The 72,089-nt window shown below is 31.8% G+C and overlaps 2 protein-coding genes and 1 long non-coding RNA gene across 3 annotated transcripts in view; all 3 read right to left on the minus strand.

Moving 5' to 3' along the window:
* Positions 1-9,282: 9,282 nt before the first annotated feature.
* Positions 9,283-16,608, minus strand: LOC127702982 (uncharacterized). The gene is made up of 3 exons (XR_007982613.1): positions 16,517-16,608; positions 11,647-11,796; positions 9,283-9,489 (listed from the first exon to the last, which is right to left on the minus strand). It is a non-coding gene; the product is annotated as an uncharacterized LOC127702982 (long non-coding RNA).
* A 1,753-nt stretch (positions 16,609-18,361) lies between these two features.
* On the minus strand, positions 18,362-40,768 carry LOC127702067 (low-density lipoprotein receptor-related protein 4-like). The gene is made up of 8 exons (XM_052206069.1): positions 40,447-40,768; positions 30,649-30,823; positions 30,061-30,288; positions 27,975-28,093; positions 21,349-21,630; positions 20,167-20,379; positions 19,517-19,678; positions 18,362-18,450 (listed from the first exon to the last, which is right to left on the minus strand). Exons 1-8 carry the CDS (start codon positions 40,592-40,594, stop codon positions 18,362-18,364), a joined length of 1,416 nt encoding a protein of 471 aa, XP_052062029.1. The 5' UTR covers positions 40,595-40,768.
* A 22,527-nt stretch (positions 40,769-63,295) lies between these two features.
* Positions 63,296-72,089, minus strand: part of LOC127702975 (von Willebrand factor D and EGF domain-containing protein-like) — a 25,624-nt gene continuing 16,830 nt past the window's right edge. The window contains exons 14-20 of the mRNA XM_052207339.1: positions 72,000-72,089; positions 70,912-71,098; positions 70,224-70,408; positions 68,770-69,021; positions 67,644-67,674; positions 66,939-67,035; positions 63,296-66,067 (exon numbers count right to left, since the gene is read on the minus strand). The exon at positions 72,000-72,089 is cut by the window's right edge and continues 63 nt beyond it. Coding sequence (XP_052063299.1) covers positions 65,884-66,067; positions 66,939-67,035; positions 67,644-67,674; positions 68,770-69,021; positions 70,224-70,408; positions 70,912-71,098; positions 72,000-72,089 — 1,026 coding nt within the window. The 3' untranslated portion in view covers positions 63,296-65,883. The remainder of the gene's footprint in view (positions 66,068-66,938; positions 67,036-67,643; positions 67,675-68,769; positions 69,022-70,223; positions 70,409-70,911; positions 71,099-71,999) is intronic.

The raw sequence follows: 72,089 nt of genomic DNA on the forward strand, positions 1-72,089 counted from the left end.
AGACAGATATAAAAGGCTCCGGATTGTTAAATGTAAAACAATTCAAACGGGAAAATTTACGGCCTGATTCATGTAAAAAAAACCAATGAAGGACATACAATTTACAGCAACAAACGACAACCACTGAATTACAGGCTCTTGACTTGGGACATGCACATACATAATGTGGCTGGTTAAACATGTTAATTAGCGGTTTCTAATCCCCCATAACATGGGACAGTGCAACATATGAAAAAAGCAATAAAAATCAGTTGAAAATATTTAAAGGGATTAACTCATCAGATCAATATAAAGCTGAAAAACAAGTAGCAAAAACACAGATCGGACGTTGCAGTGTATTACATGTATTACATTCATACAACAAACAAAAAAAAACACGAAGTACAGATCTGAGAGTACTCGCAGTTACTGACAGCTAGTTCAAAGCTAATAACAACTAATAAGAAAATCATATATATAAGACTAAAATATCAATCAGTACACATCCAACATCGTCCCAGAGGGGAGGGTTAGGATCCCGCTTACATGTTTAACCCCGCCACATTCTGTATGTATGTGCCTGTCCCAAGTCAGGAGCCTGTAATTCAGTGGTTGTCGTTTGTTCATGTGTAAGATGCTTGTTTTTCGTTATTTTTTTTGTACTTTAATTAGCCGTTAGTTTTCTCGTTTGAATTGTTTTACATTAATTTTGTAATTTCGGGGCCTTTTATAGCTGACTATGCGGTATGGGCTTTGTTCATTGTTGAAGGCCGTACGGTGACCTATAGTTGTTAATTTCTGTATCATTTGGTCTCTTGTGAAGAGTTGTCTCATTGTCAATCATACACATTTTTCTTTTTTATATGTTTATAACAATAGTTTGGTTTTAATTGGTTCTAAACTAGTTCCATATACTCCTGTAATCTCAACTTTTTTTTATTAAAAATTGTTCCTCCTTTAAACATCCGAATATGTATTTTTGTTGTTGTTTTTGTTAAAACAACAGTGCAAGTTTATTTTTATGTTAATCAAACAAAGCAGATTCAGACGAGTATATATTGTTATAATTGTATCTAAGATAACAACAACAAAAATGTATACATACCAGGGATACGCAAGTTTTTGTCGTTGCATTACATGAATACTTGAGATCATCGTAAATGATGATACTGGTTTCCTCCCCAAAATTCTTGCCATCATAGGAAAAGCTGATGTCATAACCTTCTGACAAAACTTTGTTGTCCACTGATCTTTTCTTCCTTGACATCGGAAGATCTAGAGTTAACATTGAAGGGTTTCTATATTCAGCTAAAACAAGTTCTTCGCTTGGTGTGTACAGCAGATCATTTTCTAAAATCTGAAAATATTCAAGTCATTCCAAATTGAAAAATAATCAACAGTGTCCAACGTCAGTTAGTTTGGTGAAAAATGTATTAAGTTCAATATTTCTTTGTGTCATCAGGAAATTTACCTCCTGAACACAAACTCCTTATCTGTATTTTTTTTATAATAAACAAAGGTACTGCCGATATATGCGGGATATGCCAGAGTTGTGTTGGAAAACTAGATTTTTTACGTCCTAAATATAGAACATTAATAAGATTATCATTTTCCTGCTTGATTTCGATACAAAATATAATTATCATAGATAGTTTATGACATTGCAAGATTTAAATATCAGTTATTGTAATTTTTAAATTGCATCTATCATACTTCCAACATTCTCAATATAAAATTCAATCACTGCAAACTATCCACATGGTAAGATATTAATATTACAATTTATATATGAGCAAAAACTTTATCGTAACAGTTATTTTGGAATAAGATAAATTATACAGTACCTTATTGTAAGTAAAAAAGATACGTCTGTTCATATTATATACTAAACATGCTAAAAGGTATTGATTAAATGTGTTAAATTGTCATTTCAAACATATTAAAGACGTCGCATTGACACCACAAATGACAATTCCTTCTTGAGATTTCCAGATTTTATAATTCGATATCCAGAAGCAAACTAATGACTCTGGACATATCGTCTTCGGTTTTGTTCAGGGAAACACCATCTGTACCTAATATTAATTAAATTGTTATTTTTCTGGTGGAATTCCCCTAAATAAATAAAGGCAACAGTAGTATACCGCTGTTCGAAATTCATAAATCGATTGAGAAAAAACAAACCGGGTTACAAACTAAAACTGAGGGAAAAACATCAAATATAAGAGGAGAACAAAGACACAACAGAAACACTAAAATGCAACAGAAACGAACTATAAGATAACAATAGCCATTTTCCTGACTTGGTACAGGACATTTTTAGAACCTGGTTTTGTGGCTAGCCAAACCTCCCGCTTTAATGGCAATGTTAAATATAACACTAAAATGACAACATTACATGACAGGACTACAGTACAAACAAATGGAAGAACATACAGGACAGAGAAACACACAAATAAAGAATACAATAGAACATTACGACAAGCTAATAGATATCATAGGTGCCAGGCCTAAAGATGAAGCACATTTATGACCCGAAATTCCCAAAAGTTGTGCCAAATACGGCTAGGTTATCTTCCTGGGATAAGTAAATATTTAGTGTTTTGAATAATTCATATTTTTGCAAACAGTAAATTCATAAAATATAAAAATGACCATATAATTGATATACATGTTAACACCGAAGTGGTGACTAACTACAGAATAAAAACGAATACGTAAAACAACCTAGATCAGCACATAAAACAGCACAGCTGAACAACGCATTGTATGTCATCCGATTAGATCGACGCACAAAAGTGACGTCACAGGTAAATTTCTAAAAATTTCCAAAAAAAAATGGATCAAGTTCAAGATTAGGTTTGTAATACTGATATTACATGTATTTAATAACAATGAAAATTACAATACTTAATAATATAAAATTGTGTTAGTAATTAGATAATTAATTGTATTATCTAGCTATGTCGCTATTTCTTCTAAATTAAACTGAAAACCAAATATATAGTGTAGTTTAGTTGACCCAAACTAAAATCTTATAAATGAACTGGGTGATAAATTATCTTTACACTCACACACAAATAGAACAGAAAAAAGTAAGAATTACAACTACAAACGATAAGACATTTGACAATAACAAATATAACATCAAAACTAAATACAAGAATTTTGGATGCGAATTCACATTCCAGTAAGTCAGTTTCAACTTATGAATACTAATACTATTCATTAGTAAGTTTTAACAAATGAATAGTATGTGAATGATCAAATAAAAAAATATGTTTATCGCTACAATATTGGCATTCATTTAAGTACGAAAACAAAAAATACTATGTAACATGTCAAAATATAGATTTGGTGCTTCTGGAACGCCTCTTATTGATCAAACAGCAAAGCACCAAAGCACACATTTTAAAGGCGATTATGTATAAATACTCTATGCGTTATCTGGCCACATATGAAGTTATCAAAATAGAAGTAACCATCTAAGTTCTGCATTGCCTGATGTAGTTGAACCTTAGTGTGTTAATAATTTCTAAATAAAGGCAACAGTAGTATACCGGTGTTCAAAAGTCATAAATTGATTGAGTGAAAACAAATCCGGGTTACAAACTAAAACCGAGGGAAACACATCAACTATAAGAGGAAAACTGGCGTGCAACAAAAACAAACTCCAACATACATGGAAACAAACTATTAGATAACAAATGCCATATTCCTGACTTGGTACAGTACATTTTAAGAAAAAAATGGTGGGTTGAACCTGGTTTTATGGCTAGCCGAACCTCCCGATTTTATGGCAATATTAATAAATATCGCTAAAATGACAACACAAAGTGACAGAAATGCAGCACAAACAAATAATATTATACAATAATAGTCGATACAACATGCAAACCGCAGAACAACAACGAACATCTTTCATCAACGACAGACGCCACAGTTTGTCCACAAGTTTATCAAAAACAAATAATGTTATACAAACCCATCAAAGGTACAAGGCTTATAAATTGGTATGTCGGATGTGTATTTCATGCGATAAATTCACCAGTGGCGCTCGAATCTGATAGAGTAGATGGCACTATATAGTACGAAGTGAAGCACGTTGAAAACAAACTTTATTAAAGGTTGATCCAAATTTTGGACTAGACCTTTATTTTATCAAATTAACCATTTCAGTATTTAACTTATAATATTATAAATGTTAATTTACTTTGAAAAACTAATAGAATATTTTTTTAACAAATATAACTATTGTATATTACATTGAGTGCTTTCAAATTATAAAAAAAAACTTGTGTACGTCGAAATTTTTGTGTGTAATATCAGCTACTTGGCTGATATTAGGAGCTATGTAAAACATAGCAAAGTTGTACATACGTCGTAGTTTGTACGTCTACGGATCAAAATGTTTAATTTTATTTCCATATGCATAGTTACTATCATATATCAAAAAAAAAACATCAGAGTATTGTATATTTATTATCAAATGTAAATTTACAAATAAAGTTAATGTGTTAAGTAATAGCTCTATATCATTTATATCACCATGAAGATATGGGTTAATGTTTTGATTCTGATGCCATTTATGTCTATGTCCTCTGGAAAAATGATCACAAGACTCTTAAATTTAGCAGGTTGTTTGTTTTCAATCGCATTCAAGTTGTATATCGAAAGTTGAACACGGAAACTGCTTATTAGATTATAAAATTTGTATTTTTAATTGTTTCATTGGTTCAAAATTTAACACAAATTTTGATTAGCATATTACCCCCTTGAACATATATGTAACACTATACCTGAAAATGTCTCCGCTTACACCATACAGAGGTAGTTAGATAGTCTCCAAATATATGCATTGCTTTACATGAACGAGTTGTTAGTTTACATTCACCATTAAAAGGAAGACTGATACCAGTCGGCGGTGACGAAGTTTTATAAGAGCAATCTTCACCCAAATGTCCGTTATCACAATTGCAAACCCCTAAAATTGAGAGCGCAAAACACTATTGATTACAACTGCTCAATGAACCAGCGGAAGTTGAAAAATTAAAGAGATTTGATAAAGTTTTTAAAATACTTTAATATTATTGAACAAATTTTGTGAACTAATTACACATATATATATATATATTACTAGTTATACATCGAATCGTAATGTTGATCTTACAGAGCTTATAAGGAAACATAGAAGTATAACTTATACATTAAACGCTTTATTTAATTATTTCAACGAAAAATATATTTTACCTGATTTACAAATTCCGTTATCACTGCAGTTGTTTAGACATCATGCACTAGCATAATATTCTAACATCGTTTGTGATCCATCGCTAGATTTTTGGGTGTACAGAGATTCAGTCTTTACTAGCTCTGCCATAATGCTCGTTACCATGGTATTGACTGTGTCTGTAAGAAACGTTGTGTCGCCTGCAACCTAAAGGTATTACAACAAAATGCTGCCTTAAAATTAACAAGATTTCAACCAAATTATTAAGAGATATTTTACCTATGCATGTTTTAGTAAATACCATATCAATGAGCCTGAAATATGTGTTTCTAACATGAAACAAACAAAGGCTGAAAACAATCGAACATAATTAGTTATTAGTTTATTCTCAAGTAAAGCTCAATGAAGATTCATATTTTCCTACAGATATTTATCCACTAAAGTCAAATTTAAGCAGATTCTAACAACTACAGATCACTGTGCAACCTTACTCAATGAGCAAAACCAATATCATGTAGTCAGCTGTAAGAGGCCTCGACATAAACAAATGTGGAATAGTTTAAATAAAACTTAATGATTTATGGAAAACAATACAGGAGAAAAATATGACAAACAGAAATAAACGACTAAGACTAGATAATTATGTAAGTAATTCCACTTGGAGGATTTTTTTAATGAGGTCGAGTAAATCTAACACTATCTGTATAAAAAGGGGATCGGAAATGGCTGCTGAACATTATAGCTGATTTTAAAGTGTTATGTTTTCATTACGAATCATTTGAAATAAAATCATTTTATTAACAATTTGTATTGCAGTCCTTTGAATCTGTACGGCTACTTTTCAGAAAATTTTCTACATGTATCAATTAATGTTTTGCGCGAATTAAGAAAGATATTAAACGCAAGGTGTGTCGAACAAAACAGAGTTTGTAATAGTAAATATTGTCTGATTATTTTCTATAAAAAACTTTTCAAATCCATTCTAGGTTTCAATGCAAAAGTTTATCCTTCTGATAAGAAAAGGTTTTGGATATTTCGTATCCCCGTTCTTAGATAATGAAAAACGTTATACTTCTATATCCTTTACACACGCTTCTATGAACTTTTCGACAGGTACATCAACATAATCCTTGTACATATCATTTTGTAACGCGTCGTTTATGCTGTTGAAACATATGTTATATGCTCTGTCAGACGTCCAACTATTTCGAAAGGTTGCTGGTGGCTGTAAAAGAAAAAAGTATACATATAAGCAATGTAATGTTGTTGTTTCTAATGTGGTGAAATGTGTTTTCTTACTTTGAATCTAAACATTTCCAAACATTTCTTAAACAACCGGTTTAATACAGAGGGAAAATTTCTTAACTTTCTAGGTATAATTTATCATAGATTTATTATTTCTTCTATATAGTTTTATCATAGAAATGCAAAAAGGCGCAGTCTGAGATTGAAATTATCTTAATCTCTGTCTCATTTACGTCAGCACTGTATGTTAACGGCTGGAAATCTACCACATCATCATCATTACTTAAACTGCGTTTACTTATTTTATGAGGAAAATTTACGGATCGTCTTCTCCGCAGGGGCTGAAAGCATGAATCGTATTGAACATATGAACCGGATGAACTTGATGAGTCTGAACATTGCTCACTGCTGTCTGTTAAATTACAATTTACACTGTTAAAGTCATCTAGCGAGTCCGTACTCCCAGTTTGTTGGTCACATGAACAAAATGTTTCTAAATTAGGTTTATTTTTATTGTTGTCAACAATAACAATCGATTCATACGCATCGTTGATTTTTTTTTTTAAATTCCGGTTCCTCAACAAAAAATATGTACAAAAAGAAGCAAATATTATCATTAGTATCAATTGTAATTTTAGTAATTAATTATTGACAACAATAAACTTATACGAGTGTAGTAACGTAATCTATACGCGAATATTCCATATCAGATCTGAATTCAACTTTTTCCATGATACAAACATGGTCGTGAATTATTCTTTATTCTTAATTTGAAATACACAACATGCACAATGAGTGCCCTTGCTCTTGATTTTATTGTGAATTCCTCATTTGAATTATTGCTTTTAGAAGTTGTTTACTTAGACACTTCAGGGTATTTGATTTGATAACGCTTCATTGTAGAATAGACAGATAATGATTTGCAAAGGATTTCTATATTGTTGTTACTCAGCACATGCATTGCCTCACCTTCTTAGGTTTCATAGCTTAAATAAGACTCAAAAGCTTTTCTTGGCATTTGCTACTACCAATTTGCTCTAATTATAGTACACTATTGTAGTTTCCGGGAATGAATAGCTCTTTCTTGCCTGAATTTTTCTCCGAAGTGCAACCGCTGGTAAGTTTTATTTATATTTACATCACTTTTCTTCACTCGCGGTACCGGTGATGTAGAGTCTAAGATATTGTGTAGACTTTTATCTGTAGTTTGAGACCGACTTCTACACTTTAACGTGTTTTTCTTACTGTATTGCTGTCCGTTTATATCTATCCCACACTCTATAATTCACTCGGCTGTAGGCTATATCTTTTCTAGAATTTTTATAATAACTTAAGTTTGTTCTTTCAAATGCAGTAAATTTCAAAGCATAAACATAGAAATGATTTTTTTTTCCAAAAGACAAATACCTCCAGGAATCTTCAAAGATTTGGTCATCACTGATTGGTCAATTTTCACGGTGGGTGAAGTCATCTGATGGATCTTTTGCTGTATTGCTCCACACAGACCTTTTGCTGTATTAATATCTTTTACAGATTGTTTTATCGAAATCACACTTATAAATCGCCTCGCTACGGAAAATTGTATTTCTGTTGCAATTCGCAATACAATCTACATTGTAAATTGAAAAATGTTTGATTAGCGAAATAGTGCAAATATAGTTTATATAAAGAATACTTAACGTCACTATATACAAATACAGTGATTTTCCTTTTCTTAGACACTATTGATTGATTCAAATACAAAATTAAATATAACGATCGAAAGATCAGAGTGAAAAATATACCCAGATGAAAAGTTAATATCTGTTCGTAATTCATTTTACCAAATCATTCATATATGAATGTATACATGGACTGGAGTTTACAGCTTTATCTGCTTAACTGTCATAGCTAAATCAATCCGTGTAAATGTAATTCAGATGTCACAGATTAAATATGTGATAACTGAGAAATATATATGTATGAATGGGAATATTCTTTAAACCCTTGCAATGATTTGTGCCCGAACCTTTAAGTGGGACACTCCTCTGTGTCAATACAATCAAACAAAAATAATAATATGAGACGCTCTTTTATGCAATGCTTGTTTTCGAATATGTGTGTGGACGCGCACCTCATTTCCGTTTGTAGCAAATAGAAGGCACCTTAACTATAGGATAGCACACGCGACAAGATCGCTATGAATGAATACACTTACTATAAAAGTAACATACACGTGTAGCTTCTGAAGTACATTTACATTTAAAAAGGATCCACGTATATATGCATTACTATAATAATTGCATAAGCTTAAGGTCAATTCAGATGTTTTACAGCCTAAGTATTGTCTACTATGCATCAATCACTTATATCCAGTTGTAAAAGAGAGGCCAAAGATACCAAAATGGAAAGTCAAATCATAAATCAAAATCGAACTGACAATGCCATGATAAAAATAAAAAACGACTAAGGACAAACAACGGTCTACAAAACACAACTTGGGGGTGGTCTCAGGTGTTTCTAAATGGTAAGTAGAACCTGCTCCACATTAAGCACCCTTCGTGTTGTTCATGTAAGTACATATTCGGTGATAAGTCTAATTCGGTAGGTCACATTCGAGGATAAGATAGTGTAAACGACAATTGGAACATATTCGTCGTCATCTGTGAACCAGATATTCCTTGACGATCAATCAACTGATGATGGCGACCGTTTACTTTTTTGATGAGGAGACTCCCACTTCACCACGTAGAACGCTTGCCTCACTAGCTTCCTTGTAAGCAGGAACCATCTATGAAGAAACTCTTTTAAATTTTATAAGACGAAAAAGAAACCATAATAACCTTTTAATTATTATTGGTGTTAATGATTGACATATCATTTTTATCACAAGACGTCAGTGTGATAACAGGTTGTTTGAGCAAATATTTTTCACTCCTTGAAATCTTCTTACATGTACGTAGAACGAACAACGAATCTTTGCTCCGTATTGCTATTCCACAAAGGCATGAAGTACCGGGTAAAACGGACCCACAACTTGTAAATAATGCATGTACCTGAAATGTTTAAAAAATGTGTATCACAATGGAAAAAAACTTTATGGGGGTATTTAACAACATCATGTTTTGTTGTTATTAATTTATTATCAAAACAAAAACTAATATACATTCAATGTTTAATTGAGGAACAAATACTTGCTTGATGTATTCTAAGAAAAAAAATATTAGCACCTATAATTATTTGCTTTCCCTTCCGGAGCACCTGAGATCACCCTCAATTTTTGGTTGGGTTTGCATTTCTGTGTTGTGTTTTGTGTATTGCTGTTTGTATGTTGGTCTGTTTCCTTTTTTAGCCATGGCGGTGTCAGTTTATTTTCGACTTATGAGTTTGAATGTCCCTTTGGAATCCGTCGCCTCTTTCTCTTCTGTTGCAGAATGAAATACAACAAGGCTTCTATTACTATTTTTTTTCTTAAGAATTTAAAGCTTTTAGACTGATTAACTTGGAAAAAGGATTGGGTACAAAATCGACGTCACAATTAAGGCTTTTCTTCATGTTTTTCGTGCAAAATAGATATAGTTTTTGTCACATTTCAGAATTTGATATCCTTTCACCATCAAATCTCCGAAAATATTCATTAATTTTTAAATATCACAACCAAATAACACATATTTAGCCATTATCTGTAATCCGGAATCTCCTGGTTTAAAAACAAATTTAAGCCAAAAAAGGCATTGTTCATGTTGGTGCATCTATTTAGAACATAGCTCGTCTTGTAGAAAATTCTCCCTTAAAAAAGCACACACACACACACACACACACACACACAAATATATATATACTTATGATGCTAATTAGACAACTCTTCATTAGAGTTTGAATGACGTGGATATGAGCAACTATATATCTGCCGTATGGATTTCGACAATGATTAAAGCTCATACCGCATAGTCAACTGTTAAACGCACCGACATGACACTATGTTAACAAAAACCAAACGACAAAACAAACGGCATGATGAACGACCAAACAATTCACGAAATCAAATATGATAGTCTGCAACCAACGACAACAAATGAATGTTTTTGTACAGGTACAATAATAATATGGCGGCATTAAAGCTAAAAGTCTGCGAAATATTTTCTCTTTTTTTTAGGACACAATCGGTTACCACGGTTACATTACAGTTCATAGATTAGACGACTATTTTGGTATCTAAAGATCTAAGACTGCAGAAACATGTCGGTAGTAATTTAAGATACAAAACACATCGTAACGTTCAAACAGGCTAAAGAAATTGGCCCTACCTTTATTCAGTATTTCGTTTGTGTGGTAATTTCTTTTTCTTTTTAACTTTACAAATTTTGTCAACATACAGCATTTTTTTTTCAATAAAGATGGAGAAAAAACTGGTCTGGCGTCTGTATTTTTTCTGATGGAAAATACATTCCTTTTTGAAACAATGGCACTAATATTCCTGAACTTGTCCACAGGAAAATTAATTAATTTGTAATGGACATTAATTAAATTATAATTCTGAAGTTAAAGATAAACATCTATTTTAGTTCCTTTAATCAGCTTCTGTTTATTTGGTTTTGGTATTCTTTCATATTTTTTTTTCTGTGTGTAACATAACAATTGATTCAAATTTATGTCGTCTGGAATAATTAACATATTTTTATAAACTTAACAGAAAACTAATTGTTGGCGTTATATGGTTCAGAATTGCTCCTATATTTTGAGGAATGACATTGAGAATTGAAATGGGGAATGTGTCAAAGAGACCCGAACAAAGAGCGGAAAACAGCCGAAGGCCACCAATGGGTCTTCAACACAGTGAAAATCCCGCACCAGGAGGCGGGCTTCATCTGGACCCTAAACAAAAATGTGTACTAGTTCCGTGAAAATGGACGACACACTAAGGAAACGTATATAAATTGTTTACGTTGTCATAAAGATGATTTGGTCAATTTTAATCAGTACGATATAGCGCCTTCTTACATGATTGATTTGACTTTTGGTAAGTATACTAAACGATATTTTGGTGCATCTCACTAACCTTACACACGTTAAAGATACAGGACCGCAATTTATAGCTGGGAACACATTTAAGATTAACAGCCAACATCTAAAACTTTAACTTACAAATTGGTACTTATTTTGGTTTTTAAGAATTTTCCATAGAAAACAAAACCAAAAAGCATAAAACTTACCCTATAAGGACCAATGTCATTTTTGTACATTACAAATTCTCCGACTTACATGTAATCATAGTATTTTCCATCAAAGGTTCTAAAATGTGGATCATTGTACGATTGGCATAATCTGTTTTTCAAGACTGAATCTTTATCTACTACAGTTACCTAAAAAACAAAAGCGTTGCTTCACAATATACATAAAACTTGTAAATCAAAAGATGCGAAATACTCTGAGCCCTAAATGTCAATACATAATGCATTCTCATAGAGAATTCTTTATATAAAAAAAGGCTCGTATTGTTGCACATCTAAACATTACAATTATGTTTTAATTTTGTTTAAAGGGAGATCACAGCAACACAATGATATCAAAAACAAAATGTTTCTTTCCTTTTTTGTAGAAAAAAAGGGAAACCCTGACTTTTGTAAGGATTAACTAAATTCGTTCTTTTTCAATCATTTCTTAAAATTGAATAAAAGGTAAAATAGCAAAAATACCGACCTCCAAGGAAAATTCAAAAACGGAAAGTCCGTTATCAAATGGCAAAACCAAAAGCTCAAACACATCAAACGAATGGAAAACTAATATTCTTCTCCAATTTTTTTGGCAATTTAATCCTTTCTGAACCCATTGCTTAAAAAAATAATAATCAACGTGTGGTTATAGATTATCTCATTAGATGATTGAATAATTGAAAAGGTCAAAACCTTTATCAGCTCCCTGCAGGATGATGCTAACACGTATTCGAGAAATCGACAACTGCATAAAAACTTCTACTTCGCTGAATTGGTTCCACCTTAAAAAAATATTGTTCAATTTGTTTACTTAATATGAGTTCACATTTTTTTACAATACTATAAGCTTAAATAAAGTTTATCTTTTATTACGGTGTGCTTGCATTTGATTTCTGAGATACATACATGAAGTGTTTACGCATCAATTTTGTAGGAGTACTACGAAGAAATTGAGATAAGGAATGTGGAGGTACTCGAGAGGGAATTTGGTAAATTTATTTGATAATCAATCGAGAAGCAGATTCTTATATAGTTACTTTTGGATTAATATTGATTTCTGTCATATCGATAGTTTAATTGTTGAATTCTAAAGTTCTGGATTAGATAAATCTGATAATCAACCAATAGCAATGTTAGCATATATGTGTATATCGCTTTAAGGGTTTATTTTGTTTGGCCTTTGCCTACTGTTTTGGACTTATTATCGGTGTGAAACGTTGCAGTTGCAGTCAAAACCTTGTGACGACATATGCTGATTTATGCATTTTGGACCGATAATCAGCATAAGTTTATGAGCAACACACATATGATATATAGTGGAAAAGAATAACGTTCGTACTGATTCAGTTTTTTTTCACCCTTGCTCTGTAAATACACATGGTATATTTTTATCACTTGCCGTGTCGACGCTCCAGGTATTGCTCTTTTTGGAGAAGCCCTCGGCTTCTTGTTGTGTCCCTGGTCTTATTTTTTGTCCATTTATGAAGTTTTAACAATGGTTAATTATTTTTATCAAGGGACTGTTTGTTTCAATTCGTTTAAACAGTCTGTCAGTTTGTAAAAATGGAAGGGGGCCTACCAAAGGAGCAAATACAACATTAAGTAAAAAAACACTTTGGAAAAAAAAAGACATAATTATACAAACCAAAATTATATAGAAAAATAAATTTGAGAACCAAGAGCCCACAAAAAAAAACAAGGAGTAGAATGAGGTGATTTCTGTCCAAGGTAAGCAGTTTCTGCTCCAACAGTTTATTCGTTGCGTTGCTAAAAAAAATGAAAACATCCGGTGATAAATCACATTAAGTGATGTCATATGCGAAAAAAAGCGGAATTGTGATATGCAAAAATGAGATCAACCCTCTATCTAGGAGATGTTGTAAGCAGCAAACCTTTATCAAGGTATTATGGAACGTGTATTAATCACGAAGTGATTTCATATACAGATATGCATTGGTTGTATCAGTTGTTTTAGTTACAGGTCAAAATTATTAATCAGTTTGGATATAAGAATAAAGAAAACTATTGATGAAGCGCATACATTTCAAATACAACGAAACCGAGTGCGTCGACACCGTAAGCATCCCCTCTTGTGGATTTATCGTCCGCATCAAGACGTGGACATGCTAAGAGAATAGTACACAATAATGTCATCGATACTTGGTCCAAATTAGAGAATAGGACAAAATTAAACCCTCGGAACTTGGCCACATTTAAAGAATGGGACATAATCAATAGCTTTCAACATGTTTAAGTTTAAACTACAATTCTGATTTGTTCAGATTCAGACCATGAATCATATCATTTTCGCCAGTTGAGACATAAATACATCGTATCGTTACAATAAATGGCGAATGTTATCTCGATTTCATTTCTATAAGTATTTTATTGGGGTAATAACATAAATAGACTCATAACAGGTATATTGCTAAAATTACATTTGAATGGGATGTGTCATTCATAAAACATTGAAAACGTTCGTAGATATTGCCGTATTTTCAAATGCTACTAATAACCCGGGTCCTATTTGATGGGAAGACGTTTAAATAGCATTAAATGATAAGTACCGTTATTTGTTGTATATACACATCTTTCCAGATATTATTAGGTGTTGAAACAGATGACGGTGACAGTTTTAGAGAAGCATATCTATTGTTAACATTGTAGAGTCCATCATTGTATCCACACACCTGTAATATTCTCTTCTCCATCCAGTCAAGATGTCCCAATCTGATTCCACAGGACTCTGCTTTGAATACAATATCTCTTTTAACCATGTTATTTGTGCAAGTAGATTCTTGATAATTCGGTCGAAATATGTAAAAGTTCTGATCACAATGAGATCTAAAATCTGTATGTGATGAAATACACCCCACAGGAACAGTTGAGGTTAAGGTGATATTAAACGATTCCCCTTCATTTAATGTGTAATGATTTCTGTCCGGCTAAATTCAAACAAATCATTATTTCAAGATACAACGTATGATCAATTCAATGTAAAATTGTTATTTGATTGGAGATCCATTATGTACGGTTTTTGATCCTTATATTAAAGAAGTTTTTCAGATGAAGGTAAATCTAGAAAAAGGCTTCGGCGCATGCAAAAAGTAAAAACACAAAAATACTGAACTCCGAGGAAAATTCAAAAAGGAAAGTCCCTAATCAAATGGCAAAATCAAAAGTTCAAACACATCAAACGAATGGATAACAACTGTCATATTCCTGACTTGGTACAGGCATTTTCTTATGTAGAAAATGGTGGATTGAACCTGGTTTTATAGCTAGCTAAACCTCTCACTTGTATGACAGTCGCATCAAATTCCATTATATTGACAACGATGCGTGAACAAAACAAACAGACACAATAGGTAAAAATGTCAAAAATAGGGTTACAGCAGTCAACATTGTGTTATCATCTTTGTCACTATAAAAACAAACAAATGTAACGAAGAAGCACAAGAAGGCATACATCAAATTTAACATCCTCATTTAGCTTATACTATACGATTTTATTTATCTATGTAAAATCCACCCATAAAGTATGGAAGGTTTTAAGAACTGGCGTAAAATCACGAGTTTGAAATTCGCACAGGTAGACATAAAATAATTTTGTCGTTCAAAGTATGAAGAGATACATAAATACAGAGTCACGTAAAATGGATATCACAAAAAACAGACTTAACAGTAAAAGTAATATTAATAAAATAAAATAATTGTGTGGTTCAAATTATGACGGGATACATAAGTACAGAGTCACGTCAAATGTATATCACAAAAAAACAGACTTAACAGTAAAAGCAATATTAATAAATAAAATAATTTTGTCGTTCAAAGTATTATGGGATACATAAGCACAGTAAACTATGACGCGTTTTGTTTTCATTTTTGTTTTGCATTTTTTTTATACCTCTGCTGGTAGTCTCCGAGTGTATTATCAGCTCAGTATTTAGTCCTTTGATATTTTTTTTTACATTTTTGCCGATTATTTCTGTTTGTTTTGTTTACACATCTTTGTCAATATATTGGAATTTCATGCGACTGTCATACAATTAAGAGGTTTAGCTAGCTATAAAACCCGGTTTAATCCACCATTTTCCTCATAAGAAATTGCGTGTACCAAGTCAGGAATATAACAATTGTTATCCATTCGTTTAATAAGTTTGAGCTTTTGATTTTGCCCTTTGATTACGGACTTTCCGTTTTGTATTTTCCTCTGAGTTCGGTATTTTTTATTTCACTTTTTGGTACTAACATGATTTCTAAATATTGTTTGTTTACAGATTTTGAAATTATAAAGAAACCAAAGTATCAACCGGTTCAGGCTTAGTTGACCTTAGACGGATTTGGGTATGCTTAGGCCAGGTTTTGTTATATAACTCTTCAACTGTTTCCGTTCTTATATATCCTTGGCTTTGAAATTTTTGGCTTTGAGCGTTCCTTATGAAGTTAATCCAGAAAAGCGCATCGAAGGTTATATCAGTTACTTAATTTCCCTTTTTAACATAAAGCATGGTTAAAAGAATCAAATGTCCTTGGATTTTTATATAATCAATTTTCATGATTGATGTTGGTTAAACATATAATTAATGTTTTTCTTATTAAGAAAGTAAAGAAGAGAAGTACACATTTTAAAAATTAATTGACAACTCTGTCAACATTACGAGTAAATTGTATGCTTTCTGTGATACCATTTTTTATGTAAAAAGAGGTCAAATATGAACACATATGTTGAAAATGGTAACAGTAGTTTCATTTTCTTATATAGCATGTCAATTATAATCTAGTTTGCCAAATCAGGGTGACCATACACATTCAGATCTTAGATAAATATTTATAGAACTTTTCGTGATGATCAGATAACTTTGCTTACATACAGTCCAGCGTGAAAGACAGGACTATATACATATGGCCCTGGTGTTGACTCTTTTGAATTTCTCAGTCTGATAGCACATTTCACCTGCAAATAGAAAATATTCGAAATGATCAGCAAACTAACTGGTTATTTGTTCAAATACTTTTTGTTCTGTTTTGTCAAAACATAATTGACCTCTATTCAAAACTTTTTAACTGATTTCAAAAAGTTTATTTAACTCCTGCACTCGAAACGTAGTTGTTTAAACAAAAGAAAAAAGAAGCAATTGTAGGAAAATATCATGAAAAAAATATGTGTTAGCCTTCTCCGAAAGAATTATCTATCCGTGCATTTTTCAACGATTTTGAATTAAAGATTTGCAACTCCTCCTTTTAAATACTATTAAAATCTTAAATATTAATAATCATTTTTATGAGTTGTATGAGTAAAACCAACATCTTGATATCGATTTATTTCATAATTTACTTTGAGTATTTTACATTTTGCATCATACATTTTGAAACAACCCAGTACTGTTTCATGATATCAAACCCTACTACAAGATTTGCCATACCTAACCAAATGACTGCACAATTTTTTAATCTATCTTAACACCAGCGTGCGCTCTGTGAAAAAAAACTATATAAAACGAATAATCTGTTATTTTCTGTTTCTCGATCGTCTGTGAACAACCTTAAAATTTACAGAAACAAACAGTCATACCTGCATGTTCATCCAGTATTTACCATGCCAATCCATTTCTTTTAGAACTATGGCATCAGTGATGTCTTTGAACAACAAGTTGTTGTTGTTCTTAATAACATTTCCACATATCAGCCAGTTAACGTCGTAGGCATATGATCTGTTGGATTGGTCTTCAAATACGCATTTAAAAATTGGAATTAAACTTGGCGTTGGATCAAAGTTAGGTATTGGAAAAATTTCACCTTCTGTTAAAAGAGCTTTAACTTCCACGGATACGCTGTCCGTTGGAAAATTAGCTAAAATTATAAACATGCATGAATTCAAATACAAAGGGCGACAACAAATATCATCGATTTAATCTTCTTGTGGTCTATAAATAACGTTATTTCATATAAAAAATATTCAAAAACAGTTGTGTGTTTATATTCTTTATATATTTTGTTATTGAGAATTTTAAACTCCTCAAAGACACCAGACTTATGAAGTAGGTTGCCAGTGAGCGTTTTGTCTGAACAAGGTTAAGCAGCTGAGCTCGATAAAGTTTTTAAATTAAATATTTAAATTTATGTTTAAATTATCAGCAAATATATAAAATTCAGCATGTGTCAGAAACATTTGAAAACCCATCGTGAAAACACCAATGACATATTTCTCATTTTGTAAACTGACGTGATTTTTAGCACTTTATTCTTATTTAAAAGATTCATATATTCTCAATAAACCAAATCCCTCGGACAAAGTTGATCTTATATGAATACGGCTTTTTAAGGTAAAGTGTATTAGAAACTGGTCTACCTAAAAAGTATACAACACCTGCCTCACATTCAAACTTGACGATCTATTCACTATGAAGGTGCCTTAGGAAGACATAATATGATAGAAAAGACAAATTTGGAGTTGACAACAAACGGAACAAGCTCGAGCTTGTAAGTAGAACCCAAGCAATACAAGGAAATTCTGTTGAAATATGCATCATTTTTCGTGCTGTTATCCCCTTATTGTATTGTAAAACTTTAACAATGTTGTATTCATTATTTTAATAATAACAGTTACAGTTTAACTTGACTTGGTTTTGAAAATGTATGTTAGAAATGTCAAAACAAAGTTCAAATGAGGTGGATATGAGCAACTAGTTTGTTCGAAACAAAATTTATCTGATCATAAAGATATGCATAACTTACAACTACAACCTGGATAATATTCCGTTTCTGAAGACATACTAGCGGGACAGTGCACCGGTCCACTTCCTAGAGAGAGAGAGAGTTAAATCATATTAATTTTTTTCTGTTGATAAACAATGATTTATCAAGAATAATTGATACATCACTACTTAAAGTTCAGCAGGAAACAGTAGATACAGGTTCGTAACGATTCCATGTTAAAGAGAAATAAACATACCCTTCGTATCACATGATTAAGACAGACAGTTAAGACGGATGTTTCATTTGTCAGCTCACAAGGTAGTTGTACGCAGCAAGAAACTATATCACTTCCTTAGAGTAAAAACAGCACAAAGAAAAGTTATGGCTGAGGTTTGACTAATCAATTGATCGAACTTATGACCTCCCAAGACTACACTAAGGTTTGGATCTATTCAAATAATTACTTAAAATGCAAAAAAAATTATGCTGTAGTTAAATTTAACTATGACAAATTTTACTCTTATATTATATAGAAAAAACAAAGAATTGGGAAAATTAAAATGCATCTGTTAAAATGGTCGTGCAGTGTAGTGTAGTGAAGTGTAGTGTTGTGTTTTTTTTTTTTTTTTTTTTTTTTTTTTTTTTTTTTTTTTTTTGTTTTTTGTTTTTTTTTGTTTCTATAAAAATAAATTGAAAAAAGACGAAATTTAATTGAATGTAAAAAAAAAGAGGCTAAAGGTAAATCGAAGTTTATCCTGTCGTAAATTAGGAAAAGAGGACACAAAAATGGTGGAAATGAAATAACGTTTAACAAAAAACGGTACAAAATTAAAAATATATGAAAACCAGTTTCCAGCAGTGAGTGGTTTAACCATTTATTATTGTTATTGTTATTGGTGTTCTTTGTCTGTACAATTGCTGACATGTCTTTTACGACACATAAACAGTAAAGACCCTTTAGTAAATAAAAGACGGTCTCTAGATTCGGCTCTCAGATTTTTACCAAATTGAATGTTCGCAACACATAGACGATAAGTTTTCCATTATCAAGTTAATTGTTACATGTATATTTAACTTCCTGCAATGACTTTACTATAACAAATTAAATTAAAAGACAAGTATTTCATTTTTTTCATATTTTGTTTGCCCTGCCGTAAAACAAATACATTACCGAAACAATAAGATGAATTAGTTGGTGTTGGTCGTAGATAATATACGTTATACCCATCACAGTTCCTTATAACAATATGAACAGACTCTTCACAAACACTTTGATTTGTCTGCATGCAGGCTTCTATAGTCTTATTTCCGTCCACAAAATTTGGCAAAGTCCCTGCAAAACCGTCAATTATGTATACATGACCCTAACCTAGATATTATTGTTAGGTAAAATTATTACACAAGTAAAACAGGACTTTAAAAAACAGGACTTAAAAAAATGAAAAATCTGTCAACTTTACATGACTGTGGATTAAAATAAAGTATTCTAAATATTGTGCTCTCATTGTATAAGTTTGGTACTTATCGATATGGTCTGATAAGACAAAAACAAAAAAAACAAAGGATGGGCATGCAAAAGTTTTAATTTTGATTGTTGGTAAACATTCTTTTGTAAGTTACCTTCTCATTTTCTTCAATTTGTGACAGCAAAATTATAGTTTTTTAATGAAAAGCTGATTCATTTTGGAAGGGATTTAACTGTCTATATTTCAATTGAATAAAAAACCTTATACCTTATTTAAAAATGTCGCCGTCTTAACCAAAACATGTTTTTTTTTTAATCAATCTTGCATTTAATTGTAAAATAATTTCGTTTTGTACCATTCAACCAAAAAGGATTCATTGTTCCACAATACTTTGTTCCAGGCTGTGTGGTAGGCATATCATCACCATTATCACTGTAAATTCTATACCAGCCTTCAACTAACATGTCGTCACTTAATGGTTCTTCTGATGTCCAATCAGCAAAAAATCCAGTTGAACGTTTTGCTGCATTCTCAAATCTTGTGCACGTAACACACGGGTCCTTTAAAACTAAAAGGATATAATGTATATTGCAGTATTGTTATAAATTACTAGTAATCTATATTAAAAAAGAAACATGCTTTCAAGTCAATCAAATCAAACATTTATTTAAAGAGTGAAATTCTGAATAGTGTGGGAATGGAATTTCGATTCCACTTAGATTTGAAAAGCGTATTCAGAGGTTTCTTACATACATTTTATCTAGTTTCCAGAAAATCGTTCATTGTGATGCATTGCCAGTGTCTACTGAATGTTAAATATTGGCACTAATAAAACTTGTACTTTATTAACACTATGTTTTATCATCAATGGTTATGTTTGGTAAATAACATGCTAATGCATTTTATTTCATTTAAATGTCTGATTTGGTTTAACAAGAAACTTCTTTATCACCAGAAATGCATACATGTAAAAGTACAATACCACAAAAAATATATTTATGTACTTTCAATTCTTGAACTTCATGAATATAGTAAACTATTAATGCTTGTTTCAATTAACAATTCAATAAATAAACACGAATTAATTATCCGAAAAGTTAAACTTAATATACATATGTAAAGCCCATGGACTGAAGACCTATATTGTGAAGGGTTTCATTATATCCTTCCCCTTCGTTAAATCACTTCCTAATATAAAATATAGCTTGTAGTATTCCTTAAGCTATGCTCCATAGTTTTTGGTTAAATACTGACACATAAAGTAATTATCGATAAATGATAAACAGCAGGAAACTCATGGTAAAACAAGAATAGGTTTTAATATTTTTTTGTTGTCATTCTTTTCATTTCTCTCCTTATAAACGACTTATTCTGATTTTCTGATTAAAATATGCTTTGTTTATCTAAAAAAACATAAAATCCAGCATATACTAGTTGTATGTGGAGATTTCATGATGAAATTATCATAGCTTCATACGGAAACCAGCGTGAAAGCAGAGACGGGTGTGTAATGATTTCTATCTTTTTATTAACTTACTGCTTCCATGATACATCTTTACGTCGACTATAGTACTATGAACATAAGCCACATTTCTATAATTGATCCCTGTTTTTTCGACCTTCTTCACATATCTACTATTATAACTATTCTCTGTATAGAAGAGGTAGTCGCCTTGCACAGCGATTCCAAACAAGTAATAATATGACCTCTGATACACTGAGTACCCGTACGATTGTACTTCCTTTAGATCACTTCCGTCGAATGTGGCAGACCTTATTATGTGTCGTACTGTCCAATAAATTCTGCTTTCTTCAAAATCTTAAAAAGAAAATTGCATTAAAAAATAATTAATAATATCTTGTATTACTAAAGTATGAAAAATTCTGCAGTGTTCCGTTTTTCTGTGTAGCAAATATGATTTGTATTTTACATTGCATAATTATGCTCCTGAGAAAAAGTGTCTACTAAACATCTGCTCCGGAAGGATTTATGTATATACATTGAATGTAATAAAGATGTAGTATTTCCGTTCTTTTAAAATGAAAGTAGACAACTGTCAAAGCAAATTCATATACAGGTAACATATTTCGGTTAAAAATGAAGGGCAGTTAAATATCTTGAGCAAATACTAGAAAAATGTCAGTTTTGACAATGATTTATACGGCATAGTGACAGACTCACTGAAAATAATAGACACTTTCAGTTGTTCTCGCTAAGGCATATGAGAGAAGCGATTACAAACATCTCAAGATGGAAAACGCTAAAACTGATGAATGGAAATTTCGCGTCCAATTGGTTAAGCTCACATACTAGAGTAAAAAAAACACATAAACTATAGGGTGTAATTTTATATAAATAAATATTTTTTTGACAAAGTTGTATTCCTTTGATAAATGTTCCATCACTGTATTGGATACCTAAACGACATAAGTGTCCTTACAAAAAAACTTGATATTGCTTGGTCTTCCAAGTGCTCCTTGAAACCTCTTTCTAAATTATTAACATCAATTTTATCAAAACCGGGCTACCTATTCTAGAGGTGGCGTGAATCAGCGTGAATTAGATGTGGATACTAAAACATTCCAAAGATCTTTCAGAGTAATACATTCTTTCATCTTGCAATAATATTAAAACGTTTGTCTTTTCTACACTTGACGCCAATATTCCCAATTCAAAACTAAAAGACAAATTGAAAGAGTTGGTCCTGTTTGTTTCATGAAAAAGAATGGCAAATGTAGATACAAGTATTTTGTCTTAGGGAGGGAAAAATCCTACTTTGTAAAAAATCACTATGATTCAAACAAGAAATTCTCTGAAATTGACTATATCAAGATAATTTTTACGTTTGGAGGACGTGTTTTTCAACAAACTATCGGCTTTACCATTGGAACCAACTATGCCCCTTTACTTGCCGTCTTGTTCCTTTATTCATATGAGGCTCACTTCATACAGGAACTTCTTAGGAAGAAAGAAAAGAAATTAGCAGTATTCTTTTACTTTACTTTCCGCTATAACGATGATGTTCTCACACTAAATAATTCAAAATTTGGTGACTATGTTGAATGCATCTATCCCATCGAGATTGAGATAAAGGATACAACAGATACAGTTGAGTCTGCGTCATATCTTGACTTACATCTAGAAATTAAGAATGAGGATCTGTTGAAAACAAAACTTTACGACAAATTGTGAACTTTCCATATCTATGTATCAACAATCCAGCAGCGCCTGCATACGGAGTTTATCTCCCAGTTGATACGATATTCCAGGGCTTTTATTTCCTATCATGATTTATGTGACAGAGGGTTGCTGCTCACAAAGAAGCTATTTAACCAAAAGTTCATAGTGATGAAATTCAAATCAATCCTTCGTAAATTTTACGGACGCCATCATGAGTTGGTTGACCGTTAATGAATATCTGTTTCACAGATGATAGCGGATATGTCACAAATATGGTATCTACAATCCCAACCCCTTTCCCAGAATGTGACCTACCGAATTAAACTTATTAGTGGTTTTGTACTATCATTAGCAACACGACGAGTGCCACATGTGGAGCATGATCTGTTTACCCTTCCGGAGCACCTAAGATCACTTCAAGTTTTTGGTGGGGTTCGTGTTGCTCAGTATTTAGTTTTCTATGTTGTGTTTTGTGCCCTATTGTTTGTCTGTTGGTCTTTTCTTTTTTTAGCCATGGCGTTGTCAGTTTATTTTCGACTTATGAGTTTGAATGTGTCTTCGGTATCCTTCGTCTATTTTTGAATGAAGGTCGTACAATGACTTAAAACTATTCACATTTGTGTTATTTAATATTTAGATTGTTGCATCACCGGTATGGATGATAGTGGTGTAATTGATATGCCCATAAATCTTATCTCATAATTTTATAATAGAATTTCCTTTATGACTGCCTTGGTCCATTTGGCACATTTTAATGCGTTTACTTTAACTATGCGTCATTTTGTCGCATATTTCATTTAGCATCCAAAACATTTGATATTGGGGGTCCCTGTATCCCAGGACCCACCAGACAAAAAATTAGGAATCTCTGTATCCCAGGATTCATTTTATTTTATTGGATGCTTCATTTATTGTAAATATTTAGTTATCTAGTTAGTTATCTAGTTATCTTTTTGTAGTGTGCCAATATGAAAGGCGACTACATTCATTTATCTATCTATCTAATTATCTATCTGCTATATATATATATATATATATATATATATATATATATATATATATAATAACTGTTTATCTAGTTATATGGATTTATATTTGTGTAGTTTGTAATAAAGCTTTGGCCAAATACTGATAAACTGTGTTTCTGATCTTTGCGCATCAATAATTAATAGAATTTATGATTCAGCATAAATTCGGTTATTAGTGTAAGCTATGTGTGTCATTGGCCGTTCTACTTTTTGTCTAATGTGGGTTATCACTTATCTGATTGATCACGCGCAGTATGACTGCGCATGCAATCTTTTCAATAGCTACATTCGACGGAAGCAGACGGATATATTTTGGTGATTTCAAAAACCCACCCACCCACCACTATTTGTTTCAACATTGCATACTATATTTGGACAAATTTTTGCTGTGTCTTGATATATTTTTTTCAGATTGTTCCTGCTACAATTAAAGGTGTGAGACGTCAACAAAATAGTCACTGTATATGGAGCGTATCAATTTAGTATCCACTGTGTACTTGTCTGTAGTCCGTAGTTTGCTGGTACCATCTCAACGTAATGTGCGTGTTCTGTTTCAAGACTATGCGTTTTAGATATATATAAATTGAGTAATCTGTACATTTCATCCGTATCACAAAAAAAAAACAAAAAAAACAATGCTTGCATACGCCCGCTTATATGAACATTTTGTACTGTATTAAGTTATGGGCACATTTCGCTGCGTAAATATTTAGTTATCTAGTTAGTTATCTAGTTATCTTTTTGTAGTGTGCCAATATGAAAGGCGACTACGTTCATTTATCTTTCTATCTAATTATCTATCTGCTATATATATATATATAAAAGACCAAAAAAGTGAAAAAGTATATTTTAACAAAACGCATTTGACTAACAGGTCGAACAACAAATGTTCTTAAACCCTGCTGACTGCCATTGGCGATTGCCAAATAAACGGATCACCGATGTAATAAATGGATCTTAATTAAAAATTTAATACTAAACAGAAAACAATAAACTTGCGGAAAAGATGATATACCGCAAACAAAAGGTGCAAAGGTTTTTGTACATCATATCCGGATTTCGACAATTAATGTCTCTTCAGTGATGTTAGGAATCGAAACGGTATTTGGAAAGCCATACAATTTACCTCAATTTAGGATAGACTCTTGAATTTTGAGGAGTCAAAATAGGATGAACGGATCATATAAACCCGAAGGCAAATATAATACAAGCCCAAACGGAAAAATATAAACAAGTCTAAATTGAAAACAACGTTCAAACCTAAGAAATTTGTTTTGCATGCACACGTATAAAAATTGCGGTTTTTATCCAACGCAATCATAGGTTTGAACGTTGTTTTCAATTTAGACTTGTATATATATATATATATATATATATATATATATATCTTAACTGTTTATCTAGTTATATGGATTTATAATTGTGTAGTTTGTAATAAAGCTGTGGCCAAATACTGCCAAACTTTGTTTCTGATCTTTGCGCATCAATAATAATAATAGGTTAAGAGGATCCATTGTGTGTGTACTATACAAATATGCACAGATGTAGTGTTTCAATTTATTTGTCATACAAAATTGCATGGTAAAATTAGCAATAAAAGGACTTGCGGTGACCTCTAGTTGTAAATTTCTATATCATTTAGTCTCTGGTTGTGAGTTGTTTCATTGGCAATCATACCACATCTTCTTATTTTTATATATATATATCAGTTGCACTGCAAATATTGATGACTTGATGGTTAAGTTGCAAGCTGGCAAGTTAAACAGTCTGATTAGATGAGACATTTTGCAATTGGAGTAGAATTATGAATGAACTATGATAGGTGGTTCGAAACACTAATGTTAAAGTCACTGTAATAAACAATTTTGTGTTTAACTTGTAGTAAATTTAAGTAGTAGAGAATTGATAAGAAGTAGTGGATTCGTAAACGATAATCAACGAGCGACTTTAGTCGCAAGTTGATTATCGTTTCCGAATCCACTACTTCTTATCAATTCTCTAGCTTAACCCATTTCTAGTAAAACGACGACTGTCTGTTGTATGTTTTGACAATGAATCAACGGAATTTCATAAAAATAATTTCGTATTTTGTCTTTTTTATTTTATAATAGCTGGAAATGATTATATCCACACGGTTCACGTCTATATTTAAGTTGACATAAGTTTAATATAACTTAAATGGGTTGTTAGCTCCCCTTTTTATTACCAGATTTCATACTTGTATATTTATATTTCATTTAATGCTTTATCATTACAAAGTATTTAAATTATATAGATTTTGGTATTTATGATTTATTCAAAAAGACATATATAAATATACAGAATTTATTTATCTTTTTTTGAATAGTTAAAAAATTGTAATTACCAAAATTTAGAAACTTTGAAATTTACATATATAGTATTTAGCAATCTGCTATTGTTGACAGCTGATTAAGGATTGTCTACAATTTAACCGTACTAAGTCAAATACATATATTTAGCGTAGTTGCCATAATACTACAATTTCATGATGCTCCAGTTAATGATGCTTTCCGAAATAAATAAAATCATTGCTTAAGGTCTTTTTTGAACAATTATACATGAATTTTGTTTAAACTGTTTCCCTTTCATTAAGTTTAGATTATTTTTAACGTTATTACATTTGGCATCCGTCGTAAACCAGTCAATAAACTAGTTTTATCTGTGGTACGCATTCTGAATCTCCAGCAGAATTGCTCTTGCTACAGATGTACAATGTATAATTATGTAATTTTTTTACTTTTACATTCAAGCTGTTCATAGCCGTGATCGTCTAGTCGTTGGTACCGAAAAACATAACTGTGACATTAACAGTGCCAAGTTCAAACCTTATACCCGAATTGAAATTTTTTCATTGTAATTTTTTTCTCGACAAAAATATTGTTTTAATCTTAGAGGTATTATATACTTCATTTTCATTTAAAGGCGATGATTTTGTTTCTGGTTTTACAATCAAAGAAGTAGTTTTACGGTCGTAGCTTATATATCACACTTTATTCAAATTAGAGTCCGTTCAATGTTGACGTGATGTATATTTGGACCATTTATAATCAAACAAAGAAAAAAATATTGATAGTACGATATCAATATAAGACTAAAACCATAGGTAAGTATTTGCTATGATAAAAAGGAAAAGTCCTTGTACGTTAAAAGTGACAAGTGTAATGGACATATGAATGTTTATTTTATCAAGGAATTGCACTAATATATACAATTCCTTGATTCTCTAGTGTTTAGAACTAGTGTGTAATAGCCACAATCGTATAAAGACCCATCGGTTCATTATAACGATGTTGAAAATCGACCAATGTTCAAACCTGACATCGTAAATAAACTCTGTTTTAAGATATTTCCATACTGCTATATAACTATAATCAAGAGCGTTCAAATGTAGAACATAATCTTCCTTAAAAAATAACGCCCAAAATAAAACAATTTAAATAAATTTGAAAAGAACATGAACAAATCCAGACATAGTATATATATTTTATTAGATAACAAAAGCGAATTATCTCTGAGACATACAGTTTATTGGCATGTATTGACAGTTGTGCGCTTGATGAGTGTTATTTAAATATTGATTTATGTCAGCACTCGTGGTATAGTGGTATCATGCATAGACTGAAGACTCTACTGATTATGAAGAAAATACGCGCGAGTTCGAACCCTTCTTATGCCACTCGTTTTTGAGAGGATAAAAAATCGTACGTTAAAAGTTTAAAGTTATAAAATAAGTTATCTTAAGTTAACGAAGTGGTCAGTGGATTCTTGAAAAATAATCTACTGTAAGAACAATAGACTGACGTCAGAGAAATGGGTTAAGTGGTGTATAAACAGTAATTGTTGTATTCATATAATTGGTTTTAGAAATAAATTGACAATTTTCATATTAAATTGTTTTGAATATTGAATCATGTCGATAACTGAAATATTTACCTAATAATATGCGGGACTCTGTAGTCATGACAGAGTCACTAATAATTGTTGTTTTATCTGTTCCATTTAATTTACATCTGTCGATTGATCCAATTTCATTATCCATATAATAAATAAAGCTAAAAATTGGAAAATCGGGAAACAATGAAATGATTTGCTAAATGTCATATACACCTTTTTCTCAATCAACATAGTTTTTGTTAGTTGATTGTAAAACATGATGATTTATTGCATGTTTGTAAACTGGAATGAAACTATGTACTTTTTCCGACGCGAAACAGAACTTAGGTAAGACTTTGCTACATTTTTCCACAGAAAGCAATTTGAGTTTTAAAAACATTCTTACCGGTGAACTTATAGTACGCATATAATTTCTAAAGAAGTCATGATGAAAAAATATTGATTTGGGAAAACTTCGAAACATAGAAGTATAGTAGTATTGTAAAGCATAATTACTGTAAAGTAGTTAAATTTCGCGTAGTTTAAAATTTGCGATTTCAGTCTTTGTAATATCAGTCTCCACTCTTCCACAATAAACATCAAAACATTGTAAAAAGCACCCTCTCCGAAGTATGAAATTTATCTTTCCTTCACTAAACATGAGAACGACAACCTACGAGAAAGCACCAGCAGCCGGGCTTAAATACCTATCCGTTCCACTCCAGGCTGTCCCAGATATTTATCAAGATGTTAATGGCTGCTCTGATCTTTTTCTGTGTTGGTTTAAGCACCTTTTCCGGTTAGGTCTGTATTTATAAATATTTTGTTTCGCGTTTGTGTGCTTTCTTATCATAATGTACTCCATATCTGCTTGTGTGAAGCTAAGGGAATGGAAATTATAAAATATTGACGTGAAGTATCGTTGATATCTCCCTATCTACTCCAAAATCAACCCATCAAAGATCTTACCAACTCAAAATATTGACAACTGGTACACAATTGTTCGAGCTTCATAAAAACTTTTTTAAAATTATTGCCGACCTGGTTTAAGATGGTTTTGACTAACTAAAAAGAATCGTACAAAAATAAAACAACTAACAATATATATTCAATTATGATTTTACAACAATTAATGACTCGCGATTCATAACATGCCGAACGCCACTACAAAACACCTCACAAATGAGGAGATGATGAGCCAATGAATTTTCGAATATACCGTTGAGATAGCGGCAGCAGAAATAGCTTACGATCTACAGTAAAATCTAAAGTATGCATGACAGGAGCACCCCCAAATCGTAATGGAATGGCCTTCATCCCATCCTTGAGTAGTTTCAGCAGCACAAGCGGCAGCAACAAAACCCGAAAAACCTGAAAATATCTAGACGTGTATGACTGCAGTAGCAAAGATGATTATATTCCATTCTGAAGCAGCAGCAACAGTAATGCATAAGTCATTCAGCAGCAGATACAACAAAAATGTCCTGTCTCTAAAGAATTTTATATGACATTATTTCAGGTTGAGGACTTCGCAAAGGGATAACATAACGAATGTTCCTGCTGAATTCTCTTTAAAACCACCTCTTTACTTCTTGCATTTTACCTTCATTATAATGGTCAAAAGCAAAATTTTCAGAAAATAAGATAGTTTGGTCTATAAACTACAAATGTCACATTGACTTCCAGAATTATAATGATACATGTATGAGCAACATTACGGGTAAAACATGTGGAGTAGAATCTATCTGTTTTACCTTCCGGAGCACCTGAGATCACCCCTCGATTTTGTTTGAGTTTGTGTTTCTCAGTATTTAGTTTTTATGCTATGTTTCGTAGAATGATATGTATCTTCATTACTTTGGCAGTTCCTTCTCGACTGACCAATGTCATTAAATATCTTCTGCATCTTTATAATAGTACAAGTTTTGTTTAAAGAACTACAAATATATTTCGCTACCGAACCACGTGTTTGCAGGTAACCAATACAACTAATTTGGAAATAATCACTGCAAACAGTGCGTACTAACTTAACTTTAACATTTTCATAAAGAGACAAAATTTAAGTTAATTCAAGTTAAAAGTTTCGTGTTAACAACTTGAAAGTGTAATGCAAAATGTGTTGCTAATTTAAAAATAATGTTCTTACTTATTTTTAACATCTAAAGCAATATGTCCTATTTTAGCGCTGCTGTTTATTATAACCAATTCATTTGACCCATCAAGCTCTGAGCGGAAGACTGCATTATAGTCACGATCGGACCAGTAAATGTGATCATTGTCGGAGTCTATAGCAACGCTATGTGCATGGTAATTTGGCGATTTTGGAATAATAACTTCAATCTTCCTTTCATTATCGTAGCATGGATAGCAAGTTCTGCAAATAAGATCAATACACATGTTATTATTACAACTTTAGTGATATAACATTTTTCCTGTAGATGATACAGGAACTGATTAGTCATTTTGCAAAACATTTTATGTATTTGCATAATGTTGCATTTTCTAACTACAAAAGACACCACAGCATCTTGTTTCTTAATTTTTTCAAATTGTTGTCTTGCCTGAAATTCTACGTCGGTCCCTAAGTCAGTTAGTTACGAGGGTTCATTTTGTACTTAACAATATGTTACTGTTATTTTATTTTGAAAGACAATAAAACCTACAAAACAACAGAATTGGTGCATTTAAAATCAATTACCAGAATGTAACTTATCGATTAGCATTAATTGTTTACCTGTGTATAGTACCATAATAAGAATCTACCCAATAGATATAGGATTTTTCATGATGATAATCTAATTCAGGTCTGTACATGCCACCCTGCGTGTCAACTACAAGCTTTGTTACTGAGCTGTCATTCAAATTTATCAAATATATTCTGTTCGAGTCTGCAACTAGTAAATTTGGACCTGAAAAATATTGTATATATTATTGCTCTTAGAACTTAGACAAATAAACCTAAATTGATATAATGATTTTTTCCAAATATCGAAAACCAGTGCCATTGTATTACCACTTATAAGAGGGTTTTCTTTATTAAAAGTTTCTAAATTTGAAATAGTATTTTATCCTATCACTAAAAATATTAATTGAGTGCTTTTTTCGTGTAAAAGACTTGGTTCTCTGTTTTGAACAGTATAAAATTAAAATAGAGAATGGAAATGGGGAATATGTCAAAGAGACAACAACCCGACCAAAGAGCAGAAAACAGCGGAGTCCACCAATGGGTCTTCAACACAACAAGAAAATCCCGCACCCGGAGGCGGGCTTCAACTGGCCCCTAAATAAAAATGTGTACTTGTTCAGTGAAAATGAACGTCATACTAAACTCCAAAACATATAAATGAACAAAATTTAAAAAAAAACAAACAAGACTAACAAAGGCCAGAGGCTCCTGACTTGGGGCAGGCGCAAAAATGCAGCGGGTTAAACATGTTTTGTGAGATCTCAACCCTCCCCTATACGTTTAGCCAATATAGAATAAACAAACACACAGCAAAACGCACAGTAAAACTCAGTTTAAAAGAAGTTCGAGTCCGATGTCAGAATAGGTGTTAAAAGAAACTAGACAAAATGACAATGATACATAAATTAACAAAGGACTACTAGCAGTTACTGACATACAAGCTCCAGACCTCAATTCAACTGATTGAAAGATTATGTCTTCATCATCGATCATATGAAAATCAAGCACAATCCCTCCCGTTAGCGGTTTAGTATCATACCATCATAAAATATATGAGAAGAACATAACCCGTATCATGCCAATAACTGGTTTTAGAACAAATGTGTTTATTTCCGATGCAAAGACCCTATGAGTGAATCAATATTAATACCAAAATATACCTTCTGAATAAGTCTGTTTACAGGTTTGATTAGCTTTGGGGTGAATGCCGACATTTTTGTGCTTTGTAAAGAATATTACCATAAAAGATTGGATGTAAAATACCTGAACGTTTAAGATGTCTGCATGTTGATTTATATTTATGAATAATGTCCTTGTACCGGTGATAAAATTAAGTAAATGTTTTGACAAGTTTGTGATATCGAAAACCCTGGTGAAATAATTTTTCAGTAATACAGAGATTTCTTTCATTAAAATCAAATACGTTGTTACATACACGAGCGAATCGAACAAGTTGAGATATATAAACACCATACGATGGTGACAAGGGAACGTCACCATCTAAAAATGGATAATTAACAATAGGACATGAACAATCATAAATTTTGGTATTAAATTTCCCGTTGAAGATATAGACATCAAGATCCAGGAAAGGACAGTGTTCATTGTTGGTGTTAGCTTCATTTAAAGTAATTTGTATCTACCCCCTCAAGTATTTTCAGGGATAGAACACTATTTGATAACACATAAATCGCTCTCGGGTCTGTAAACGTCAATAAAAATATCATGGTAACAATTCATAATACATGTTCATGTATTTGAAATACAAATCCTTCTGCAAACATTTGCTCAATTTGTTTTTGTTTTTAAATATAAGACGTTTTGTGCAAAGCTGTAAGTAAGCGACAATATTTGCTTGACATATTTAACATCATGAAAAGCACAACTGAGTTTTATTGGTCAATATGTAAGCAATAACATGTGTCTTCGCCTCTAATATAATTTACAAATCATATATAGCCACACCTTACTCTTTAGATTAATTATGTAATCAAACAAAGCTACGCTTTTCGTGCAGTATACAATTACGTTCATTCGTAAAAGGCGTTCTTTAAATATAACTTGTACATCAGAATTATGCATTTAATCTTTTATATATTAATATTTTTAAAATCATAAAATTTATAAATTTTAATAAAATAAACAAAACAACAATAAGGAAGTATAGAAATAACGTAAGACATCCCAGTATACTTAATACTTATCCTAATGTTATGGTTTTTAAATGATGATTATCGTCATTGAATAAATAAAACTTATTCAGGTATAACATAAGTGTATTGATTGTATATTGTGATTACTTATACAGGAGGCAAATAGATTTTGCTTTAAATTAAAAGAATTTTAAAATCACGTTTGTAAAAGATATCTTTTTCTATTTTTTGTTTTTACATCCTACATCTCCTTTCATTTATACTTATAATTGTGATCACTGTTCTTATTACCATTACGGTTGATACGTAGATGAATCCGTCTATTGACTTCACCAATACCGCGTTATTCATAATTATTCACACTGGTTTGCCCTTTACATGCGGGGCAGTGATGAACACAGAGTTTATATTGATAAGGAAAACACATACGGCAATTTGATCAAAATGTGCCTTTTCAACCGTGTATCCAACATGTTAAGTTTTTAATGCGCTGTAAATTTATAGAAGTCTTGTGTTGATAAATGTCTTTCCACAACTATTTTATTCACCTGAGCTTATCAGAGTGCGATGTACAATAACCAATTACAAACTGGACGAACAACTATTTTCTGGCAAAACTGTCTTTTACCCAGGGCAACAGGTACATGTAAGGTTAAAGGTAAATAACACAAAGATTCAGAAGCCAGTTTATAAATGATTTGATAGCCAGCTAATATTAAAATCACTGAAATTCAATCCGTTGAATACATGCAATTCGCTGTCAAAGTAAATCACGTTAACATTATTATCAAAGATTTCCTTCTCGCCAGTCGGTCCAATCCAATCAACTCTCCAATTTCAGAAGACAATTATGTTAGAAAAATTTAAACAAAAAACTTGTGTACTTATGCTCCTTATTTAGACCCAAACGAAAGCGGATGCTACATTTGTACATCAAGTTTGGCATTTTTAGGATGTACTTAGGGGAAATTTAAAAAAATTAGAATTTACATTTACAAGTCAGAAGAGCATTCGTTAAGGAACAAGATTAAACTAAAAATATTGATAGGTTATGAAGCTCCTTTTCGAGATATTTAATTTCCAAAAACTGGCGGGAAAAGGCTCACTTGGACTTTTACCTTATATTTGCAATGGTTTTATTTTGGTTTTAAATCAAAAGATAAGAAACCTTGAATCTGCATAAATTTTGATAAATTAACTTTTTTAAGCTATTAAAGTCTTATATGATATGACTTTAATGGCTGTTATGGGGCAAAATATTTTACCATGTATCGTAGAAAAAAGACCAAGGAGTCCGAACATCTGAAAAAAATTCCTAAACCTGACCTAAGTGCGTAATGCATGCTTTGCTGGTCGTACAATTGTAAGGTTATTTCCAGTAGTAAGTGTCAAAGAAAATAATTAACATTACTGTAAACATGAATATATGGCCGAGTGAATAATTCTCGTTCTCAATTAACAAGAATAACAAGAATTTGCTAGCTGACTGGAACTCCATCTTCGCTAGCCAAGGGTTACGATCCACTTCCCTCCTCTCCACCCTTGGCGGATTGAGATAGAATTTCGGAGACACAAGGTAATGCTTTTCATTGGTTGCAGTCGTAACTGGCTGCATCTAATCAAAAAGCGCCTATAACATGATCACGTGTAAATATGGGAAATGTAGGTAAACAATTACCACGTGCTGATTGTGCAACAAGTCTTTACATCCCAAAACATACGATGATATTTAGTGACAATTTAAATGTTTTTAATCATCTAATAGAATATTCTGTTATGTTTCTTGCACAAATGTATGAATGTCAACGTATATTTTCGTTTCCGACTTCACCAAGTTTGTAGACTCTAGACGCTACCGTGTTTTCACTTCCAAACTGAAGAGTTTAAGTGCTACCATTGGTCAAGAATAATGTATTCGAAATTCGAAATGGGCGTGACTTTAATCTACCGAAAGATGGCGCAACATTGTTCTCACAAATGTTGGCTTAATCTGCCAAGGGTGGAGAGGAGGGAAATGGATCGTAACCTTTGATTAGCGAAGATGCTGGAACTCAATTTGATATTTACCAGGCGTCCGTCTGTATGTGTATATCATAAGGATATCTTATATTAAGTTCTCAATATCAGTAAGAAAATAACTGATAAGAAGGATAAGAAAAACCAATTATACAAACATTAATGACGGTATGATTGGTTTAACGCCGTGTTTATCCGTGGGGGGTGGGGGTCAGTAGCAAATATATATATATATATATATTTTATAGTATACTACATGTAGTGCATCCAGAAGAGAAAACTAGTTTTAACAACTTCCTCGTGCACTTTACCATGTCGAAGGAAGCTGTCATGTTGAAGAGCATACAATTTCCAGATGCTTCATATTGTGAAGACATTGTCCTCAATAAGAGTCGGAAAAAATCAATAAAATAAAAAATCAATATACCAGATAGTCCAAAATCGTTTACTTTTGTTCATCATTTGCATTACGGCATTACCCTTTTGATGGAGATTGTCATGTTCTAAAGTATACGCTTTTCCGCAAATGTGTATATCTGATTATCAAAAAGTATCGTGAATATAATAAGGGGTTCGTCCTCTTTCACACGTAATATATTATCGTCAAAAACCAAATTCCTTGATGGAACTGTACGGAAGCCGCGGTTAGTGTCAGGTTGTACTTTTATTTTTAAGTCGTTCTAACAACTTAGATAACTCTCTATAACGACTTATCTAACTCGTTATAACGACTTAGCTTATCTTACTCGTTATAACGACTTAGCTTATCTTACTCGTTATAACGACTTAGTAACTCGTTATAACAACTTAACTTGGTTAACAATTATAGGTCGAAGTACGGCCTTCAACACGGACCCTTGGCTTACACTGAACAAAAGGCTATAGAGGGCCCAAAAATGACTAGTGTAAAACAATTAAAACAGGAAAATCAATGGGCTAATCTATATAAAAAACGAGAAACACCTTTGAACCACACCAACAAAAGACAATCACGGAACAACAGGCTCCCGACTTTGACAGGTGCATAAAAATGCAGCGGGTTTAAAGGTTTTAACAGGCACCAACCTTCACCCTAACCTGAGACAGTAGTGTAACATTACAAAATAAAAAGGACACACTTCATTTCTAATTAATGAGCACTTAGTCGAAATTTAGAAAACTATAAATAAAAATATAATCGAAAATAAATCACGACCAAGATATTAGGGGGTTTGTTAAGTCCTGAAATTAGGAAAGTAGCTAAGTCGTTATAAAAAGTAAGCTAAGTAATATGGTATTTGAAAATTATTATTTTTGGTACTCTGATAGCTAGGTCATTATAACGAGTTAGCTAAGTTGTTATAACGTGTTAAAAAGTCGGTATAACGAGTTAGATAAGCTAAGTCGTTATAACAAGTTAGCTAAGTCGTTATAACAAGTTACCCAAGTCGGTTTAACAAGTCATCTAAGTCGTTATAACAAGTTATAGCTAAGTCGTTATAACATGTTAGCAAAGTCGTTATAACAAGTTAGCTAAGTTGTAATTGAGTTTTAAAAAAAAACTTCAACCTGATACTAACCGATTTTCTTAGAATTGGAAGGGTCAAGCGTAATTTATGAATGAACAAAGTTTTGTGTAAGAGATAACAACTAAAAAACATGGGCATGCTTTCTTCGTCAACAATTTAAAACAGTATTTATGGAACCATTTGTGCACTGATCGTGTTTGAGGCTAATAAACTTGCATCTCGTGTCTTCTCTTGTCTTGAATAAATAAAAAAATGAAAAACTGAGGATGTATACAAAACATACAATTGCAATGTAAATAAATTAATATTCTAGATGAAAGAATATTTTTATCTTTAGTTACATGTCAGAATTAAATTATGATTTAACAAAACATAAAGATATATAATATTAGCATAACTATCTTTCTCAAACTTCTAATTTTGTACATAAGAAATTATGCATTTCTTTTTTAATTGTTTCGGAATAGTACTCGTAGAATAGTGCATTTTTTAAGTTATTATCATTTTGTTTACATTCCTAGATACATTTAGATAAAATAAACAAAACAACTTACATCAGGAAGTACAGTTCAGGGGCGTAGCACTGTAACAGTTATTGGTACGGTGGAATCATATGCGCACAAACCTTCCACAAAGAACTGATATTTGTGTCTTGGAAAACTGCTTTCACTATAGCTTTCAATAACTGAGAGTTCTCTAATATCGGAACTTTGTGTATTTTGTCTTTTAGTTATTTTTTTTTTTTGTAATTCGTGTCGATTTGATAAGTCAAGACTTTCCAAATGAATTTCAAAGTTTGTTCTTATGTTGTGCTGTCACATTTACACTACTGTCCTAGGTAAGGGGAGGGTTGAGCGCACGCAAACATGTTTAACCCCACCACATTCTACATGTGCTATATGTCCACTAATCAGGCGCAGTAATTCAGCGAATGTGATAGTTAAAGTCAGTCATATTTGTTTTTCGTTTATTGTTTTATCAAAATGATGTCGTTGGTTTCAACGTTTAAATCTTGTCATGTCGGAACCTTTTATAACTAACAATACGGCATGGCTGTTGAGGGCACAGCGCTAACTTTTAGTTGCTTAAATCCACGCATTTCGCCTCAGTTGGATAGTTGTCTCATTGGGAGTAATATATAACATCTGTTTATGTTCATTTTGATAGGAGCAATTAGAATTGTGGTCCCCGTAATTGCAAAAATATAGTTATAGAAGAAGAAGAATCAATCTATTCAATTATGTTTTAATTTGGTTAATTTTGTCCGTCCTGTCTCAGTAAAGCTGATATTATCATACAGTGTTTTCTTTTTAATGTATATCATTATACTGATCATCATAGATGTATGTTATAAATGTAGTCAATAATGCAAATTTTTATCAAATTTTAAAAACAGAAACAATTTAGTTGCACTTAAATGTCAATTGCATCGCTATAAATGGTCATGTGCGGCAATTTTGATCAATTGATATCCGTGTACTATAAATGTATCTATGCAAGCAAACAGGATGTAGATCGATAATGACAAATTTCTAAAGAAATATTAATTTTTTCATCGTATGAAAAATGGTTTGTCGTGCTTTGAATTCAAAAACTTAGGTTGACAGACATCCGTGTACTTTATCTTTTAAAAATATACCTTGAGTGAATAAGAAACATATATAGCTACGTTGAAAACGTTGATGTACCTTGGTAGTATTATGGGGTATTGGTACGGAAATCCTGGTTACTTTTTTTGAAAACGATAAAAATCATCAACTGGTTTTGACGAATGACGATATGTTTATTCCTAAATAATAGTAACAGTTATATAATTTAGATACCTGACGAATCACGAAAACAAAATGATCAATTTGATGTTAAGGATAACCAAAACTTGAAATTTTATATAGTCCGTTTGACTTCTATAAATCTTCAGAAAATAATTATTAAAAATTCATTTTTACAAATAAACATTTTTTTTTTCTTGATGTATGTTAATGTATGATATATACGAACTCTGACTATGAATATCATAATTTTAGGCCAATAATCAAAAAAGTTACCCATTATGTCTCTATGTTACTCCTATTTTTTTATATAAGATACTTGATAAAAATGAATTTTTAAGAATTATTTTCTGACGATTTATAGAAGTCAAACGGACTATACCAGATGTGTTTGTATCGTTCGTTTAAAAAAAATCCAGAAAGACACGTATAAATTTCGATTAATCGTATAGTCTGGAAGCCTGAACATAACTTTAACTACCATCTGTGGTAAAATGTGGAAACATGGTTCTACTTTTGCTGTAACAAAAGATATTTCCATTTGTTTTGGTAAAATGGCATGCCGTACGCATGGAAAATATTTGTACGGCGACGGCCGTGTCTGCCATGCTGGCTGCTAAACCCCTGCAGGTACATTTTTTATACATGTAATACATATTAGTCTGTCTAAGTAAATGGGGTTAATCTCATTCAAGTTTAACAACAAATATATTTATGGTCAACTTTGATTACACATGCAGTTGGCAAGCATAATTAATTAAAAGTATCGTAAAATCACGTGTCTATGTGTACATTGAAAACATAATTTAGCTCATTTATTTCGTTGGATTGCTGATTCATTGACGTTCTTTTTATTCGATCTTATCTTCCACGAAACTGCAATGGTTATGATAATTATCACACAGAAAAGTGTCGGCAATTTCATCAACATTAAATATGCTCATATCTGTATCCAACTGGTCAGATAACTGCACAATGATTTAAAGAAGTTTTTTTGGTGAAAGGAAACAACTATTTTATTCACCTGAGCTTATAACAGTTCGCTGTTGAATGTATAGTTGGTTATTAGGGTGAACATCTTTTTTCTTGCAAAACAGTCTTTTACCAAAGCCAACATGTACAAAAATAAGATGTGGTATGCCAATGAGATAACTCTCCACAAGAGACCGAATGACACAGAAATTAACAACTATAGGTCACCGTACGGCCTTCAACAATGAGAAAAACTCATACCGCATGATCAGCTTTAAAAGGCCCCGAAATGACAAATGTAAAACTATTCAAACGAGAAAACTAACGACCTGATTTATGTACAAAATAATGAACGAAAAATGAATATGATAGATGTAGTTTGCAGAAAGGTTTAGGGGGAAAAGATTGAAAACCTTTATCCAGGAAGCCAGTTTATAAATGACTTTACAAACATATAATACCAATTACATTGTAGGCCAATCTTCTGCAGTTAATAATTAAAAGATTGCTCAATTGGTTGGTGCTTTCTCAACGTTTACAAATGTATAAAATTAGTATGTTTTGTAACTGAGTGGGTCGACGTAATGTAGAACGGGGAATTTTGAGTTGATGCCAATGAGACAACCAAATGACGCAGATGTTAGCAACTATGGGTCACCGTACGGCCTTCAATAACAAGAATCAATGCACCGACATGACAAAATAAAACGATTCAAATGAGAAAACCAACAATCCAAATTTATTTAAAAAAAGAAGAAATAAACGAAAAACAGATATGATATACAGCAACAAACGACAACCACTGAATTTTACATTTTACAGACTTCGAACTTGGAACAGGCACATGCAGAATGTGGTGGGGTTACATATGTCTGGTACAATTTTGCAGGATTGGGATAGAAATGTTGTCTTACGAAGGGTCACCGAAATATTCGTCTAAGAGTTATTGCATGGGTTCTTTAACATACGTTCAGAGAACATGATACACTCTCTCTTTATAAAGTGTTGTTTATATTTTTTAGATGTGATTTAACAGACAACAAACGAGCTGTATTTGCAATGCTTTTGCCATGACTCTTACTTAAAAAGATTAAAAACGCAGGAATCAAAAATTAATCGTTTCATCTAAAACCAAGAGGATATCACCAGGTCAATACATTATTGCACAGACGAATGCAAACAAGTTATAAAAACACTTTGAAACAAAGCAATTCAAAAAAAAAAAAGAAAAAAAAAGAAGAATAACAGATACGTTTAAAAGCAGCAACCATGTGTCCAAAGGACCAGTTTACAGATGACAAGCAACATATTTACTGAGCAAAATCTATTTTTTGCAGTTAAAAATGGCTAACTCAAAATAATCATAACATTAAAAGTTAATAAATTTTCCAGTTCTCGTGCTGAAACTAAGAAATTTAACATTCTTACCAGTCGATTGAGTTCCACAACAGGTATACTTATAAAAACAGCCACCGTGTGTCCAACAACACCCACTGACAGATGCCACGAACAAAATTGGCAAAACAAAAAGTATCTGAAATCCGTTCATAGTTCTTGTTATAAGAAGTCTGCACATCCGATCACAGGATATTCTTTCGCTCTCTGAGGTGGGAATTTTGTAATGAAAATGTCACGTGATTATCTCATACCCAATCATTATTACACATTAACACATTAAAACTAAAGTTTGGAAGGTTTTTAAATATAATCTAAATAATTCATTACACGTTTTGATATTCATTGTACACCACTTTGGTTTTAATGATGCAACTATTTTGTGTTGGTATTTCTATACTTTAACGATACTTCCGACTTGCTTTATTGATTTAAATTTTTGAAAAAATGTATTACACTTGGTTATTTTTAGAAGTCAGGCATATCAATTTTCCTACATGTCAGAATATTAACCAGAAATGTTAAAGTAAAAAACATTCAGGGTTTTTTTTTCAGCTACATATTCTCTTTGACAAAAAACTGACAGAAAAATATCACTAGTCTGTTTTTTCGAGGGGTACCAATCTGTTCTATCACCCTCTCAGCTATGTGCTTTTTAATTCATTATACTGAATGTCCTATCATTATTTTCTTTTGCTGTTCAATTTTAAATAAAAGTATTTTACAATGACGTCACGTACATAACAACGTTACATATATTAGAAAAATCTACAGAATTGAAGTAAGATGATTTTTTTTTATTTTGACAGTTTATGAAAAAGTTCAAACCCACAACGTAGAACTTGAGCATTGTATTCAATTATTTAATGTAAATTCAATTCATTGTCATTTAAATTATCGATTTGTGATTGGTCTGCACGAGAAGGTGACATTCAAAAAATGTCTCCCGCTCAGCCATTGGATAGAGTAAATTATCTTCCTCGTATTAGCCAATAAAAATCCGGCATTTTAACGTGAGGTATAAAAATAAATATTTTGACTCTTCTACAGTTTTCGAAACACCCTCCAGAGAATTATCTGTTCACTGATTGTTAACCGATTCTAATCCGTTGACCGACTCATTAGAACATGTAGAAGTACTTATTCCATTGGTCATTCATGATTAGTGTTACATCGGATGTTTCTTGCGTCTTGTTCAACCGAAAGATTTTTGTGCTAGTGAAAGTTTATTATAATTTTTCTTGTTATTTCATTTAAAAAAAAAAAATCTTTTTAAATGTACTTAATTAATGTTATCATTCCTTGGGTAATGTTTTATTCAGCGACCACATCTTTGTTACATGAACTGCCACCTAGTATAAAAGTATTCTCTGATCAAAGCGTCCTCCACGATCACAGCCTCCAGCGTAAGGTCAGCAAACATTTTTGAACAAAATTGCATCATAACTGAAAGAATGTGTTTTCAAGCTTAATGTCTGGTACCTGCCTAAAGTTTAATTTTCATGGTTAACCTGATAAGTTATGATAATTTCATAAAATTGTTGTGAACTGACTGTTTCTGTATTGATGATGGTGAAGATTCTCAACCGGCTTGTTTTTTAAACATTTTTTTTTTTCATTCAGCTTTAATAATGGAAAAATAGAATGGCAGGGTGGCGTTACATCAAAATAATTATAGACCAGATCCTAGGTTAACAGCTATCCTCACAATTAACTGTTGTTCTCAGTCTTCGGCTCCGTGCAACAGCTCAGTCTTCTGGTTAACAATGTAGCTACTGACCTCAAACCCAGCCAATAACTGCATAAGAACGTAAAACCGTAGTTTTGATAGTGACAAATGGTGTTTGGTTTATATAAAAGGGGAATTTATTTGGATCATTAAAATTCAATCGAATTCACAAGGTCGGAGTCGATTTTATCTAATGTGTGTCTACACATGTAAAGTTTGTTGGTACTTCTTAATGTTTTCCGCGTGATAATTTTGTTTATCTCATCTTTAAGGAATATCGTTTGTTAAAAGCAACCGTGTATATTTAATATAAGGTCAGTGGGCGTCAGTCAATTCCATATGGGACTCTTAGGGTTGCTCGCTCTCGTCCCATATGGAATTTACTGACCCCGTATATACCGCTGACAGATTAGGTCACTAACACACAGTGCAACTAATATCATGAAATACATTCATATCATATCGAAGTTTTCAGCGTGTTTGTCAGGAAAAGAAATATGTTTCGGGTATTACACATAATGGGGTCAGTTTAATCACATCCTCCAATGTTCCAAGTAAACATTGAAGGGGCATTAGTTGCTATATTTATGTTCAAATTTAATTAAACTTTCAAATTTGATTTTGTTTATATTAAAACGTAATTCAAGACTACAAAAGCTTTAAAGAAAACAATACACAATTTTTGACATTTTTACCTATTGTGTCTGTTTGTTTTGTTCACACATCGTTGTCAATATAATGGAATTTGATGCGACTGTCATACAAGTGAGAGGTTTAGCTAGCTATAAAACCAGGTTCAATCCACCATTTTCTACACAAGAAAATGCCTGTACCAAGTCAGGAATGTGGCAGTTGTTATCCATTCGTTTGATGTGTTTGAGCTCTTGATTTTGCCATTTGATTGGGGATTTTCTTTTTTAAATTTTCCTTGGAGTTTTAGGCAGTATTTTTGTGATTTTACTTTTTACGCAACGTCTTGAATCGTGTTTAAGTATCAATATTTCGTGTGTATACCTGACTAAACGACATCTTATCTGGAAAGGATTAACTATCTTTATAATTATACACTAATATAAACAAACAGGTTAACAAAACCATATAGCATGTTTATCATTGTCATAAAATTAATAATATTGAATAAAGTTAGTAGATTTGGCTAATAAAGTCTTTATAATTGAATAAAGTAACATTCATTTTCAGTGGGAGGTTGTTTCAACGTTAATGAAGCTCCAATTGCAATTGTTTGCTAGCCCTTCTTTGTGATTAACATGATTAATGTAAGATTACTCTGTGTAATTTTCCCATCATTTTAGCATTATGGTGAGATAATCTAATTTGGTTTTCATGTGTAGTCTTTTTCAAAAAAGTGCAAATGCTTTATGTAGGTTTCTATCATATTTTCTCACTAAATCATTTGACATAAATTTGAAGTTTGTGGAATACAGTGGTCGTTTTGTGGTTCTGTTTATGTGCTTGTGCGTATGTGTATCTTGTGTGTGTTTGTGTTTTGGATTTTTTTAGGGGGGTACACAGAATACATGTATTTGTCTTTAGGGAATCAAGTTATGCAAATTAAGCAAGACAATATGTCTGCTTCATTTGAATTCTGACATAAATATATACACCATATTAAAACAATAAAGTTATGCCTTTGCAAGTAGCAGGATCCATGCTGTTTGAGGTTAGATGATGCGGACAACAACTTAAAACAGTAGAATGACTACAGATGTCAAACGAAACATGTGTTATTTACCGAAAAATTAACCTTCCTATCAAAAGTAGACAGAACATGATATACATTTTAATGAATGGCCATAATACGGCTTTAGGTGTTAGCAATTTTAGGATGAAATTGAGGCAAACACACAATCGGAACTCTCACCTTTCGCACTAAAATGCTAGCGGTCGGTCATATGCTTTAATTTAACTAAATAATGATTATAAAATTATGAAAGGTGGTTTATATTTATATTAGTATATAATAATTTTTACGTACAAAACAAATAAATGAAATTTTAGATATACATAAATGTCTGTACTAAACAAATAATAAATACTAAAATCTTTTAAGTTTAAGAATTTTGTAATGATTTTTAAAAATTAAATCAAATAACTATACGTAAAGATGAAATTTTGAACCTGTTCAAGGGAGGCAATAAACGCATTGATTCATAGACTTTTTTGAATTGAAGCATATTAAAAAGGGATGTCACTCTTGCATACAAATGACACACCAAAAGAATAAATGAACACAACATTCGTGCTCAAGGTTCTATGAAGATTCTACATTATCAAAATAATAAACAATTATTAATCTATAAGATAGTGACTGCTAACAAATGCTCACCCACAGTAAAGTATATTTGTTTGAAATTTTTTTAACCTTTCTCAAAAAATTCCCGAACTACTTGACTTTCATAGTTCATAATTAACGTGTTTACACATTACTATAATATAGTCGTAAAACATTATTTGCTACTAACAGTATAAGACAGATTCCAGGGTGTAATTATGCTTGCATCAACTAACCCAAATACAAATTTAAATCAAGCCTGAACATTAACGGATAGAAAAAATAAACAATTTCAAAATCATTTTGACATTGTTTAGTTTTTTTTTATCCGTGTCAGATTTCTAATATTATCACAACTCCCTGTTAAGATTTGACTAAATACCCATATCCCAGGATCGTCAGGTACATGTAAAATCCCTAAAACATACAAATAGACAGACCGTGTAAGCACGTGCCGGTAACAGTATACGGTCGATGTTAAACCCGATAGTTAATAAGTTGCTAAAGTTTTCAATTAGCAATTCTCGAATGAAATATATTTTGCCGAATATACGTTATGAATTCGTAATGAATTTAAATTAACGTGCATAGAGGACTTATTTTAGTATATGTGTAAGCATTGGTTCAATAATGTCCTTCACGTTATATGTACAAGAAGCTCGTTTCATGTGACTTTAACAGAAACTAAATTTACTGAATCAATTCAATTCAAATTGTTTTATCTCTTTCAATTCATTTTTTTATCAGTTTAAATTATATTAAATCTAGTCAAGCTGATCTTCTGAGCATTTGTTATTCATTAATAAAAATTTGAGAAAAGTTCTAGAAAAATGTTCAGACTGGTAAGTAGATAATAAACTGTCATTACATCTAGGAAAAAAGATTAGGCAAAATATTAATTTTCAGGTCAAATGTAATGACCACCTTATCAAATCGACAAATTGTGTCAAATATTTAGGAGTTTACATTGATAATTTTTTAAATTGTGAACAAATAGTTTCCAATATCATAAAAAAGTTAATGCAAGATTAAAAGTATTATATAGAAATGCAAAATGTTTGGATACTAGATCAAGGATAACTCTCACATCAGCTCTGATGCAATGCATAGAAATCATAGAAGCATATCTATGCAGTCTCTGTTGTAAACACCTAACCTACGTCATTTTTGAAAGGAATAGGGGCTATAATGGCCTAAAAGACCCACAAAATAATAAAAATCTAAACCGAGCAGATGTGTCTCCATAAATTATTAGAATATGAGTCAATGATTTAAAAAAAAAAACTGATTTTATCGATCAAAAAAGTTTAATGACGTCACAATGGTAGGTGCAAATGACGTCATAATCGGGAAAATAAGCAAAAACACAGAAATTGGGATGGTTTTCCTTTATTTTGACCACTGCACCATGCTTGCACCAATTTTAAATTGTAACATGTTGACTAGTCCATACATATCAAACTTTAGATAAAAAATCTTTTTGGTGCAAGGTTGGTGCGATAGTTTATTTTCTATTTTCTATAGCCAAGAAGAACAATAAAAAGCAAAAATTGCCTTTAACATCAGATCTATTCTTCTGACAATATTTAATTTATGCATTCTTATGCTTATAAGCATTTTTACTTTTTCGCTTATTTTTCGGTAACATAAATTTCTATTAATATTTTCGTAAGTTTACCTTGTTTAACTTTAAAAAAAGCAATAAACTACATATTGTAAGGGAGTCAACCATAATTTTGAGGAAAAGTTTTTCTTGTTTTTAATATGAAATTTTAGATAGACATACAATATAACATTTCACTTAATTGGTTAGAAACATGAACTTAATTTTGTTGGAAATCAAAGCAGGAAGGGGCACATATCTTTACAATCGCCCCTTCGATTGGACACTTGGTATCATCATTTTCATCGGTTTTGGTTAATGATCTGAGATCTAAATTTGTTCCAGTACTCAACGATGAGAGTAAACACAAAAACAGGTTTTAAACCAAATATGTAAAGTTTGAAATTATTGCACATATGTTTAAAGATACATAGAGAATGGTCCCGTATTTTTTATATGGAGTGTAAATATATATTTGCCAAATTGCAAGATAGAAGGTCAAGCTTAACTGACAATAATATCATGATTGCTTTCGTCATCCCGAAGTTTATTTTTTGTTTTGTTTAATAACGACTGTTTGAGCTATAAATATGGAACGCCAAAACTGTCTTGTTATGCCCATTTTCATTATATGATGTGCATTTACCTTTATATGATATGCACTTGTCATTACATGATGTGGAAACACCTTTATATGATGTGCAAAAATCCTTATATGATGTGCATATATCCTTATATGATGTGCAAACATACTTATATGATGTGCATATATACTTATATGATATGCAAATATACTTATATGATGTGCAAATGTACTTATATGATGTGCAAACATTCTTATATGATGTGCAAACATTCCTATATGATGTGCAAATATCCTTATATGATGTGCAAATATACTTATGTGATGTGCAAATATACTTATATGATGTGCAAATATACTTAATATATGATGTGCAAATATCCTTATATTATGTGCGAACATCTTTATATGATGTGGTTGTGTCATTATATTATGTGCTTGTAACCTTATATGATGTGATTCGGTTTACTTCATTATATGATGTCTAAACGTCATTATATGATTTGCTTTTCATCGTTGTTGTGGTCAATGAACATGATTACGATTAGAATGATTACTGTCTACGTCATAACTGATTCCGATCTGCTTCTGCGGAATTACTATGAACCCTGCTCATATCTGTAGCTTTCGCTAGCGAAAGTGAATTTTATAGAAAAAATGAGACAGTACATGTCAATTTAACAAAAATCAACGTTTTAAACATTTCGGAGGATGATTAAGATCAATTGATACAGGAGCTAGTTGAAGAAATTCCGGGCTGCGGCGAAAATATGATACTAGTAAAACAAATGTTTGGGCCCTTTATAGCTTGCTGTTCGGTGTGAGCCAAGGCTCCGTGTTGAAGGCCGTATTTTTACCTATAATTGTTTAATTTTTAACACATTGTGACTTGGATGGAGAGTTGTCTCATTGGCACTCATACGTACCACATCTTCTTATTTCTATTTATTGCAAAAGACACCAATTAACTCAAAATCAGTTTTAAAAGTATTTCATAACAATAGCTATAAGATTATCTACTCATGCATAATTATACCGGTATGGATGATTGATTGATTAATTGATTATGTGTTGATTGATTGGTGTTTAACTCCACTTTCAACACTATCATGCTATTTCGTGGCGGTGAGTTTATATTGGAGGAGGAAGCCGTAGCGCCTGGAGAGAACCACCGACCTTTGGTAGGAAAAATGACAATTCTAGTCAATTAAGATTAGAGTCAAGCTAACCTGCCACGTGCGGGATTCGAACCTAAGTGTTGACAGGCTAGTGATACAGTAGTTCGACTACTTAGACCACTCCTCAACCGAGCACCCCCAAACCCCACCCCCAACCCGAAATAGATTAAAGGAGATATGGAATGAACTTCAAATCGGTGCATTACATTTGCGTGCAGCTTTTTATTATGTTTTCGTGCATTTATTTTACAGCTTCAACTAGATGATTATGGGCTATGGGTGGATGCTTGACGTCCAGCGGCAAATTTGATATGCATATATTCATACAAGAACATGCTAATGTAATATGAATAGTAACCCTGCTTTGTACTAGACCGACACCCTGAGTCGAATTTTAAACATGCTAGTTCACAAGGTGATAGTCCACATGAAGACATGTCACCTTACCCAAACACATTATTCTGATTCCTAGCCAACCAGTCTTTGCTCTTACTCCTTAATGTCGCGTGCTTAGCGGGGAAGCAGCAAATATCAATTTTAATTTCTTTGGTTTGACCCGGCCGGGGTTCGAACCAACGACCTTCTGCAATCGAGGCGAACATGCTACAACGAAAGCACCGCCACTAGACAGTAAACCTCAATATAAAATGTTTCGTGGGATATATATACACCTCCAGATTCAAGGAAACAGGGCTTAGGTACCGACCATTGATTTTTTTTGGTGGGTGGGGGGCATGTTTTTTTTTTAAATGTTTGATTCCAAATTTCTTGAAAGAGAATATTTCTATTTCAGAAGGGAAGCGAAAAAATATTGTGTTTCCATTGAAGATAAGGGTAAAAATAAAACAATAATGAAATTAAAAAAATAACCATGGTATTGAAAGAAAAGTTTATTTTTTTATTATAGTCGAAAAATATGATGGTCCTGAGCACAAGGAAATACACGTGCTTCTGCCCACACTAGATGAAGAGTCGGTGCCTAACCAATTTGATCAAGATACAATGTACAGATCATGTGTCTAAGCTTTGGTTACAAGGATCTGACAACACTTCAGTTTACTTTCTTTTCTGGTAAATATTACATCAGCCAATGAAGTTTAAAGTCAAACGCTGTAGATATATAATGTCCAGCTGTAGATATGAATTTTCTTTACATCTCAAGCGCTGGACTTTACATCTCAAGTCGAACAAGGTTCCGTAATTATTAAGCTTGAGGATTGATGATGTTAAAAATATCTTCTTTTTTTTAAAATAAAGTCCAGTTTTCCAACAGTAACTGTCATTATCATACCTGTAAGGCCAGGGGAACTATTGTCGTCATTAAGCATACGTCGTCCGTAAACTTTCACTTTTTCACCTTCTTCTCTGAAACCACTCAGCCAATTTTAATGAATCTTTGCAAAATAATGTATTGAAAGTCGTATACAAAAGACCTTCATTTAGTTCCGATTGATAAAAAATAATACCAAGAGAGTCAATCTTTGAATTTGACAGGTCATTTCTTTAAAATCCTCTTCACTGAAACTGCAAAGCTATATGTTTGGAAACTCTAATTAATAATTATAATTAATGATGAGTAGACCCCTTTCAACGATTACCATTTCCTATTGATAGGTTGCCGATATACTGGTCACAGTGGCACATAGAGTATTGAAAAACAACGGGAAATAGTATTATTAAACAACTTTTTCATTAAAAAGATTGCGCAGAATGTCAAGATCTATACCTACATGTACTTTCCATTTCCACCAAAAATTTATTCCGGCGATGAATCCTTGTAAAAGTAATTGGCTTTAAATAATAGATTTTGGGTAGAAACTGTAAACAGTTGAGATTGTCAAGCAATACACGATCTAAAGCAATGTCCAAATAGTTAGTCCTACCTTTTTCATATTGATTTTGGATATGGACTCGAGTATCTTTTTTTTAATTTCAACGTTTGTTAAAGTAAAAAATACTTTTTTGTAAACATTTGTCCTTCCAAGCATTCTAAAATTGTGAACCCTTGAAAATTTTTTTTTATAATATATACATTATTATATGACATGAATGGTCAAAGGATTCGACAGATACAAAATTAGAAAAAAAACAGTACCCAACACAGATATACTGTTGACACAGAGATATGTCTCGCCTTTTTTAATTTTTATGGTACAATGCAAATATTGAATCCAAATGGCAATATTCAAAAACATATAAACTATGCAAAACATTCAAAGTAAATAAACAATGACTTTAGACGCAGGAACAAATAACCTCCATGGAAATGAGAAATCCTCCATGGAAATGAGAAATCATCATCATCATCATCATCATCATCATCATCATCATCATCATCATCATCATCATCATCATCATCATCATCATCATCATCATCATCATCATCATCATCATCATCATCATCATCATCATCATCATCATCATCATCATCATCATCATCATCATCATCATCATCATCATCATCATCATCATCATCATCATCATCATCATCATCATCATCATCATCATCATCATCATCATCATCATCATCATCATCATCATCATCATCATCATCATCATCATCATCATCATCATCATCATCATCATCATCATCATCATCATCATCATCCAACGAGTGACCGAACAACCGAACTTTGTACGCCTGCGCATTTATTAGGATAATCCAAGGATATATGAATATGGGGTGGGTTTTTAAACCGCTTAACCTGTTGTGGGGGACATGGAAATACCGGGCGTCCGTCCGTCCGTCTGTCCGGTCTTGTTAGCACTCTCACAGGCACAATTCTTGTCAGATATTTATAAAACTTATACTATAGGTTAATATCAGCAATATCTCGGACAAGTTCTATAATGGTGGCCAAACGACTTTTTTTAAAAGAGTTATGCATGCCCCTTGGAAATATTAAATTTATGGAAAATGGCCTCATTAGCGCTCTCACGGGTACAATGCCTGCCAGATTTCTATAAAACTTATACTATAGGTAAATATCGGCAATATCTCGGACAAGTTTTATAATGGTGGCCGATCGAATTTTTTTTAAAGAGTTATGACCCTTGGAAATATTAAATTTATGGAAAATGGCCTCTTTAGCGCTCTAAGGGGTAAAATTCTTTCCAGATTTTTATAAAACTTATACTATTATATAGGTTAATATCAGCTATATCTCGGACAAGTTCTATAATGGTGGCCGATCGACGTTTTTTAAAAGAGTTATGCCCCTTGGAAATATAAAATATGTGCAACGCGGTTGACATTGAAACTCTTTTCTTTTATGTTGATATGCATCTATATTGTCTTTTCATTTTCGGAGTGAGTGCGTAGGTTTGTGAATGCAAACTCTTGTACAGAGGACATGAACACAAAAATCAGAAGATAAAAAGGTCAAATATCAGCGATTTAATGCAATGACACGAAAGCATCGAAAACGTTTTATTACAAATATTTCTCTAAAAAATTAATGAATCTTTTCTAACACATATAATGTAAACATGTAAATAATTATTGATAATATAAAAAAGAAGATGTGGTATGATTGCCAATGAAATAACTCTCCACAAGAGACCAAATGACACAGAAATTAACAACTATAGGTCACCGTACGGCCTTCAACAATGAGCAAAGCCCATACCGCACTGTCAGCTATAAAAGGCCCCGAAATGACAATGTAAAACAATTCAAACGAGGAAACGACAGCCTAATTTATGTACAAAAAAATGAACGAAAAACAAATATGTAACACATAAACAAACGACAACCACCTGGCTTGGGACAGGCACATACATACAGAATGTGGCGGGGTTAAACATGTTAGCGGGATCCCAACCCTCCCCCTAAACTGGGACAGTGGTGTAACAGTACAACATAAGAACGAACTATAAAAATCAGTTGAAAGAGGCTTAACTCATCAGATGTTTAAAAATACAAATACTACAAATACAAGTGGACGTGGCCGGGTACTTGTACATCCAAACAACAAAAAAACACTAAGTACAGGTCTGAGATTACTCGCAGTTATTGACAGCTAGTTTATTATTCATATGTACATAAGACGTCACTGTATCAATTGAATGTTAGAATCATAATTTCATAACAGTAATTACCTTTTGTATTTTATTGTTATAAATACTAGATTGTATGTTAACTTGGAGCTATACTAAATTGACAATATATGGGGGTAAAACTAAATAGTTGGTTTTTCAAAAGAAATTCAAAATTTTATATTTTCAATAATCTGGTTTAATTCAATCCAATATTTGTGTGGGTGTGTGGGTGTGTGGGTGTGTGGGTGTTGCAGCCTTTAGCTCATTGCCATATTTGGCATGGCCATAGATGGCGCTCTCAGGTGGAATCTGAATTTTGGAATTCCCGTATCGGGCACTTGTTAATTTGCTGTCGACAACAAAGCAGGTGCTGCAGAAATTAGTTAAATTATTTAAAACCCGCCCACCCTCCCAAATAAGAATAGTTGCTGCTGTTTTTGTTTTATATTTTCAGGCACTAGTTTGCTGTATTTGGTTGCAATATTATGATTACCAGTATCCAAGCAGTTCCTCCATGGTATTGGACCAATACAGGATAGTTTGGAGTAAACTTTCGTTTCTTTGATTTGGACATTTCCGTGATCAAGCACTTTATTTACATATGGACTATTGTGATTTAAGCATCCAGAATGAATTTAAGTTTATATTAATTACCAATTTTATTAATTGGGAAGAAAACAAGACATTTTAAATAAATTAATTTTCTTCTACTATCCTTAGGCGCAGAGTCAATTTTGAATTGGGTGGGGGGTGGGGTCCAGGGAGACTGGTAGTGATTGGGGTATTATTTCACTCGGCCCTTGCTCTGGGCCTGACAAGTTCTACAATTTGCAGGTTTGGAAAATGTGGTTAGTGGTAACGGTGGCGTCTACAGATGGGTAACTCTGGGACCTCCTCCACCTCATCTTATAGAGGGGCACTAATAAATGGAGCATTGGTAATACGCGTGTTTTCCCCGGTCACTCCCCATGGTAGATGGTTGTGTAACCGTGTTTAACTACCAGGGGTTTTATGACACTATCTCAACATAAGTCAGCTGATAGCCATTGTGTATAGGTAATCGGTAATCACGCTGGCGCCTCAACAAAATATTATAGAATACTCTGTAGCCAAAGTAATGCCACAAAGTAAAAATGTATATTCTAGTCATGAAAATGTAAATACAAGTTGGTGTAATAAAATGTATGTGTAATTAGAATGATTGTTTTGTATAAGTTGTAAAAGTTATAAATGAAAAACAGAGGATGGAACCTCTACACAAATGAGTATAATATACAGAAAGTCTGTAGTATTTTAATTTTGGTATTTGTGAATTACAATTAACAACTGTTACAGACAAAAAGAGACAACTCTCGAACATTTTTTAATCACTTTAGTTTAGAAAATACGTCAACAACTATTGATCAATGGTCTCCACTCATTGTTATTCATTCAGTATTAATATAGGGTCTTCTTCTATGAGTATTGCAATTAAGATATTACTTATTTCTCAAAAATCGTTTCAAATTGAAACATTTAATATTTATTCTAAGAATAAGTATAATTGTTCAAGGAGAAAAAGTGATAAAGTTTTTTTTTTGTTGCTTCCATGGCTTTAAAGTCTTTGAAAAATGGTACAGTTAAAAGAAACATGTAGCAAAGTCCATAAAAGCATATCGTCTTTTCTCCTTCGGAGTACATATTTTACAATGTCAACAGGGATAGGTATGTTATGAGCCACATATTATTAAAAGAATGTCATTAGCCAAAGAAAGGTAAACGAAAAAAAAACATCTAATAGAAATAATCATATAATATCGATATATTTATGCATTACACCATATAAAATCAATCTTTTAATTAATAAGTATAAGAATAAGATTTAAAAATCTAGTACAATAGTACAAAAATGAGAAAATTTATTTGAACTGTTACTGTGAAGTTATTATTAAAAAATCTATCCTACATTTTCAAACATGCAAGTTTGTTGGGTTTTTTTATTTTTGTTTTTTAACATTTGTTCTACCCTTTTCACGTAAATATCCTATAAGTAGCAGCATAATCCTGGAAAATAATATTGCCACTAGTGTTTTTTTTTTTTTTTTTTTTTTTTTTTTAATGATTTTAAAACTATATTAGAATATTGAAACGATAAAGTTACAAAGATTACAATTTACTCTTACGTTCTGGATGATACTCTCTTGTATTTTTAGACAACAGTGGAGTTAATATATCATATAAAAGTATCTAAAATTACCAAGATAATGAACATGAAACACTTTAATCCTTTTGTGTAAAGTGTGAGCAGCTGAGACACCTAGTGTCCACCCATTTGATATATTTTGAATAACGGAAATACATACCCTATCAAACATATTTTGAACGCCAAACATAAATATAGCTATCATGATTTCGCGATTTCATGTAGGGATAAATAGATTTGACAAATATCTGATACATTTACAACTGTTGATTAAATTGCATCTGTGAAAAATCGACATCTGATTAGTTTTAAATAATAATGATTCAATCAGCAACCTTGTCATTTTTCATCTTAAATATATCATGGAGCTTAAAATAGTGACCTATTCCAGCGGCTAACCTATATTAAATTAATTAAGAATTTTTTATAAAGCAATTTAAAAACATTATGTATCTATCTATTTATTTTACATTTAGACTTCTAGCTTACCTAGAAAAATGATAAGATTGAAGTTTTAACCAGTTTATATAGCAACCTTATGATAATGTCATAAAACCCTTTGTATACTGTCAACAATTTATTTTTGACGCAATTCAAATTCAGAAAATAATTTTAAATTAAACGTTTCTGTCATTTTTCAAGCTATAATTAAGCAATATGGAATTAACTGAATACACAATCTGCAATCAACCTCAGAATCTTCAAAACGTTAAAAATGTATTTGGAGAGAACCACTGACGAGATTTGTAAAAATTGAGACAGGATAGAACACGTGGCTAAGTTTATCTATTTGAAAAATAGATATATGGCGTATTAATTGTGAATTCAAGTCCCTTCATTTATTAAACACAAAGCGGGTTTTCATTATTTTTCTTTGTCAAAAAGTCACAATAAAGCTTTCAAAACATTAAAATCTCACACCTATCTGCAAGTCGGAGACAATCTCTAGCACCATTCTTAGAATTAGCCTTTCCTTCATGGCAATACACTTTTGCAATGAAAACTGATATAAATGTCGGCTATTGCTAACAAATTACAAACTATAACAAGCAAATACATCTCAGATAAAATCATATCACAAACACAAAAACACATTTATAATATATGATCACATGGCCAACCAGATATGTGACCCGCCATGACATTTCCAGGCTTATGGAGGTTTCATGTCATTGTGAGAAAAAAACGTCGGTAACTAATAACGTAACGTCAAATTATGTATTGGGACATACATGTACGAGTTTATTTCTATACTTAATTTAGAGTTCGCGTGGTTTAAAAAATCAATGATGAAATATCATTTCAATTTTTTGCTAAAACATGGGAATTTATCATATTTTCAAAAAATTAATAAGAATGTTGGTACTAGTACTATTTGCATACATTTACTCCATCTCCATTTTAAAACGTAAAATTTTAATGAAGCGTTTTTTTCTTCCGTATTCTTTTCATAAGAACATTGTAAATTGTAATTCTTATAACCATTTATTCATTTATTCAATAACAAACAATTATACCATTATGTTATAATATTCCAATTTTCTTTTCTATTGTTTGTGTTGTACTGAATTCCGAAGCTGCACAAAATTTCTTACAAATATAGATTTATTTCGTCTTCAAGCCATTGTTCCACTACTAAACTATCTATTCTTCTTAATAGTACACTTGGTACAATAAAAAACCTGGTGATAAATTGTTCAAATAAGGCCTTTGAAAATAGTGGAAATACTTACTTTTAGAATGTCAAAAATTCGTTGGAAGTACTTGATAAATTGCATGCTTATATTGGTGATTTCGAATCTGTTCACAGTTTAGATTTTTCTACCCTATATACATGTACCACTTTGCCTCATAATCTTATTAATAAAAAAATCACACACCTGATTAAATGGACATTTAAAAAGTCGGAATGCGAATATAGATGTTCAAACTCTTTTAGGTGATTTTTTAGTAACAACAAACAAAAAAACTATGTCAATTGGACCTGCTTTGATAATATTACTGCCCTTGAATTTTTACTAGATAACATTTTTGTTCGCTATGGCGATGCCGTATATCGTCAGGTTATCAGAATTCCCATGGGGACTAACTGTGCACCACTTATTGCAGACCTGTTTCTGTATTGTTATGAGTTACAATTTATGACAAAAATCAGTGAAGACCCATCAGAACAACATCTGATTCAAAATTTAAATTTAATAACAATTTTAGATATTTAGATGATATATTGGCTCTCAGTAATGCCGAATTCAGTATGTACACTAACGAGATTTATCCTGTCCTGTCGAACTGACTCTAAATAAAGCTAATACTAACAATGAACACTGCCCTTTCCTGGATCTTGATATCTATATCTTTAACAGGAAGCTTAATACCAAAATTTATGATAAAAGAGATGATTTTTCATTTCCTTTTGTTAATTATCCATTTTTAGATGGTGATGTTTCCTTGTCACCATCTTATGGTGTTTATATATCTCAACTTGTTCGATTCGCTCATGTATGTAACAACGTATTTGATTTCACCGAAAGAAATCTCTGTATAACTGAAAAATTATTACACTAGAGTTTTTGATATCAAAAACTAGTCAAAACATTTACTAAATTTTATCATCGGTAAAAGGACATCATTCGTAAATATAAATCAACATGCAGACATCGTATACGTTCAGGTATTTCACATCCAATATTTTATGGTAATATTCTTTACAAAGCACAAAAATGTCGGCCTTCACCTCAAAAGCTAACCAAACCTTTATACAGACTTATTCGGAAAGGATATAGTTACGTTAATGTTGTCAGGTCATTAAGGATTGCATATTTTGGTATTAATATTGATTCACTCATAGGGTCTTTGCATTGGAAATAAACACTTTTATTCTAAAAGCAGTTGTTAGCATGATACGGGTTATGTTCTTCTCAAATATTTTATGATGGTATGATACTAAACCCCTAACGGAAGGAATTGTACTTGATTTTCATATGATGAAGACATAATCTTTCAATCAGTTTAATTGAGGTCTGGAGCTGGCATGTCAGTAACTGATAGTAGTCCTTTATTAATTTGTGTATCATTGTCATTTTGCTTAGTTTCTTTTGTTACCTTTTCTGACATCGGACTCGGACTTCTTTTAAACTGAGTTTTACTGTGCGTATTGCTGTGTGTTTCTTTATTCTAAATTGGCTAGAGGTATAGATGGAGGGTTGAGATCTCACAAAACATATTTAATCCCGCCGTATTTTTGCGCCTGTCCCAAGTCAGAAGCCTCTGGTTTTTCTTAGTCTTTGTATGTTTTTTAATTTTAGTTCATTTATATGTTTTGGTATTTAATGTGACGTCCATTTTAACTGAACTAGTACACAATTTTATTTAGGGGCCAGCTGAGAACCACCTCCGTTTGGGAGATTTTCTCGCTGCGTTGAAGACCCATTGGTGGCCTTCGGCTGTTGTCTGCTCTTTTGTTGGGTTGTTGTCTCTTTGACAGATTCCCCATTTCCATTCTCAATTTTATTTGTGTTTATCTTTCGTTATGTTCAACGAGTTAATACTACACCATTCATGTGATATTTGTCGCTGGTGTTTATAGGCAGACAATTACTTAAATCAAATTAAATCCACATATTGAAATTTTACAATTTATCATTTATATATTTAATTTGTACTCTACTGAGTTTTTAATTTAGATCCCATGCATACGGTAAAATTTGGAAGATTTTGTTGAAAATGATTATATTCTAATTACATTACAATGTTACAATAATTGCATATTCAATTGTATAAATCTTGTCAATTGATATGTACAATTACTTTTAAAAATTCTCAGATAGCCATTTCTAACGGATCAACTGTTTAGATGCAAGAACTCTAATGGAGGTTCTTGTTTTCTTTAGTTATATACGGTAAACATTTTCAACAACGTAGGACATGTTCCATTGTGATAACTGTGTAAACCTCTTTGAGTTCCCTTCATACTTTGATAAGTGATTTTTTTTTAATTTTTAAAACCATTGCATATGTTTTATTTTATGCGACTTTCATACAAGTGAACGTTTTAGCTAGCTATAAAACTAGGTTTAATCCACCATTTTCTACATAAGAAAATGCCTGAACCAAGTCAGGAATATGACAGTTGTTTTCCATTCGTTTGATGTGTTTGAGCTTTTGATTTTGCCAATTGTTAAGTGACTTTCCGTTTTGAATTTTCCTTGGAGTTCGGTATTTTTGTTTTTTTACTTTTTACACTATGTGAAAATGAACAAAATATTGCAACTATTATTCAAAGAAGTAAGTACATTTCCTGTAATTTGTTTTGCATAAGATAACATTAGATTTGTAAGAATTAGGTTTTTTTGTTAACATAGAACTTTTTTTACCAAATATATATTTAAAGAAATGGCTTACACAACTTCAGCAGTTCCGACGCTTATTGGTTCGTTTGTTTTCAAGCCGCATTCGAAGCATTCATATATTACGCATGTATATTGTATTTGGAAATATTTTCATTTGCCCATCATATCTCATAAAGTGACATACTTTACTCTCAATATATAAATACGTAACATGCGAAGAAAAAAATTAAGGGTACAGTTGTACACACTTCCTATATTCAACCTTATTATTTCCAAGGCTATTGTATTCGAATAAGATAAGATATTAAAAAGGAAAATGTGGTAGGATTGCCAATAAGACAACTTTCTACCATGCAGAGACCAAATGACACAGAAGTTAACAATTATAGGTCAACCTACGGCCATCAACAAAGAGCAAAATCCATACCGCATAGTCAGCTATAAAAGCTCCGAAATGACAAATGTAAAACAATTCAAACGAGAAAACTAACGGCCTGATTTATGTCTTTTTTCTTTATGCTATATTTTTACCATATCATTTTATAAATAAAATTGAGAATGGAAATAGGGAATGCGTAAAAGAGACAACTACCCGACCAAGGAGCAAAAAAAAGCCGAAGGCCACCAAAGGGTCTTCAACACAGCTAGAAAATCCCGCACCGGAGACGGGCTTTAGCTGGCCCCTAAACAAAAATATGTATTAGTTCAATGAAAATGAACGTCACACTAAACTCCAAAACATATCAATGAACTCAAATTAAAAAACATACAATAACTTTTTTTGTGTATTAGGTATTAAATTTCATCAATTTTACAAACTAGAATAAATAGTCAAAGGTGTATATGAATTCATTCATACAATAAATAAAGCAGTTCTTACCTTAATTTTAATGTCCAGCGGCAAATATTGCATGCGTATTCATCACAAGAACACGTCAATGTTTTACACATACCCACCCTGTTTTGTGATAAACATATACGCTGAGTCGTAGTTTATTATTTGCTCCAGAGACGTACTGGTGTCTTCCGATCGAAACCAATTATTTTGATTTAAAGCCGATATTTTTTTTTCTCTTAACTTAACGTACTCAACACACAGCCTCCCGCAGCACTCAATGTAAGTGCGCATTCACGAAATAACCGATATGGTTTCGCACATGTATGAGTAGATATACTAATTTGTTCATGTAATAGTTGATGATCAATACTATAACATGTGCAGCCTTTGGATGAGGTCAATACGATTTTATATCGATCTCATACAAAGGCAATAATTGTATAATACCGGTATTCGAATAGCATATTTGAAATATTTTTGTTTTCCCGATTTTTGCCGGTGAATTTAAATGGTAAATGGACTCGGGACGATTAAATGCTTGGCATATCGTGTGGACACTTGTCTATTGTTGAAGACTGTATGTTGACTTCAAGATGTCTTGGTTATGTTTGTTGTGGGATTGCTGTCCCTATGACGTATACCCAACAATTGTTATTCGCGATGAAACAACAACATTGTTTCTTTTTTATTTCTTTAAGATTCATATTTTTGGTTGGTGTTTATGGGTTTTCAATATTAGCGAAAGAAGATTTGTACAATATATTTGTATTTGTTTTTTTTTTGTTTTTGTTTTTTTTTTTTTTTTCGGGAGGGGGGGGGGTCTCTTCTTTTGAAACACCGTGTACTCGATTAAATTCATATAAATGTTGATCAATATTTTCATACGCATGTGCGTATGTTAAGTTGTTGAAAAATGTTATCTGTTAAAAGCGTTTTTAATGACATTCCATCATTAAGACAAAATCACATTAATTGTGTCATTTTATATACCATGATGTTAATGATATTCTTGGTGCATCATTTTAGAATCTTAATCATAAACATATTCAGGTATAGTGGAAGGAAAATAAAAGCTAACGTGGCATTTGAACATGTTGAGCGAATACAGGAAATGAAAAGGTTCAGTTACTTTTTGTAATTAAAAAGATCCGCAAATTTGATAGATCGGTCCTTTACGACAATAGTCCTTGGGGTCCAAATGCAAAATTACCATTATACCTACTAGAAGGTTTTTATGATAAAAATAAGGAAGAAGATGACAATTGATATAAACTTACAAGGTAAATCAACAGTGCACATAAAAATGATCACTGGTAGAGTTTATATTTTTTTTTTATTCCTATCATAACTTTGGAAATATCATTTTGACTTTATTGTCACTGTTTTGAGTCCATTTTCTGAAAGGTCAGTTCGACCTTGCGCTTCATGCTTTTTTTCAAATTTAATACGAATTTTAATAAACTGAAACGTGAGGCATCAACAGCAAGCAATTGACACAGAAAACCAAAAAGTCATCATTTAACTAGACCATTTATTTAACGAAAAAGAACAAAGAAATGTGTATTATCTAGTAAATAATGATAAGTTGAGGTCATAACTACGCAAAAAAAATGTAATAAGTGATTTTTCTTTTTCTATACTCCTTTGAAATAGTGTAAAAAAAACTGTTGGAAATTTATAAGAACCTGATGTAATACTGTTATTATTAAACAAATTCAAAAAATAATATTGACGTCAGCGTTTAAATTCACAAATTAACAAATGGCATGCAAGTCATTTATTTTAACGAATTTGTCAAAAATAACTTGACATGATGTTTGCTTTCAATTTGTACTTAGTAAATATGCAATAAACCCATTTTAACCTAGGTACCTCCATAAGCCTGAGGCATAAAATTTGGATGGGCTGCATATATGTGATAATTTTGATACACTTACAAACCGAAAGAGAAAATCAAAAATGGGTCAGGTGAGCAGAAAAGTCGAGACAGTTATTTGATTTTTAGAAAGACTGAATGCAGTACACAATTGAGTAAACCTGTATGGCCCCAGCTACTTATTTGAGGGTAGAAACACTAGAATAATTCTAGTCAATTAGAACACATCCGTGCAAGACATTCAATTTTGGGCACATATGAGAAGATATGATCATAACTGTATGCACCACATGGTCTTATGGTGATGCAAACAGTTGACAAATATAACAAGACACCACACCCTGAGATGTCACCATCACATTACTTATCATGTTGAATTACATGATGGCAGTCTTTCTTTAAATTCAAGTTGTAACTAAGGGTACAGGTATATGTGTACTACATTATACGATTAACTTTATCAATGATTCATAAAAATGAGATAGATGTCAGATGAACCTTCTCAGACAGACCTGTACACCTAAAACATTGTAAAAATCGTTCTATTCATCAATATTGTTAATCTATAATGTTTTAGTATTCCGAGCCACTGAATTATTCTTGTTATTTCAAGTGATATGAAACGAGTATCTGGTCATTATGATGTTCACGCAATTTTTGAAATAATGCATGCATTTATTTTTTACTGACACCTCTGTGTACGTTTTTATCATGTATTACGAATCCATAACGTATAAAGACAAACTATCCATTTGGCGAGTTTTGATTAAAAGCAATTACTGCTAATTACCTTTCGGGTTTTCAAGATGAAATGTTTCGCTGATAATCAATCAACACACACGTGAATAAGTAAGATTTTATTTTAATAATTGAGAGATGCTTTTGTGAGTTTTATTTTTATTTTCCACGCGTTTCTTCTTGTTGATTATATTTTGTTGGAAGCAGTTGATAATTGATTTGGTATTTTAATTTTTTTTTATTTCAGAATCGGTTGATACTGCCTTTCTTCCATGTTTGTAAATTTTTCTTCCATAAAAGTGACAGTTTTTCCGTCGCATTTGAGCACTACGATTGCTGAATTCTTTAACGAAAGAGGTAATTTTATTAAGGTCGGTAGGAAGAAAAACAAGGGATGATTTTTACCGTAGTCAAACCTTGGGGTCGCTAGAATTACATAGTAGTTACTGATTAACTTTTTACAAAAATATTTTGTCTGGTAAAATCGATATAGGATAATAACACATTAAAATGTTTTACTGTGCACAATGATTTGTTCATGTAATTCGTTCTTTATATCTTCGAAGTTTCTAGTTTTCATTGTGCTTGTCGGCAGACTAAATGTGTTTTGGATATACATGTAACACATAATGGAAAATAACAACGATTTCAGTTTTCATCATTCTATGACATGACGTTCTCTAATGTTTCAAATAAACCGTAGGTTAATGATATTTAGACAAATAACTTTAATTAATGGTATGAAAAATAAATAACTTAAGCAATTCTATAAAAAAATATTAATAAAGTTTCGTCTGTTTTATTTTAGACTGATTATGAACTTTGCAAGGCACAATATCATTTTATGATTAGTTAGCTCATAAGCCTCAAAATTACACTTAATAAATTATGAGCGTCTCAAACGTTTATCCTGAGTAACCTACATCAGAAATGCTAAAATCCAAATTCATCTAAGTTCAACATTGCATCGGGGAGTCGTCACTTGATATTTTCTGAATTATCAACGAATAATTCAAGAAAATTATGTTATAAATCATTTGGAAGCACTGAATAATGAGCTGATGATACACTCGGAGACGAAAAGTCCACTTGCAATGGTATTGACGCAGTGCTATTTAATGAAAATTTGAACATTTTATTGATTGGAACATCCGAAGCACTTTTCCGGACTAGGCACACTCCAAAAATTGAAAGTGTTCGCAATATTCCCAATTCCAAGTTATTCCATAAGCTTATATGCTAACAACAAATTTTCATTTTTCAAAATTAATCATTATACAGTCAGATTATTTTGTCGATTTATTGTGACATCCAAGGATCTAAATAATTATCAAATGTAATTTCAATTAGGAAGTATAGGTAAATAATCTACTTTGTCATAAGAGATATAAATTTAAATTGACTCAGCATTCTTTAGTCTAATTCAAACAAAATATTTTGACGGCCTACCCTGATTACAACAGTCATCTCAATTGACTTTTCACTTTTTTATTACAATACATGTACAGAACACACGAAATAATGACACAATTACACACTCAGAACTTTGTTGAAATCAATACTATTTTTGATCTGTAGTCCACAAACAAGATTATGAAGTACGTTTCCTTTTCATATTGAAAAAGAGTGTCTTAAATTTTTGACAATGTCATTATATGAACAACATTATTGCAAACACCATGGGAAATTAACCTTTGCCCGATAGAACAATTGGTTGTATACCAGTGACAGTTTGTAACGTTTTCGTAAAATGAAGGAAGTTTTTAGTTTATGAAAGTCACAAATGATCATTCAATTGTCAAATTACAATAAAAACAAATACTTTAATTTTATTTTTCGGTATATTATGTAAACATTTTCAGGTTCAAAAAAGAAAAAAAAAGAAAAATTTCAAAAGTCTTTTTTTGTTTTTACACCGTATTTCAAGATACTATTTAAAATAGGTTAAAGCTATGTTGTATTTTCCTTAGAAAACGTCTGTACCAAGTCAGCAATATGGCAGTTATTTTCCCCTTGTTCCGTTGATTGATATATATAGTGTTTGATTGTGTCAGTTTGTAAGGTCTTCCCCTGTTAGAATTTGCTAGGAGTTCGGTGTGTTTGTTATACTTGTTTACGCTGACTACGTTTTACGTTAGGCTATTCACATAATAAAGAAGAGCTGTCTACCAAAATTATTTACCCCATACACCATACATTTTTCAGTTATTGAAACAAGCTTTATTGTTTTTCTTTAATTGTTTAACATTTCTTACCGATATAACATGTTACTTTTATTATTCTACCCTTAGTTTATTTATTTTGTATTTACATTGTGTCATAGGTCAAATTTATTTGTTCAGTGTATGTTCAATGGTGTTAATATGTCCTTTGATTGAGTTAAGCTATTTCAGGTGATATTTTATAGTCTGTCTTTCTATGTTGTGATGTTACACTATTGTTTCAGGAAAAAGGGTGAAGGTTTGGTACCATTAAAACGTTTAAACCCGCTGCATTTGTTTGCACCTGTCCTAAGTCAGGAATCTGATATTCAGTAGTTGTCGTTTGTTGATGTGGTTCATAAGTATTTCTAGTTTCTCGTTTTTTATATAGATTAGACCGTTGGTTTTCCCGTTTGAATGGTTTTACACTAGTAATTTTTTTGGGCCCTTTATAGCTTACTGTTCGGTGTCAGCCAAGGCTCCGTGTTGAAGACCGTACTGTGACCTATAATGGTTTACTTTTATAAATTTTTACTTGGACGGAGAGTTGTCTCATTGGCACTCATACCACATCTTCTTATATCTATTTATTGATTATGACGTTAAACAAATAGTATGAAATGAACTTTTTACATAAAATAAACACCATATTCAAAAAGATATTTCATTCAAACAAATCAAATTCCTTTAACCAATTTACCTGCATTCAGTAGAATCAAACCATGTTTACATTTAATCCATTCAAACACTGAATTTTGTTATGTTAAAACAACGTAGTATATATAAGACAATTGTATCATTATGCACAATTAAGTTTTCCCATATGTTCTGACATTCCTGATGATAATTCATAGCAAATAGAACACGAAGTATTGATATGTCATCAAAACCGTTCCATTAGAAACAGCTTTCATTTACAGAATGCAAACCTATCACAGCTTGCTCAGCTGAAATCACAATTAATCTGGTAGCCTATACCAGCTGGTTTGTTAAAATATAGCAAGTATGATTAGTCACTTTGTTTCATCTTTTTTATGCACTTTACAGTTTAATCTAACAAAACAAACTTATTGCATGAAAAGGTATATTGGGATTATACAGATAGAAAATATTCAGCTAAATATTTGACGTAGTGGTATGCGCAATTTTACTGTTGCAACTATTCGGTTAAAAAATCTCAGGAAATAGATCAATGCGGCAAACCGTTCTGTATATTTTATGAGACAGATGATGTTATACTAATGTTGATTTATAAAATATATTAACTGCAAATGTAACTTTTATTTTAGAGGCACACACACTATAATATTTCAGCTGTGAAGAAATCGGTTTTTTTTAAGACAAGCTTTGGAAATGTTACAACGAAATATGTCTGTGCAATAGCAATACGTAAAACTACGTTTTACCCGGATTTGTTTCAGTTAAATCGATTTATGACTATTGAACAGCGGTATACTACTGTTACCTTTATTTATGTCCATTGAATTTATTTGAGTTTTTAGATTTTGATTGATTGCTTGTTGATATTTTTGACTATATCATGGTAGCCTGTTATTATTGATGGAGGAAGCCAGAGATAACCACCGATCTTTGGCTAGAAAACTGATGGATGATATTTGTCCTTACGTTTCATTACTTTTTCGACGATTATAATGTAATCATAAAAAGTTACATAACTGCCGATTGTAACGTATACACATACTTTGCACAGCATATACAAGACGTGATAGAATAACATGTCATAACAGCTTGCAAAAAAAATCAAAGTTACAAAGAATCAAAGATATAAAAAAAAATTAAATGTATAAAGGTACATAAAATATCATATGATGACTATAGTACGGCAGAGAACTCGCTGTTTAGAAGTCGTTCCACACATCAATATTCTCTTTTCGAGGAGGATACTGCATTGCAAAAGCATCTTTGCCTGTCTTATCTTCAAAATTTAATTCAAGTTCGCTGACAGTATTTTCTCTTCTTGTCCATTTGTCAGACGACGTGGACTTTTGATCTGATTCATCTCCATATGAAGCAATTTTGGCTCTGTAAAGAGCCATTTCAGAAGTACATCATTTCAGTGAAAATGTAAACATGTGTATATGCTTTAATGACGAAAGAAAAAAAAAACAAGCAAAGCAACTTATACATACTGTATACTTGTTGTAAGAATCATATGATTATGCATTTCTAAAAGGCGATGGAAGATTCAGATGTTAGAACAGATCTCAATTAAAAAATTGCAAATACACTATTTGTGTTCGAAATACGTCAGTTGCTAAAGTAAAGTATAAATTATGTCGCTTGTGTGGGCTTTTTTATTTGACTAGCAGTCATGTGAGATGCTAAAAATAATACAATTCAAACCCATGGTACAATAAAGACCAATTCCAACAACATTTCAATTAAGTTTTACCCTAATCGCTTTCAAGTGCTCTTAATATAGATATAGTACAGGGATAACCTTCTTATTATAAGACACCCTCATAAGTCTCTTTTAATAAATAATTCCGATTCTTCACTATTAAGTATTTCCTTTCGGTATCTATGATGTTACCCGTTTGAAATTTTTGCAATATTATTGTGAGTCATGTGATCTTTTGGTCTCTCCTCGGCTTTGTGTCTCGCATTCTTTTGAAAATAACTAATAGGTTTTGATACTTTGACTGATCAAATTGTACAGTCTATACGCATAATGTTTAGAAATGTCAACTAAAATATGGAATAAGTTTCTATATATGAATATTTGATATTTCTGATTATTCATTTGATCCTTTTCGCATTATAGCTCTTCGTCTTTTAAATAAGCTTTGGATTTTCAAATCTTTTGGCCTCGCGAATCACTGAAGAGACAGTTATTGTCGAAATGCAAATCAGGTGCAGATAATTGGTACCGTTAATGTTATTGATCACTTACTTTGAAGCTTTGGTTATCAACTTGAAACAAATTACACCTGTTATCGCAATGATAACGACCACTGATACTGTAACTGGGACCACAATCATTATGACATCTATAAAATATAATAGCAGCATTATAGCATTCATGAACAACATATAGAGAAAAATCATTGATATCATTACAGAGGGGAATAACTTGCACTTCAAAATATCTTTCAAGATGCACACTAAATACAAATTTGACGAGAACTAGTCGTGAATAGAAAATTTTAGGGAGGTATTTCACTATAAATGTTTTTTTGCTATTCATGAATGTAAAGATCTTATGATTTAGTTTTTAATCCATTTTAGTAATAAATCAACAACTTAAAGGCCATAGATGAACTATGATGATTCTCTATTATGCAATACTTAGTTTGTATACATTAAACATCTGAACCAGAGTACGATTTATTTATGAAAAAAGTAGCTAGATGTACTTTTGAAAAGAAATTTTAAAAAATATTCTCAGAGAAATCATTGTCATTATTTTTTTTTATTTCATGTGATTATGTAATACGCATTGCTTAATCATAATTATATTTCGTAAATTCGTACATTTTAAATTACATTTAAAAGTAATTATTAATCGCTTCATTTTTTGATATGTATAAAGCTATACAATACATGATAGAGAGATAAACATTATCTGTAGAATGTAAAAAAGTATAAAGGCATTTACCTTTTTTGGTTTCTGCTGATTCGTCCACAATCTGAAAATAGATTTTCGTTATTATATGCTTTCAAATTTGCTATGAAAAAATAAAAACTACACGCAAATACAATTTTCAGACGTAAAAAGGGGAAAAAATTAAAACAAATAGTTATATATTGGAACCAAGAAAACAAAATTTAATGACATTAAAGACAACTTGGATTAGTTTTTTTTTTCACATGGAGTTGGAACTCCTTCATTTAGTAGTTTATATAAGACAGAGAAATAATGATATTGTTTAATGTTGTTATATAGTTGTGATTATTCGCTGATAAAAATAATGATACAGGTTTCTGTGGCAAACCATATTGAACATGATATGTCAGAGATGATTTTATTCTTGTTTTGAATAATAAAATCGAGTGAATGAACTCATATTTGTGAGTTACACTTTTAGCCTCGAATATGTTGCAGCAATGATGCCGGTACCGTCTATGTATCGTCACAACATAATTATCAGTTTGTGAAAGTATATCCTAAATAATATGAATGAGTTTCTTTGTTGTCGGTACTAAGTATTAATATTAAAATAGCAATTAAAATAATACGAAGGTATGTTGTTAATAATGTTGTCAATATACCATAGAAAGGCAGTCGTTTACATCTATAATTTCAAAAAAAACCACTTTTTTTTGTAATCAAATGAGTATTTGCTACACTTTTACATATCGCTATTTTATTGCTGTGCAGACGTCGTCTGTTCTGCAGATATAATAGCTAAATGGTTTTGTTTTCTTTTTTTTAAATTTAAATTGTTGCTTTTTATCTTTAGTTTTTTCGTTGATTTAAATCATAGTTGGTCTATTAAAACATGGCGTTTGTGTAAGATTTTGGTCATCGTCTAGATAAAGGTGATTTATAGATGAAATACTAGAGATATAACTTTTGTTTAGTTTTTTGGTGATTAAAATTTCCTTTTCATTCAATATTTTCTATAGTATAACCAAATTTGAGTACAATGGTTTACTAGTTCATGTATATATATTCTTGTATTTCTTAACTTTCTTTGATTCTTATGTTAATAAAGCAAAAGAGAAACACCCGTGAATAAAGTGCAATAAATAAAACAGCGACAACAAAAACATTTACATACCAACGATATGCACGTTTTTGCCGTCGTATTACATGAATACTTGAGATCATCGTAAATGATGATACTGGTTTCCTTCCCAAAATTCTGGCCATCATATGAAAAGCTAATGTCATAACCCTCTGACAGAACTTTGTTGTCCGCTGATCGTTTCTTCCTTGACGTCGGAAGATCTAGAGTTAACATGAATGGGTTTCTGTATTCAGCTAAAACAAGTTCTTCGCTTGGTGTGTACACAAGATCATTTTCTAAAATCTGTAAATATTAGAGTCATTCCAAATGTAAAAAGAATTCAGTCGTTAGTTGGTTAGTTGAAAAAGTGTTAAGCTCAATATCAATAATTTTCTTCGTGTTATCAGGGATGCTACCTCATGAACTGAACACAAACTCCAGATCTGTTTTTTTTTATAATAAACATAGGCACTGCCGATTAACGCGGGATATGCAAGAGTTGTGTTCGAAAAAAAGATTTTTGATGTCCGAAATATGGAAAATTTATAAAATCATCATTTTACTGCTTGAATTCGAAAACAAAATATTCATCAAAAATAGATTATGACAATGTAAGACAAACGCCTTGTAAATATCAATAATTGTATTCTTTTAATTGCATCTTCTATATTTCAATTTCAAACACTGCAAATCATCCTCATTGTGAGATATTGATATTGAAATTTATAAATGCAATAACTATTTCGGTATAGAATATTTTATACTGGAAACTATGATATCTACACTAGACTCAACCAGACATCAGTGGTATAATTTTTTAATTGTTTCTTATGTATTTACTTTAGGCATTCAGTCATCTTGTTTAGCCCTGTTGAATCGTTTATCACATATATCTATATGCGTTTTCTCTTTTTCATTTATAATTAATTGCTCATATTAATAAAACATTTTATTACATGGATGGCTCCAAGTAGTGAAGTTGAAATCATCCCTTCGAAAATTTTACGGACGCCATCACGAGTTTATTGACTTTTATGGAATAACTCCTATAAAATATGTTGTTAAATTAAATCAAGTGATTAGGCATTACGCAATAGCGGATTGGTAATTGACTCTTATCTTACCCTAAGACCCTATCTCCAAATTCATAAACCATCTGTCATGTAAATATTCTAACCCTGACACTTAAACGAATGTGAAGTTTCGAAATTGAAACAAGTTTTTCGTGACAAATGATAGACAGGACTGCTACCAGTATAAACATCACAGACATTCAAAACAATAAAAAGCACAAAGAACAGCACTAAATACTAAAGAAAGAGCAACACAACAAAAACCACTTTCAAACAAAACTAGGGGTGAAAGTTGTATATCAAATGTTGAACACGGAATTATGCATATCGGTTTTTAGATTGTAAAGTTTCTAAACGTTTTATTGATTCAAAATTTAAAACACAAAGTTTGATTAGCAAATTACGCATATGAACATTTATGTAACACCTTACCTGAAAATGTCTCCGCTTACACCATACAGAGGTAGTTTTAAATTCTCCAAATATATTCATTGCTTTACATGAACGAGTTGTTAGTGTACAAGCACCATTAAAGGGAAGACTGATACCAGTCGGTGGTGATGAAGTGTTATAAGAGCAATCCTCACCCACATGTCCGTTGTCACAAATGCAAACACCTGAAATTGTGAGTGCAAAACACGATTAAAACAATTGGTCAATAAACAAATGGAATTTGAAAAGCTTTGAGATCTATTCAACAATGTTTGCAAAATATTTTAACGGATATTTAACTTAAATTTGAGCTGTATTCACTTTTCATCCTCTACATATTGTTAAATTGGAACGTTTATCTTAATCTTTAACATTATCTTATGTATACCTTTAAATTTTTTTTTATTCGAGCGTCATTGACGAGTCTATATCAGACGAAACGCGCGTCTGGAGTACAAAATTATAAGCCTGGTATCTTTAATGAGTTCCCGTTACAGCGCTTACTGTGAAAAGTAGAACAAATTTCATTGCCTTTTAACTTACTGGTTTTTTTTTATCCAGAGTACCTTTTAAGCTCTAGGTTTAAATTCGCCTTAATTAATTAAATGTGTGTTTTTATTTGACATACTGAATGATTTTTAAATTATAGAATCTTGATTACTTTCTTTCAACAATAAAATGTCATTACCCGATTTACAAATTCCGTTATCACTGCAGTTGTTTAGACATAATGCACTAGCAAAATAATCTAACATCGTTTGTGATCCATCGCTAGATTTTTGGGTGTACAGATATTCAGTTTTCACTAGCTCAGTCATTATGCTAGTTACCATGGCATTTATTGTGTCTGTAAGAAACGTTGTATCGCCTGCAACCTGTAGGTATTAAAACAAAGATATGCCTTGAAATTAACGAGATGACCACCATATTATTAGGACATCTTAAACCTATATGTTGTAAGTACCATATCAAATAGCCTGAAATGTGTGTTTCTAACATGAAGCAAACAAAGACTGAAAACAGTCAAACATAATTAGTTATATATCTTATCTCAGGTAAAACACAATGGAGATTCCCTTTTTCATACATATATTTAAAACATACAAAATAAGGAGATGTGGAATGATTGGTAATGGAACAACTGTCAAAATTAGGCGGACTCTAACAACTGTAGATCACCGTTCAGCCTTCAACAATGAGTAAGACCAATACCGTTTCGTCAGCTATAAGAGGCCTCGACATCACAAAATGTTGAACGATTCAAATAAAAACGCAACAATCTGAGCTATGACAAAACCATCAACGAAAAAAATATAACAAAAAGACAGAATACGACTAAGACTGATTATATTCACAAATCTTCTCGGAGGGTTTATTCGTTAATGAGGTCGGGTGAACATGATGCCATCTGCATACAAAAGGGATCGGAAATAACCAAGCATTAAATCTGATTTAATTTTAAGTTCTATGTTTTCATTACGGAAAGTTCGAAAAAAAAATCACTGTATTAACAATTTTCTCAGCAGTCCATTGAATCTGTTTGTCAATTTTTCCGAAAATTTTCTACATGTATCACCTAATATGTTGCGTGTATTAGGAAAGGTACTAAACGCATAAATAAAACCGAGTTTGTAATAGTAAGTATTGTCTGATATTTTTTTGTATTTAACTTATTCAGATCCGGTAAGATTTTCAGTGCAAAATGTTTTTCCTTGTGATAAGAAAAGGTTTGTGTCCTTCGTATCCACGTTTTTTTTAATAAAAAAAGATTTATACTTCTATATCCTTTACACACGCTTCTATGAACTTTTCGACAGGTACATCAACATAATCCTTGTACATATCATTTTGTAACGCGTCGTGTAT

Source organism: Mytilus californianus, unplaced genomic scaffold, assembly GCF_021869535.1.
Source record: "Mytilus californianus isolate M0D057914Y unplaced genomic scaffold, xbMytCali1.0.p SCAF_5, whole genome shotgun sequence".
Classification (NCBI taxonomy): Eukaryota; Metazoa; Mollusca; class Bivalvia; order Mytilida; family Mytilidae; genus Mytilus; species Mytilus californianus.

Excerpts from the sequence above, each read along its gene's own strand:
- LOC127702067 (XM_052206069.1), bottom strand. The coding sequence starts at position 40,594 with ATGTGCAGACTTCTTATAACAAGAACTATGAACGGATTTCAGATACTT. Across the intron at positions 21,631-27,974 it reads AGAGTCCCGCATATTATTAG|ATTTTGAAGAAAGCAGAATT; the intron begins GTAAATATTTCA and ends TTTCTTTTTAAG. Across the intron at positions 20,380-21,348 it reads AAAGATGTATCATGGAAGCA|TTTTAAAGGACCCGTGTGTT; the intron begins GTAAGTTAATAA and ends ATATCCTTTTAG.